Raw genomic sequence first — 60,948 nt, 5'->3', positions numbered from 1 at the left:
TGCTACATAGTATACATATAGTGACGGTATCTATTGGTTGATAAATAATATATCTCTTGGTTGCTAAATTTTATATACATATAGTGACCATTTTATTGGTTGCAATAGTTTTTACATGATTTCGACAATTGCATTAATTTACTGAGCAATTCAAACCAATAAAAAAATATTAAAATAAAACTAAAGATCACCGTACTTATCCGAATAACCTAAACGGTATATCGAATTAAAGCTAACATATGTATCTACAAGTTCACTGAAGACCCTGAGCCCAAATTATCAACCTAACACAGCAATAACAGCCCCGGAAGATGATTGCATGAAACTGCCAGGTTTTAAAACAAATGCATCTGCTGGCACTGTTTATTTGAAAAATCATAACAATTTATAGAGTTATCCAAATTGTTCAAATAATACACCAAATTGAACCTGACAATGTAATCTACAAGTTCTCAGAAGACACAGCCCAAATTATTAGCTCAACATAGCAAAAACAGCCCCGTAAGAAGAATATTCAAAACTGCCCTGTTTTGACAGATTCACGGTCGTCTGATTCTGACCTCCAAAAGGCTATAAAACGTGCTCGAATTAGAAATAATGCAACACTTACTTATAACACTCGCGGTTCTCTCCGAGTTTTGAGAAGAAATGATTCCCAAATTCGCAATCCAAACCCTCCGACTTTGGCTCCGATTAATAAGAGTTGAAGCAGCTTTCCATTCCCTAAAGTTCCAGAGACCAGCTGAACTTCTCACCAAATTCCGGCGACCACCGATGACGAATACCACCGAGCACCAGCACCAATGGAAGGATAACATCTCAAGGTTTCTAACCGTGTGCCCTGATGGTCAATATTCAACCCCCAAGGCCTTCAAGCAATTAATTCTTCAAAGGACCGAAAGCTGAAATCTGATTCTAAGACAGCTTGTCTTCTTCGTCGGATTCCGGCCACCACCGCCAATCATCTGATGCGACCAGCACCGGAGGTAATCTGATCATAATAGCCCCTTTCTAAAGCCTTCTTCACGCAACCCTAATTCTGCCAATAATTTGAATTGGGGATTTCCCGATCAAAGAGTAGACATATCGAGAGTTGTGGACCCTAGCGCTGTTTGCGTTTAATCGGGCCTCCATTATGCCCATCCGAGCGATCATCGCACTCATCTGCTCGGACGACGATGATGACGCAGCGGCGGCGGCGGCGGAAACGACCCTGTGGTGCCTGATGACGGCGTCGCTGTACTGCACGGGGTTCAAAGCACTGCCATTGGTCAGCTCTTGAGCTCGCTGAATCTCGAGAATTCTGCGATTCTTCGCAGCTACTTGCTCTGGGGTCGGAGAGCCGTAGACAGCGTCGACTGCTTTAACGGATATGAATTGTGGTTCACCGTCTCCGTTAGTTTTGAATTGGAATTCTAGAGTCTCGGCTGCTGGAAACAGGGGAATCAGATGGTTTTCCATTTTTCCTCTATTTTCTTGCTTGAACTAGGGCAACAATGGAGAACAGTAAGAAAACAACTCAATTTGCAGAAAATAAAGAAAAAAAAAAAAACAAAAATCAATAATAAAAAATCAAAGCATAAAATAGATAATTTGCGGCACATAAAAATTGAAAACCCTAATCTTCCCAATTTCGTGTTTGCCGTTACAATTGTGACACAGAGGAGAACTCAAACTCACCGTAAAATACACAAATGCGGATTCTTGCCGGAAGAAAATGACGAATTCGCCGTTGAATAAGAAAATGGCTCTGTACTTAGAGAGAGAGGGAGAGAGAGAGAGAGAGAGAGAGAGAGAGAGAATTAGGGCGGGCGAAGAGAGAGAGGGAGAGTTGAGTGTATTTTAGGACGGGTAATTTTGTTTGAAATTATTTTAGACGAGAGTACAAGTATTCTAATGCACAAGGCACAATCCCTTAAAACATATAAAAATCAAATAATAAATTAATGTACAAGCTGACAAAGAACAACGTACAAGTAATTAATGAAAATAATCACAGCAAATGATTCACATAATCTCAATTTATAAGTTATAAGAACAACCCATTCACATAATCCTTTATTGTTTCTCCCTTATTAGCTCGTTTGATTCTTGCGATTTTTTCTTTGTTAGACGTTCTGGTAATACTTTGGCTCATTGTCTTGCTACTCGTTTTTATTTAAGTTGTACGGAAGGATCTAGCCTCCCCTCTAATTTGCCTAATTATGCCTAATAAAATCTTTGTTTCTCAAAAAAAAAAAAAAAAAAAAAAAAAAGAAAAGGAAAACTGATTCATCCAATACTCTACGTGTCTCTCTCTAATTTTCCAATTAATCACACTTCTTTCTCAATTATCTGATTAACCATGTCAAAACTTGATTGTAAAGTTTATAACATTATTATTATACTTATCCCCCAACTTTATCTACTAATAACACATTAGCCCCAAATCTCATTATTAAGTACAATAAACTCTTGTGTGTGTGTATATATATATATACACACACATAGCATAAGCATAAATTACGGGGTGTTACAGCTTGGAGAAATTGGGTGGAATAGGCGAATACTTTTGGGGAAAACAAAAGAGGTAAGACAAGAGGAATTTTGGTGCAGTATAATGAAGAAATTAAGTGATAATTCTTTCTTGATTTTCAGTAATATCAGGCGAGAATTGGTAGAGTGAGAGAGCGTAAGCGAGAGATTGAACAGAGTAATGATTTGGGATGAAAGAAATGCGTGTAACGAAATAATGAGAATTGGTTGTGTTTTTCCATTATTTGCATTTTCACCGTCCATCTTTATTTTCATTCTTTTCTTTTCTTTAAATTACCGACCAAATCTATTAGATTTCCATAAGTAGTTTCATAACAACCAAATTAATTAAAGTGGTTACTAGCAAGTCAATTAGATGGTTGTTAATAATTAAATTAAAGACTTGTAGCAACTGTAAAATTTTATGATGTTAAATTAAATTGGTCACTATTGACACTAAGTTATAGTGACCATAAAAATTGTGGCTACAAACTTCAACTTGAGTTGCTAAAAGATGTCAAACTATTAATGACCATTTATAGCTACCAAATGTTCGCCGGTCGCAAAAGGATTTAACCCTTCCGACTTTTGCTACCAAATTACTTTTGGTCACTAAATGTGAATATTCAGTGACCATTTAGTTATTGTCGCTGAGGATTTGGTCACTAAAACTAGTTTTTCTTGTAGTGTGATTAGTGGGAAAGGGAAAAAAAAAAGAAAAAAAAGAATAAGATAATAATTATTAAAAAAACGTGGAAAAAAAAATTCAAAGTAGATCGTGATTACTTGGGATGGGAAAAAAAATGAAAAAAAAAATATAATAAAAGAACAAACGTGCAAAAGAAAAAAAAAAGTAGATCGTGTTTAATGGGGAAGGGAAAAAAGAGAAGAAGAATAGAGAAAGAAAATAATTTAAAAATGTGTGCTATAAAAAAGAGAGAAAAGTTAGTGGTGGAAGGGAACAAAAGGAAGAAGAAAAAAAGAAAACGAAAAAAATAAAAATAAAGAAACGTATTGTATAAAAAAGAATAAAATATAAATAAGTTTGTATGTGTGCTATAAAAGGAGGAGAAAAGAAAGGAAACAAAAAAAATTAAAACTAACGTGTATTTTGAAATTCACAAAATAAAGAAAAAATGGAAGAATAAACAAAAATAAGTTGTTTAAGATGGACTATAAAAATGAGAAAATAAAGGAATTTTTTTTTTAGAAAAACTGTTTTTAGGGTTTTAGGGCAAAACCTTTCTTTTATATATAAGGACTAGCAATTCTCCTCGTGCGATGACGTGATTGCAAAAAGGAAGACAAATTAAATGTATAATAATTATATTGTATAAAAATAAATCGACATCGGCGTGTATAAGAAAAATACCAATAATTAATATTAGAAAAATTACAAATATGTTATTAGAGTTTCTTACTTTTATATATAAGATAAGTACAAAATAAATGTCAATTATGCGTAATTAAGAGAAATTTAATAAGGGTAAATTTCATTTCCCCCTAATACTTTGGCTCGATATCATATTATTCCTTCTACTTTTGACTGCATTGATTTGCCCCCCTGTATTTGAAAAACTATCTCTATGTGACCTCGCAGTTAGTTTTCAGACCTTTGACTTTAACACCGTTTGATCTAAGTTTGAAAATTACAAAAAAACCACCCCTCCCAATTTAAATAATTATTAACAAGTAAAAACATATAAACAAAAAAAAAAAAAAAAAATTATGGCTGCCGTCGTGGACTATGCTTTCTCATTGTCTTGAATTTTTTATAATAATAATTTTTTTGTTTTTTTTTTATTCTTTTTTTGTTTTTTAATAATTATTTAAATTGGGAGAGATCGCGTTTTTGTAATTTCAGAGTTTAGACCGAATGGTGTTAATTCTAAATGTCTAACAACTAACAGGAAAGGCCATACTGATACAAAATTTCAAGTGCATTTAGTCAAATCGATGCAATCGAGAGTAGATTGAGGTAAAGTAACATCGAGCGAAAGTACAAGGGAGAAAGTGGAATTTACCATATTAATAATAATTTTGATTCATAGAGTTTAAAAGATGGGATAATTAGCAAGACCACTCCATCTAGAAAATGTAGTTAAGGAAAACCCCCCTCCCAAAAGTAATTAGAGAAAACCACTTCCCCTTTAAAATAATCCTCATAACAAATCTAAATTGTCTAATATACCCTTGAAGAACCCTAATTCAATTATTACTCTCTCTCTCTCTCTCTCTCTCTCTCTCTCTCTCTCTCTCTCTCTCTCTCTCTCTCTCTCTCTCTCTCTCTCTCTCTCTCTCTCTCTCTCTCTCTCTCTCTCTCTCTCTCTCGTCTTCTCTTGTCTCCCGTTTTTTTTTTCTTTTTTCCCTTCTCTCTTTTCTCACACGACATAGCGCCGCAGCTGCAAGCTGCCGGAGCGGCGGTGATGCTGACGTGGATGGGCCGAGTCATCGTCTGAATGCTCCTTTCTTAGTAGATCGGCGGTGGTGGCTGCTGACAGCGGTGATGTGCGTCTATTGGGTTGCTTAGGAATCGACGACTTGGAGGTGCATTTGGAAGACAATTTGTATCTCAAAATGGGATTACGACGTCGGATTGGCAACGACAATGACACCTCTATATGGGCCGACCCATGGCTGCGGGAAGGGGGAAGCTTCAAAATCCTCACATCTCGGCCACTATCAACTGCATTCCCGGATCGGATCTCCGATTTGGTCGAACCGGGATCTAATTCATTGGATTTGAACCTTGTGAAGATTATTTTCTGGCCGGTGGATGTGGCGAGGATACTGGAGACCCCGTTGGGGGGTCCTCACACGAAAGATATTTGGATCTGGCATTACTCGAAGCAAGGGAATTACAGAGTGGAATCAACATACCATATGATTCTCAACGGGCTTGCACAATCAAATCAACGTGGAGATGGAAATCATGGGTCAAACAGCGCCACTATTACTCGTGACTGGAAGGTTATTTGGCAAATTCAACTACCGCCCAAGATCAAACATTTCCTATGGCACCTACGTGGGAATAGCTTACCTACGACGCTCCATGTCATCACAACATGTAGTGGCCTGAAGTCGGTTTGGTTGCAACCTCCATTTGGACCATCATTATATTCTTACCCAACATCACCCTGATAGTGGCTTCTCGACAAGAAACATGAGCTAGATGGTGATAATTTTTTATGGGCGATGGTTGTTGCATGGAAAGCGTAGGATCGTCGAAATAGAGAGGTACATCAAGAAAAGGGGATACAAGCTGATGATCAGCTCCATTGGTGTCGATTCTTCCTTGCGAAATTCAAGTTAGCCCCAATATGACCGGACCCTACTTTGAACCAAGCTCATCCGACTGAATGGAACCACCGGAAATGGGAAATATTAAGCTTAATTTTGATGCATCAATCCGGTATGAAGAACTACGGGGGGTGGTAGCTGCGGTGGCAATCTCAATCCAGTGGAAGGGGAGGCACTTGCTGCTCATCATGCCCTTTTGTTTGTTGCCTCAAACGGATGGGAAGATATTATTCTTGAAGGGGACTCTCTCCAAGTTATTCGGGAGCTTCGCTCAGGCTGTGGAGAATTACTATTGTACGGTGCGATTATCGACGAATGTGCTTATTCTCTTAGTGTTTTTTTTAATTTTTCTTTTTCGTTTGTTAAGAGAACATGCAACGGCTTGGGCAATGCTCTCACCCAATTGCACTGTTCTGCTACTTTGGAAGGTCTCGAACTTCCACCAGCTTTGGCTAATATAGCCTAATAAGATGATTCTTTTCTCCTAAACAAATGAAAATAAGCATTAATATTAACGTTAAAATAAGGGGATGATTAGTGAATACCCCCAATACATTGGGTATAATAAGAGTGGATCCACGTCCTTTTTCAATATTAATGAAACCTCCTTTATTTATTTAATTAATTAAATATTTTAATAAATTACTAATCAATATATCTAACGTGCTCTTACTTACTATTACCTAAAGGTTGCGGCTATATGCAATACTAATTCCACTTGTTCAAGGCCAAATTAAAGAAAGATACCAAAATATTCCATTTTATTAAGATGAAATGACAAATATACCCATAAATTAAATTGACTTTTGTTTGCTCATGCAAGACCAAATAACAAATAATGAAAAAAAACACAAAAACAAAAAGAATAAACAAAGAAAACATAAAATTAAAAAAACCCACCCCCCCTTTGAAACCCTACCCAAGCTCCGCCGCCAACCGCCGCTCTTGATGCGACGTTCTTGATGTTTGTACATATTTTTGAAACCTTGGATGAATTTGGACAATAAACTGCGTCTTTGCCTTCGTCTTTTGCTATAAAAAATAAATGAATATTGAAATAAATAGTAATTGGAAAATAGAAAGTTAAAAAAAATATGAAACAACTAAATTTCGACATTAAGGTGTCGAATATATGTCCATATATTCGACACATTAATGTCGAAATTTAGTATATTTGGACTAATTTGATAACAGTTAAATTTCGACACCTAGGTGTCGATTTGGTACTCCAAAATCGACATCTTAATATCGATTTTTACCTGTAAAATTCGACATGGACATGTCGACCGCGTCTGCGCGGGATTTAAAAAAAAAATATGAATCAACTAAATTTCGACATTAAGGTGTCGAATTTATGGACATATATTCGACACCTTAATGTCGAAATTTAGTATATTTGGACTAATTTGCTAACAGTTAAAATTCGACACTAAGGTGTCGATTTTGTACTCCAAAATCGACATGTCAATGTCGATTTTTACCTATGAAATTCGACATGTACACGTCGACCGCGTCTGCGCGGGATTTTTTAGAAAAAATGATATTCTAGCTAAAAAACACATAAATGCATACTTTCTTGGGTTCTTCCACAGTAGAATCTTCTATTTTGATGTGTTCTGACTCCATACTTGACATCTTTGTAAGATTTGTTGAGTTTTGATGATTTTGAATGTTTAGGTTTTGTGGGTTTATGGAGGAGGAAGGAGAAAGGTTTTGTGGGTTTTGGAAGATGGAGAAGATAAGAGTTGGTCTTGTGGTTTTGTGATAGGGTTTTTTGTGTTTTTAAGTTTTTGGTATTGCACATTCGAAATTTTCTATTTTTTTTAACAAGTAAGGGTATTATAGTTTTTATACATTGAAAATTTTAATTTGGTCTTTGTTGGGTGTAATACCTACACGCAAGTGCACGTATCGTAAAAGTAATATAGTGGACTAAAAGTCCGGATATCGAACCCACATGGAATATTTAATTATTTAATCCTAGACGCTAAATCCTACCAATTATTATCAAGCCCACCCTACACAGTCGAATTTTGAGAGAATTAACTAAATTAAACTAAATTATAAAGCAAATTAAAAAGACAAGAGCACGAAAGCAATTAAAAACGAAGGTTTAAACAGAGTAAACAAGCCTAGGATTTTATTCTTCCTCATATGTGATTATTACTCCCCCAATTCCTTCAATTATACAAGCAATTAACCCGAATTATTAACCTGAGATGCTAAAATAATCATAACCCGCTTCCGCGTGTATTACGATTCTAATACTCTAGATTCAATTACTATATTCCTATGCAATTAATTCTAGAACACAACATTAAGCACAAATCTCAATAATGGCTACCTAAGAGATTAACTATATTCCTATGTTAATACCACAAAGGCTCTTCTACCACAGTTCTAATTATTAACCCGATCTTCCGATTCATGCGATTAACAATAACATAAAAGCACATAAGTTGATCAAGTTCATGAACTTAATAAAACAAGTAGAAGAAATAATCCGGAATTAAAACTTGCATAAAATCATAGAATTGGGTTCATAAATCCCACATAGGATTCCATATAAAATCCTAAAAATAAGAAAATTAGCTACTCATGATTAAAGGAAAAACGCAAATAAAATAAATCATAAACGATAAATCTACGCTTGAAGTCTTCGAATTCTTCGTCTTCGTTATTGCTTTGTTACTCTTGAAATTGCGTAAAAGATCGATCCCCAATTGTGTGCTTGGTTTTGTCTTATATAGGGTGGAAAATTTGGAGAAGAAGGTAGTTTCCTTGTGCAATTAGGATTCCTTTACTGCGCCTTTTCGTCATCTCGGACGGCCGTCCCGAATTTTGTACTAAAACTCGGACGGCCGTCTCAAAACCGGAGGCTGCTTCTGCCTCTCAGACGGCCGTCCCAGTTTTAAGTGTAAATCGGGGATGGCCGTCCCATGCTAATTTCTTCAGATTTTTGATATTTTCACTTTTGGCCCATATTTTCTCTAAAATTGCAGTTTTTACCCCATACTTTTCCAATTCTTCAATTTGTACCTAAAATACAATAAATCAACTTTTTAAGCACCAATTATCGGTAAAACACACCAAAAGCTCCAATTAAAAGGTACGATAAAGTGTAAAAAATATACACTTAACACACCCCCAAACTTGAACTTTTGCTTGTCCTCAAGCAAAATCTAATCGTAAGCAAATAACTGAACTACTACATCTCATTACATAGATCAATGATCAACTTCACGTTTTCAGAACTTGTAATTATAATGACAATTCTTAGGCATTCGCAAGCTCAAAATTCAAAAGCACTTAGTCACTCACCGTTACCAAAAACCACAAATCATACAATTGCTTCAAGCATCCAATATTTGCAAATTAAGAATAGAAAGAATTTATACTTACATGCATATGTTTGACTCCAAATATTCACCAAATTATTCTACTCTACTAATATCGAACATTAAGCTATTGGGATCATTGGGGCTTTGTGGCTTTCAATTGTTAGGCTATTTGGTTCGAGGTAGGAAATATGGGTATATGTGGCTATTCTTCTTGAATTGAGATGATTACGCCAAAATTTGAAAGATAGGCGTTTGAAACAATGAATTCACCTCTAAGGACTTTAATAAACTCGATTCTTAAGAGTTCAAAAGTCTCCACTATTGCTCTTCAGACAATGGATCGAGCTTTCAAAACAATTCAACAACTAGTCCTTACTTCTCCCTTCTAGTCTCTTCTTCTTTTTTTTTTTGTTTTTATTTATTTTTTTTTTCATTTAATATATATATATATATATATATAGAAGCATATGTATTTATCTCTTTTTTTTTCTTTTCTCTTTTTTTCTTTTTTTTTCGAAGAAGAAGAAGGGCCTTATAAAAATTTTCGACCGAACTTCAAGGGTTAATTTTTCAAGAGTCTCCACTTTTCTACCTTATACACATGGCTAAAAGAAAGAACACCTTTTCTCCGAGGCTCAAATCAAGGTTCTAAGGAATTTCGATAAAAAAGTCGGATTGAAATGCTCAAACGGTTCAAAGAAGGCCCAAATCATATCCCAAATCACTCACTACTCAATACTTCGTATCATAAATTTTCTAAGGTGAGTTCTAAAACCGAACATAGCATGATCTAGCACAAATTAATTCCAAATTTAAGATACAAAATATTCAACCAAAGCAATGCACAAAGTGTGATTCCTAGCAATAATTCGCTTCTAAGTTCCGTTGAATCGAAAGCTATACAAACATCTAATCTTTATCACACAAAACAAGCAATCTCATCATCAAACATCGATCATCTCTCATCATCATAAATCATCGATGCATTCGACTCAAGCAATTTTTTTTTATATATTCCGGAAAAAAATGATAAAAGCAATAAAAACAAATAAAACCTAATGCATGCAAACTAAAACAAATAAGCACAAAAACATGTTTTTTCACCCCCAAACTTAAAATTCTGGTTGCCCTCAACGAAATTAGCACAAAGTTTAAGGATAGAAAACACCTGATTTAGTCGGAGCCGATGTGATCGGGGTGCTCCTCCCTAGCTCTCTCACGCTCGTCCTCATTGGGCGGTGGCACTTTTCTTTCCCTTTCCCTCCCTTTGGAAGATGATGCTTCGCTCGTGTGGCCTCGTTTGTTGGATGACATAGTTGGGAGAGAGGTTGGAATAGATTCGGTGAGAATTGGTTGACAATCGAACTCAAAATTTGGTTGGAGCGAATTGTCGAAGACCTTGTGGGCGTGCCTTGAAAGAGTAGATTTTGGAGAATTTGGTTTGATTCTCTAGCCTCATTGAGTGTGGTATTTGGAGAGAAGGAACGAGAAGGGTTTAGGAAATAATGGGGGAGAAAATCTGATTTTTGAAATTTAAAACGCCCCATAAATGTTCGGACGTCCGCCCCGGTTTTTGTGCTAAATTTCGGACGGCTGTCCGAATTTTTTTTTTCCTTACTGGTTTTGGGATGGCCGTCCCACAAATTAGGCATGTTTTGGGACGGCCGTCCCACATGCTGTGCTGGTGGACTTTGCCTTCTGTTTCCCAGACGGCTGTCTGGGATTTTGCTTGCAATTTCGGACGGCCGTCTGGACCCCCTGACCATGTTTTCGACCATGAAAATTAAAATTCAAATAAATTAATTAGAATGCATGCCATGACAATAAAAACGAAACAAAAAAGTAAAGAAAACTACGAAAAACAATAAAGCTCGGGTTGCCTCCCGAGAAGCGCTAAGTTTAAAGTTTTCAGCCGGACGTTGCTTCTTTATTTTCAAGAAAAAGTGACCGAAGTCACTTGGCAATCTTCACTCGCTTCCCAATACGGTTTGAGCCGGCTCCGCTTCACATTGAACATACGATTTGAATCTCGCTCCTTTATTTTGACTACCTCGTGAGGAAGAATTTCTTGGACAATAAACGGCCGCGACCACTTTGATTTGCGCTTCCTTGGAAATAACCAAAGACGGGATTAGCACAATAACACCAATTGTCCTTTGTGCAATTCCTTTTTGATTTTATCCTTACGACCCCAATATCTTGACTCATCATTCTCTCTTTCTTGTGGCTTGCTCGATTCCTTGGGTGGCAATATCTTCCTTGCACTTTTACCGTCGTTGAGACCCCAAATCTTATGACTTTCTCTCGGAGGAGTTGAAATTGAGTCCACAAAGTAAACTTGCTCCTTCCGATTCCTATTTCCGCCATCATCTCCTGCACTCAAAGATACTTTCCCATTGTCCAAGTTCAAAACATCAAATTTTTCATGAGTTGTAAAATCCATAAGCTCAATAGCAAAACAATCATTATTATCACATGGATTTTTATTAGCACTAAAAACATTGAATTTGATTATTTGATCATGAACAGTCATTGTAAGATCACCACTAGCACAATCAATTAGCGTCTTCGACATGGCTAAAAACGGTCTCCCTACGATAAGAGGTATCTCCCTATCCTCATCTATATCAAGTATATCGAAATCAACTGGAAAGATAAATTTATTAACTTTCACTAGCACATTCTCTAAAATACCTTTTGGGTAAACTAAAGATCTATCGGCTAATTGAAGAGTTATAGCCGTCGGTTCAATTTTTCCTAACCCAAGATTTTTAAAGGTTGAATAAGGCATAAGATTAATGCTAGCACCTAAATCAATGAGGGATCTAAAATTTTTACCTCCTATAGTACAAGGAATAGTAAACTTACCTGGATCGCCGAGTTTTTGTGGAAGGGGCCGAGTAAGAATTGCACTAATTTGCTCCGTGAGTTGGATCATCTCGTTCCCTTGCAATTTCTTACTTTTCTTCACGAGGTCCTTGAGGAACTTCACCCACTTTGGCATCTTTTGAAGTGCTTCAATGAAAGGAATATTTATGCGAATTTCCTTCAACTTGTCCAAAAATCTTTTATATTCGGCGTCAATCTTCTTCTTTATAAACTTTTGAGGATAAGGAATTTGAGGGACTTGTGAAGGCACCGTTGATAGTGGCTCTTCATGAGTTGATTTTTTTTCCTCATTCACTTTCGGCTTCTCGATTACCGTGTTTCTCTTCTCCTTTCGTGGGGCTTCCTCCAATTGCTTACCGTTCTTCAAGGTGACTGCTTGGCACGTCTCGACCTCGATCTTTTTCGTTAGCAATCTTTGTGGATATGGGATTGGCTCGACCCATTCGGCTACAGTGACTTGCGGCTTGACTTGAATTTCTTCCTTTTTCTCGATCTTGAAATCGATAGCTTGGCACGTCTCGAACTTTTGCTTTCGAGGATCTTCCGTATTCGATGGCAATGCTCCCGCCTGACGGTTCTCTTGATTCACAACGAATTGAGCGAATTAATTCTCCAAATTCCGCAGCGAGGCTTGGGTAGCAGTCATGAATTGGGGCAGTATCTCCTCCGTGTTTGATTTTTGGGCCGGTGGATTGTTGCCTTGATAGCTTTGTTGAGGAGGGGCTTCATTTTGGAATTGACCTTGAGGTCTTTGATATCCTTGGCCTTGTTGATTTCCTCCATATTGCCCTTGTGATCTCCACCCTTGATTTTGGAATTGGCGAGGTGCATTGTTGACGTAGTTGAGCGACTCCCACATCTTGTTGGCATTGGAGCGTGTAATTATTTCCACCGCAAATTTCACAACATGGAGAATCGATCGCTTGGACTTGTTGTGGTGGACTTGCTTTGATGTGCTGCAGAAGGAGTTGATTTTGTTGAGCAATTTGGGTCACTTGAGCTTGAAGGGCCGTAATTGCATCTAACTTCAACACTCCGGGAATTTTCTTGGCTCCACTAACCTTCCTCTCGCTTGACTTGGCAAACCGATTTTGTGCAATTTGATCCAACATGATAAATGCATCCGGTATCGATTGACTCATGAAATTACCCCCGGTTGATGCATCTAAGACGGTTCGTGCATTCTCGTTAATCCCATGGTAGAAGATGTGGATTTGCCGCCATTGTCCGACTCCATGTGTTGGACACTGCCGCAAAAGAGTTTTAAATCTCTCCCATGCCTCGTATAATTGCTCACCTTGCTCTTGGACGAAATTATGAATTTCTCGTCGGATTCTCTCGTCCTTCTCGGGTGAGCTGTAAACTTTCATGAAAATCTTGAGAAGTTGAGGCCACGACGAGATAGAGTGGGGGGCTTGGGACATCAACCACTGGCGAGCTCTTCCTTGTAAGGAGCGCTTGAAGAGAATTAATTGAAGCGCCTCTTGGGAAACGCCGTTTTGACGGTGGGAATTACATGTATCTAGAAAATTGACAATGTGAAGATGGGGATCTTCACCCGCCAATCCACTAAATAGCCCGTTGTTTTGGAGCATCGTCAAGAGGCCTTGCTTGATCTCAAAATTGTGCGCCTCAATAGGTTGATATTGGATGCTTGGGCGGAATCCGTCGAGAGTAGGGATTATGTAGTCTTGAAGTGCCCGTGGACGAACTGCTGGCTGTAATGGAAGTTGAGGGGGTGGGTCTTGGACTTGGTTTCCGTTGGCATTGAGTAAATTACCCACTGCGTTTCTGTGTTCTTCGTTCTCCATGATATTGTTTGCGCGTTGACGTCTCCTAGCGGCTCGAAAAGTACGTTCGATTTCGGGATCAAACGGTTCTCTAGCAAGATCGAGTCTCCTACGCATACACTGTACCTAAAAAAAATAAAACAAAAACTAAATGGGTGAATTGTGAAAATTGTTCAAATCCAGAGCTAGAATAAAATAAATAATTAAAATATTCCCCGGCAACGGCGCCAAAAACTTGTTGGGTGTAATACCTACACGCAAGTGCACGTATCGTACAAGTAATATAGTGGACTAAAAGTCCGGATATCGAACCCACAGGGAATATTTAATTATTTAATCCTAGACGCTCAATCCTACCAATTATTATCAAGCCCACCCTACACAGTCGAATTTTGAGAGAATTAACTAAATTAAACTAAATTATAAAGCAAATTAAAAAGACAAGAGCACGAAAGCAATTAAAAACGAAGGTTTAATCAGAGTAAACAAGCCTAGGATTTTATTCTTACTCCTATGTGATTATTACTCCCCCAATTCATTCAATTATGCAAGCAATTAACCCGAATTATTAACCTGAGATGCTAAAATAATCATAACCTGCTTCCGCGTGTATTACGATTCTAATACTCTAGATTCAATTACTATATTCCTATGCAATTAATTCTAGAACACAACATTAAGCACAAATCTCAACAATGGCTACCTAAGAGATTAACTATATTCCTATATTAATACCACAAAGGCTCTTCTACCACAGTTCTAATTATTAACCCGATCTTCCGATTCATGCGATTAACAATAACATAAAAGCACATAAGTTGATCAAGTTCATGCACTTAATAAAACAAGTAGAAGAAATAATTCGGAATTAAAACTTGCATAAAATCATAGAATTGGGTTCATAAATCCCACATAGGGTTCCAAATAAAATCCTAGAAATAAGAAAATTAGCTACTCATGATTAAAGGAAAAACGCAAATAAAATAAATCATAAACGATAAATCTATGCTTGGAGTCTTCGAATTCTTCGTCTTCGTTATTGCTTTGTTACTCTTGAAATTGCGTAAAAGATCGATCCCCAATTGTGTGTTTGGTTTGGTCTTATATAGGGTGGAAAATTTGGAGAAGAAGGTAGTTTCCTTGTGCAATTAGGATTCCTTTACTGCGCCTTTTCGTCATCTCGGACGGCCGTCCCGAATTTTGTACTAAAACTCGGACGGCCGTCCCAAAACCGGAGGCTGCTTCTGCCTCTCAGACGGCCGTCCCAGTTTTAAGTGTAAATCTGGGACGGCCGTCCCATGCTAATTTCTTCAGATTTTTGATTTTTTCACTTTTGGCCCATATTTTCTCTAAAATTGCAGTTTTTACCCCATACTTTTCCAATTCTTCAATTTGTACCTAAAATACAATAAATCAACTTTTTAAGCACCAATTATCGTTAAAACACACCAAAAGCTCCAATTAAAAAATATACACTTAACAGTCTTGCACAAGTGGAATTAGTCTTGCATATAGCTGCAGCCTTATCTAAATTGTGAAACCCTAATATCTCTCCTCATCTGTTCATATAATCACCAGCCGTCTTTCACTTTTTTTCTTTTCTTTTCTTTCTCCTGCCAACATCTCTCTTCTCTCTTCTCTCATTTTCACTCTACCAGGCGTCGCCCTCTTTTTTTTTTTCCTGCCAATGAACCCGCCTCTTTGCCTTCGTCATTTTGTTGCCGTTGGTTCCACCTACGTCCGCCGCCCGCCGCCGCCGCTCTGACCTCAGCCACCACTGATGCCGTGTTCCGCCTGTCGAGATTCTATTTCACTGTCACCGATCTGTGCCTCAAGTACCACCGCTACCGCGCCTCGCCCCGCCGCCATTCCACCTCGTCGCCACCTCCACCGTCCACCTCTGCCCTGCCGCAATCATCGTTTTGATTTTATTTCTTTCTTTTTTGTGATGTTTTTTTGTAAACCTGCTATTTGGAAGAAGGTGAATTGGAGAAGATTGTATATTTTGTAGTTGTGTTTGCTTAAAATTATAGTAGTTTTGTTGAAATCGAGGGTATTTTTTTTGTAGTTTCAATACCTTTGTAGTTGTATCGATAATTTTGTAGTTGTTTTAAAAAATTTTGTAGTTGATTTCGAGAATTTTATAGTTGATTTTGATTTTTTGTACTTGATTTCGTTATTTTGTAGTTGTTAATTTTGGTAAATGTGCTAAACAACTATTTTTTGGTAGTTGTTTTACGAATTTTTTACAGTTGATTCGGGAAAAAAATGAACAAAAAAAAAATAGTTATTTTTAGTAATTTTGCAGTTCATTACAATTTTTGGTAAACTTGTTGTTGAACACAATAATTTTGTAGTTGTTTACTATAATTTTATAGTTGATTATGAAAAAATATGAAATAAAATAAAATTGAAAAAAAATTAAATTGTAGTCGATGTAGAAAATATTATAGTTGATTTAGTAAATATTATAGTTGATTTCGGAAATATTGTAGTTGATTTCAGAATTTTTTTATACAAAAAAGCTGATTTATTTTTTTAACTTTTTTAATCCTTTTTGAATAAATAAACGAAAAAAATTAAAAGAAAAAAGAAAAAAAGGCACTAAAATGGTGGGCTAATGGGTAGTGAATAGAGTGGGGGTAAATTTGGGAATAAATGAAGGGATGAGTTTATCACTAATAAGTGAAAAGGAGCTGGACTCACCCTTATTAAAAAAAATGGTAGAAGTGGTTTCACTAATAGCCCCTAAAATAAGAGTTGTTGGCATGTGCCTAAGGTAGTTGAAAGGGTGAATACCGGTCGTTAACATATTAAATAACTGAAAACATTTGGTGACGCCGTAGGGGTGGGCATTCGGATCGGGTCGGGTTATTCGGGTTATTCGGGTTTTTTGCAAAAAAAAAATTACCCGAACCCGACCCGAGATAACCGGGTACCCGGCAACCGGGTACCCGGTTATTTCGAGTCGGGTTCGGGTTTTGCTATTTTCCTCTTTTTTTTTTTTTTTTTTTTTTTTTTTTTTTTTTTTTTTAAGGTATACATATATATATAGCAATATACATATATATATTTATATATATATATATATACATATACATATACTGATATATATATATATATACACACACACAGACATATACATATATATACATACAATATATATATATATATATATATATATATATATATATATATATATATATATATATATATATATATATATATATATATATATATAACTGATATATATATATATATACACACACACAGACATATACATATATATACATACAAATATAGACATATATATATATATAGTATGTATTACAGATATATATATATATATAAAAAAAAAATTTTTTTTTTTTTTAAACCGGGTACCCGATCGGGTACCCGGGTAGAATTTCTATTATCTGGACCCGACCCGGTTTGGGATCACCGGGTACCCGAACCCGGGAAAAACCCGGCTATGTAAAAAATTACCCGATCCGGTCGGGTAATACCCGACCGGGTCGGGTTATACCCGAATAACCCGACCCGAATGCCCACCCCTAGGTGACGGACGCTCAAGTTAGTCAACTATGAGTAAAGAGAATAAAAAACCCCTTGTATTTTGTAAAATCTGCACCAAATTTCCATGTGTTAATCTTCTCTTTACCACACAATTCAATATTTATTGCCTTCTTAAAAATCTGGCAAATTAAATTAAATAAAGTTATTACAAGTCATGATACAACACACTCCACATGTTCGAAGAGCAATATGCATAGAATTGAATTAGGCCTCTATATAAACTAAGCTAATATCACAATAATCAAAACCACGCACACAACAAGCAGACAAGTTCACACAATAAAATGGGTCTGAAATATCAATGGGTCACTCTTGTAATTATGATTGTCGTCCTTTCCGACATATTATCTTTGGATAATTTCGGAGTGGCGGCGGCCGATAAAATTTGGAAGCCAATGGGAACAAACAATCCTCGTACACTGGAATACGGTAGATACGCCGTGCGCGAAGTCAGCAGATTAAGCCGTCAAAATTTGGTATTTGTAAGCGTGGTGGAAGGACAAAGTCATGCTGGGGAAGGAAAGCTGGAGTTAAGATTTACTGTTAATGTCAAGAAAAACAATGTGCCGGAGAAATATAACATAAGAATGTACGACGAGATTTGGAATGGTGTTAAAAAGGTGACCATGTTTATGAAAATCAATTGAGTAGATATATTAATAATGTAGTTAATTAGATGAATAATTGTTAAAATTTAGCACCCTGGTTGAGTGTAATGAATAATGATTGTAACAAAATCAAAATGGACCCTGTTCCAATTTGAGAAGTAAAGTATGAACACACCTTAATCAAACCGTATTTGTTAAAAGAAATAAAATAATTCCCGTTTTGAGAGATTCTATTATTTTCGTGTTATTTAATGAGTTTAATTGTGCTTTTAGCAATCGTCACTCCTGTGTAATTTTTAATTGCCAAAAAGATCTATGTGTTAAACGAATTAGAAAGAATCTTCTTATGTAAATTAGTCAAAGAAGGCCCTTGAAGCTGATCGTAGGCTACACTTCCGAGTTATGCAATTGAGGGCATCTCCAATGGATTAAGCGAACAAGTCTGTAAATTTTATTTTAGAGATAGATCTCTAACAAAAAAGTCATCTCCAGTGAGGTGTTCTCCAAAATTAATTTCATTTATTGATTAATAAATTATTTCATACTACGACTACATTTATAGTTTAATTTTGTTCATTAAATTTTTTATAAGAGATTTATGTGCATAAATCCAACTACTTAATTCCTTATTTTTGTTATGTTTATTATTTTATCAAATTTAAAATAGCTATGGATTGAGTAATAGTAACCAATACCTTTTTTTCTCTTTTCTTTCCTTTTTTTTTTTTTTTTTTTTTTTTTTTTTTTTTCTTCTTCTTTTTGAATGGCCCATAGAAGCTGGCATACCAAGACATTTTTCAGTATAATCCACTAACTTAAATCGAGAATGCGATGGATTGATGCTCGCTGGTCCTGTAGAGTGCTCGGGCTAAACATCATAGTCGCCTTTTCAAGGTTTATCTTCTGGCCTGATGTCCTAACATACAAATTCAGGATAGATCTCAGCGTAAATGCTTCCGAATCCCCAGGGGCGGACCCAAGGTATGCCTTCCGCCAGTGCAGAATTTTTTTTTTTTTTACCTTTTTTTTATTAAATTTTTTATATTTTATGTTATTTATCTACTAATTTATACCATTTAGCCCCCCCAAACTTCAAATTTAGTTTCATTTTAGTCCAAAAAAGAAAATTCTAGCCCCCCCACCCAATACTCCCTGGGTCCGCCCCTTCGAATCCCTGATGCGAAACAAAGATTTGAGATGATGGGTACAGTTGGGGTCACTCGAACTGTTGGGAACCAGGCAGGTGTATGCAGCGGAAAAAAAAAAATTTATACAAACTAATTTATATAAATAAACAAGTGCACATAATTGCAATTAATTGTGTAACTTATTTCTTGCAATCACCGACAAACATGCTCACTTATATTTAAATTAAATTACGTAAAATAAATCAAGGAGCATGCTTGCATCAATAAATTTAAATAATAAACATGTTACAGCAACGATTCACGTAAACACATACTGGAACATAAAAATTCATGTGGTACAATAATTAATTAACATACATTAATCTCAATTAATATATATTAATTAGAGAAAACGAGCTTTTATCTTTGAAGCGTGAATCTAAATACGACTCGAGAAGATAGCTAGTTGCTCTTCCACTCCTACCGATCCGACTAGCGGCGGTGGTGCAGCGGATCGAAACTGTTTTATGATCTCAAATTTTAGATCTGCTCGACTTCAATATCTCCATGATTATTGAATGGATGGACAATTCATTTTTTGGAATTGTATCTCCATGAGTTTCGAAGCTGCTGTCCAAATTTCACGCCCATCCAATTATCTTTTCATTTATGGAGATTTTTTGTCGCTGGACAGCGTATAAAATCCGAGAGCAGATTTTCAGGATTGCCTTCTCTCAACACCGGCTTGTGGCGGCGCGTGGAGGCGACCCTGGTGGCGGCGATGGCAGCAGAAGACTCCTTCTCCTCTTAGGTTTCACCTCGTATATTCAATCAACCATCCACGCAGCACTAGATACGTGATAGGCTAAGTACAATGAAGAAGAACGAGGGGAAAAAGAAAATGCCAATGCGGCGGCGCGGCTCCTAGCGGTAGAAGAAGGGTTTCGGCTGCTAGGTGGGGCGGCTGATTGGAGGGAGAGAGACTAGGGTTAGGTCTTGTGTTAATGAGCCACTAACACTCTTTATATAGGACTTTCAGTAAAACCCTATTGGGTTTAAGTTGGATAAAGTCCAACAACTTAAGCCCACACTCTTTCTCGGTTCGTTTCTAACAAACCAATGCTCGCAAAAAATATAATAAATTATATTTTGGTGATGAGCACAAACTTCTCGTCGATACGAGTACCACTTTGCAATTTCAATTTTGCGAAATTGAAAACCCTAATTTAGGACCTGCCAAATCATGAAACTTCTCAATTTAGAAAGTTCACTAAATTTCCGTCGAATTATTTTCCTCTACTTATTCTCATCCATAATTAACAATTACGAATGTTGGACTCAATCACATTGACTTCCAATTATACTAAGATTAACTAATTAGCTTTGCTCGTTACATTTAAGGATCTCAAGTACACCAGAAATGTGACCCTCGATGGTTAAGGTGTAAGATAGTCGTGGGCCCACAACACATTGTGGTTTAAACTCGTCCCTAGAGTTATAATTGATATGAATTTAGTTTAAACTTAATTGCCCAACGAATGAAGATTGACGCCTAGCATCTACGCATCATGATTCCCTAGATACAAATAAAGTGCCTACAAGAACTATGTGATATAGTTCACGTACACTACGATCCCTTCGATGCATATATCCCGATTGAACTAGAGGCATTGGTTCACGTAGACCTCTTCATGAGTTCAATAATTGTGTGGACATTCTTGATTATATAATCCGTTCGTGTTTGACTTAGAGAAACATGTTTCTCTAATCAGGACACTTTCAGCCATGACTGATCAAGCGATCGAATCCATTACTACAATGCCCAGACCTCCTACTAGATTTCGGACTGCACGAACACTGGTCCTTGAAGCGGTCCTCGGTGGGACTCAGGGACAGGTCACGATACAGCTGGTCCTCTAGTGAAGTCACGGTGATGTCTGAGTCTTAAAGATTAAGGTGTACAACTATATCATAGAAACATCTACTCGATTCTTGGGAACCACTTGGAGATCTCTAAATTGAGGGAGTTTAGTGAACTCATAAACTTATGAGAACCCACTTATGTATGGTGATGTCACAATACCATTGACTGATGAGACGCAATACACATACACTAAGTGCTAGTCTCAAATGCGAAAGGTCGATATCCTCATTAGTGGTGTAACCCATTGACTAGGAACTACGTTTAACAATTAATATACTTTAAATAAATAATCTCATCATTCTACTATATCTATTTATAGTAGTTAAGTAAAGAACGACAAATATAGAATGCCAAAAGGTATTTATCATTAATACAAAATAGATTATTTACGAGTAGCGTAAGAAAACACAACAATTAGTTGGCTCTTCGGTCACCTACTCTAACACGAACTTCATGGAGCTTTCCTTCATTGACTGCTCTATATACCATGGCGGTAAGAGCTTCGGCACAACAGATAAAAAGGTCGGGGTAGAGGATCTTCATGGCAAAGTCCTCTAGTCAATTAGACAACTCCAAACTGTTTACCGTTGAAAAGAAAGCCATAAGTAACCGATGATAAGCACAACACAATGAGATCAACAAAAGAGGATGGAAAATCAAAGTGAGAAATAATATGTTTCACGAAAATCCATTCAACCCAATCGTAAGCTTTACTAATATCCAATTTAGTGGGCCATATAATTTCTACTCTGGTTGAGTTCACTTTAATAAAATGGTTTGACAACACATATCAGTGATAAGGCGAATATAAATAAATTTAGATTGGGTAGGAGAGATAAAATCATTAAGAACCAACTAAAACAGTTAGCATTGAATTTTGAACCAAAAATGGTCGGGTTGAACTAAAACATCGGACATCTTAGAAGTTGCTAGAAGCTTACTCTTTCAAGCGTATTGACCTTTTACATTTTAAGAAGAATATGTAGTGGAGCCCACTTTAAAAAACCAAACCCCCACATATAAGTGTGACACTAAACCACACTTAGTTGTTAGTATCAGAGTGCATGTAAGGTTAAAATTGTCTTTTTAGTCTAAACTACTCGGCTCTAAGCTGCCCATATAACCTAGTTAGAAGGCTTTAAGCAAAATGAGAAATATTAATTGAATTTTAAACGGTACAAAAACCTAAATAGAGGACTTTAAGCAAAAATGAGAAATTATTTCTAGACTTTAAAGAGTATAAAATATATTTGAGGAACTAAAATAGATCATCCATTATTTGCAAATAGAAATGTGTTGAAGAACTCATAATTTAATGGGCAAATTGCACATCACCCTGTCTAAATTTTTAATTTTCTCACTTTACTTCCTCAAAAATTTTCAAAGTGAATGTCCCTTTAGAAATGTTATTCTAGTTGCACAAATGTGATGGATTATTCATCGGATGTGACACCCCTTTTCTGATTACACTTAGTAATTTAGGGTATGGTAGCGGATGACTTTTAGAAAATGAACTATTAGTGAGAACCCCCTCTAGCATTATCTTAATGAGGATGAATCGAACTTCTTTTCCTTTATTAGTGAGAGACCCATCTTTTTTTTATTCTCAAATTTACACTTCCTCTATTCACTACCTATTATACTCTACTTTGATGCACTTTTTATTTTTTTGCATTTTAAATTTTAATTTTTGTTATATTTATTTCTTATTAAAAAATAATATTAAAAAAAATATTTTTTTAAATTTTAATTATATTTAAAAAATATTTTTTTTACTATAGTTTTTTGTCTTCGGTTAAAACAACTTATTTAAAAAAAAAACAACTATTATTAAAACAACTGTTATTAAAACAATTATGATTAAAACAACTATATATCTCCAGCAACTCTCATTTACCAAAATCAACTATTTGTTAGATCAACTATTACAATTAACTAAAAAGTAATAAAAACAACTATATTGCTGCACGAAAACAATTATATTGTTGTATGACATAAATAACACCACACTATTTCAACTAAAACACACATTCATTATACTATTGATTGGACACAAAATTAGCCTTCAATATAAGAATTCAACCAAAAACTCCAATTAGGAAAATTAAGATTCGAGAATTGGGTTCGAAAAACAAATATGAGAAGAAGAACAACAACAACAACAATGAAACAATGTTGGCGGTGGTCTATTGAAATCTCAGACGCAATATCAACCCTAGCGCCGCTGCATAGTCTCGTCATTTTTCCTAGCAAAAACTCTAATGCCGTCCTTGACAAGAGAATTCCAGGGGTGAGGCCGTCTTCTTTTCGCGTCGGTGGAGGGAGGAACGCCGTTGGGAGAAGAGAGTAACAATGGCGGCGCAGAGATGGAAAAGGGTTGGAAGCGGCAATTTGTAGACAGAAAAGATAGAGGATAATAAGAGAAATAGAGAGAACGTGAAATATGTTTGGTTATTTTAGATATAATAGGGCAAATTAGGTATATTAGTAATGTAAAAAACAATATTAATTAAAAAAAATATTTAATATAAGGTGCGGGGTTCTCACTAATAATGGAAAGGAGGTTATATCCACCTTAATATAAGTAAATGAATTGGGGGGTTTTCACTAATTATCCCTTTAGAAAATAATAAGTGTGGAATGCTCGTTTTAAACATCACCTTCTACAAATAGAAAGTTAAGCATAAATTTTTCTTTTGAAATCAGAGGAAGAGTGTCCACATATTACCATATCATACACACTTAAAAAACTATCACAAAAGAGGCATACATGACTAGTAATTTAAACTATCAAGAGTAAAGAGAGGAATTTCGGACAAATTAAATAGATCAACTTCTAAAATTAATTTATCTTAAACCCATCGTACAAAGACTTTGAAAATTTAACCGCGTACTCTCATATGAGTCTAAATAACTCCTTTAAAATATTTTTAAAATATAATTAGCCATTTGAGATAAATAATTAAACACATGAACCTGTACAGTTTGAAAATCCAGAACATGGGAGGTAGTTTTGAAAATTCTTTATAAATTCTCTATTGTTCTAAACACTACCAAATTTTATACCAAAGTAGAAGTTGAGTTAGGAACATACTCCAAGTTAAATTAATTCATTTGAGTAAGAAAAACTTCATATATTGATGCATGTCCTAAAATGACTCTGCATGTGTACACTTATAGAAATAATTCATAATAAATTATTGGCTTATCCGAATGATGCAAGAGACCTACCAAAATGACTGTAACATAAAGACCTATGAAAGGTTATAACATGAAAATAACATTATTCAGATATTGCTGGTATTCAGTTATCAAATGAACTTAATTGTTCAGCATTCAACATTCAACATCGTGTTTCAACTCTTAGCCATTCAGACAAGCATTCAGTATTCAATTTTCAACACTTAATTTTGTCAAACATGCCCTAATGACTTAATTTTGTCAAACATGCCCTAATGCTAACACTAACACTAACACTAACACTAACACTAACACTAATACTAATGCAAATACTAACACAAATACTAACACGAATACTAACAGGAATACTAACATGAATACTAATACTAATACTATTACTATTACTAATATTAATACTAATACCAGTACTAATAATAATACTAATATTAATACTACTACTAATACTAATACTAATACTAATACTAATATTGAAACTGATATTGATAATGATACTGATAGTGATACTAATACTAATACTACTACTAATACTAATACTAATACTAATACTAATACTAATACTAATACTAATACTAATACTAATACTAATACTAATACTAATACTAATACTAATACTAATACTAATACCCATACTAATACCAATATCAATCCTAACACTATTCCTAATACTATTGCTATTAGCAAATACTAATACTAAGCAATATTAATACTAGTACTACTATTAATATTAATACTAATTACTAATACTAATACTATTACTAATACCAATATCAATCCTAACACTATTCTTAAGACTATTGCTATTAGCAAATACTAATACTATTAGCAATATTAATACTAATACTAATATTAATAATAATATTAATACTAATATTAATATTAATACTAATCCTAATACTAATACAAATACTAATACTGATACTGATACTAATACTAATACTATTATTAATATTAATACTAATGCTAATACTAATACTAATAGTAATAATAATACTAATATAATGCATTACTAATTCTAATATAATACTAATACCAATACTGATGTACATACATAATTATAAGGGTGAGTTCGGGACGGGATTTCGGGAATTCGGGATTTTCGGGATTGGGATTTCGGGATTCGGGATAGAAATTTTAAATCCCAATCCCATCTCATATTATTAAATCCCGGTATATCGGTATCCCAAAATATTTCGGGAATTCGGGATTGGGATCGGGAAATCCCATATTTTTGCCTACAAAGTAAGAAATATAGCATTTTTTTCCATTGGTATTATTTTATACACTAAACCAACTTGAATATTATATATATATATATATATATATATATATATATATATATATATATATATATATATATATATATATATATATATATATATATATCTGTGTGTGTGTGTGTGTGTGTGTTTGTGTTTGTGTTTTTTTTATTAATATTTTTTATCTTTTTTTCCTAATTCGGGATTAAAATATCCCGATCGGGATTGAACCAACTCCCGAATCCCGATCCCGTATTTGTTCCTAATCCCAATCCCGAATCCCGTAATCCCAAATTCCCGAAGTTTTAGTCCCAAATAGTAAAATTCCGTTCGGGACGGGACGGGAACCCGAATCCCGATCCCAAATGCCCAGCCCTACATAATTATTGAGCTAGAAGGCTTAATTTCAATTATAATATTTACTACACTACTAAGAAGGCCCATATAAAGCCCATCAAGTTAGAAGCTCATAAAAGACTACTATAAATACTAGAGTTTACAATTCATTTGAGGTAGGGTTTATTTCCTTAGCAATTTAGAGAGTTTTTTACTCTACAAAGAATATCCCCGTTGACTTGATCGTCACAGGTTAATCGCTGAACCAACCCCGGCGAGTGAGAGTCACCTAGTGTTTGGCTGTGTTTTGTAGGTTAGAGGGATTATTTCTACTTTTTAGATTGTGACCCCACGTTCACCTTTGACATGTGGTAGGGGACCATGCTTTCCTGATTTATTTCAGCTTGGAGATTCGTGAGTGTACTCGAACATCATCATTTTCGCGCCGTCTTTGGGAACTCAATCCACACACGTGTCATGGAAAGAGGTAATTGAAGGGTTAATAATCCGTCATCCCACTTCGATGAAGGAGATCCTAGCCGGCCTCCCCCACTTGTTGGAGTGATTCCACCTTATCCATCTCCAACCCGAAGGCCAAGAACTTCGAGAGCTACGAACCCCATCGATGCAGTGGTGCCCATCGTGCAGCTGACGGAGGCGGCCCTAAAGGTCTTGTTAGGCGATTTGTTGAACAAGGCCGTGATTGAGGCAGTGGCCCGTTGCGTCGCCTCCCACCAGGGACCCGCGCAGGGTGAGCATGTCATTCTAGAAAGTCAGACATCGGCCTGTCCTTCCGACATCTCCTCTCCTCCCCGAGGCCGGGCATGACATTCGCATCGGGAGAGAACTCGTCAATCCAGTAGCATGAGCTACCCAAACCCACGATTTGTTAGCTCGAATACTCTAACAAAACCTACGACACAAGCGCTTCCAAGAATCTATTGTCGAGCGACCCCTGATGACCTTGGAAGAGTTACTACACATACATAAAAGTATGTACGAATCAAGACTATAACATAGCTCGGGGAATTTGGCAAGGAAAAGCGAGAAGAGGAACGCTAAGATAGCGAGAGGAAAGTTCACACAATGATGCCGAAGTAGTTAACACATATGTTTATCACCACCAATACTCCAACGGACTTCTCGTACCAAGAGTTTAGAACTTTCAATTTCAAGAAATATTACTCGTAAAATAGTTAGAAAAAATGGAAATCTTCTTAAGAGAGTTGGGGTATACTGTCAACCTTATGGGTTTGTACTTAATTAACTAAAGTTCGGTAGCATAAGGCTAACCACTTTTTTCTACACATATACGTGCTTACTTTACATGTCTACTGTACTCTAATTGTAAGATATTTTTTGCTATCTCCCACCAGTTGGATATCAATGTGTAACGTACTTTATGAAAATTGCAAAAGAAGTCATTCTCGACTAAAAGTGGACTTACCACAAGGTAATAATGTCAAGGGATACCGCCACACCATAAAAGATAAAACACCACTCACTCTTGAAGAAATGCGGACTTCTCACTAGGTAATAAACCCGGAGATACGGCCCGCCTAAAAAGATAAAGTGTAGGCTTATTCTTGGCAAGAGAGCGACTCCTTTAAGAATCCTACCTAATCAGGTATCTACCTTTAGCATACTCAGTGAAATTTCATAAAGCTAGCCTTAGGAAGTTGATGAAAGTCTTCAAAAGGTCACTCGAAGAGTCAAGTTAACTCGACCTATGTGACTTTCACTTCAAAAAATGGTATAGCGCAATTATGTTCCGCGATACGCCCCACCATAAAAGATACAACACACGCTTACACTCGGCGGCCGACGGACTTCCCTTGAGACAAAATCTTGGGAGTCATATCAACTTCAGAGTACACCAACACTAGTATTATGGGAACAAACATATTCAACAAAACTATAATGATTAAAGAAAGAAGACAAACCGAAAATAATGCAAGCAAAGTTCATTCAGTAGTCTACAAATGACTTGGTAAGGAAATTTTTCGAAGAAACGACAAGCCCTAAGCGAAAGGCGAGAGACGAAAAAGTATAATCTTCCGGCTCTCATGCGAGGGAAATAATAATCAATAAAATTATTCGCTAAGGGGTAGGAGTAATGTCCTCCGCGGAGCAACCTCCATATCGCCAAGAACAGTTCGGTCGGACGACAGACTAGGCTGGCGGGGCGACCTCTTTTGGAGTCAGCAAGTGTAGCCTGATTGGGCGATCAAGATGCGCGCAGCGCGTCCTCCGATAGATGATCGACCCGCCAACTCCAATTGGCCCATAAGGTCCGCATTCATTTTTACATGGCGCCGACCCAAGCTATCGAACAAGGCTAGAAGTTTGCCTTATCCGATCGTCATCGATGTCTGACCCAAATCCCGAAGCCAGCCAACACTTCCCATACATAGGGTGGAAGATTTAACAAAAAAAAAAAAGAGAGAAAAAAGAAAAAGGGAGGCATACACACAAACGGTCAAATGACCAACCATGATGTTACCTATGTTCAGAATTATACGAAACCTCTCTCATATATTAAACACTCTTTCTCTCTATATATGTATATATTATGTTCAGAATTATACGAAACCTCTCTCTTATATTAATATCTCTCTCTCTCTCTCTCTCTCTCTCTCTCTCTATATATATATATATATATATATATATATATATATATATATATATATATATGTGGAAAATTAGAGAAAACCCCCCATCTAGGAAATATAGTTAAGGAAACACCCTCCCAAAAGTAATTAGAGAAAACCCCTTTAGCTAATATTTCTCCCATGTGATATTTTCATAATTCCAAAACTACCCTTAGTTGTCTATTATACTCTTTCAAAACCCTAATTTTTCATTCCGGGTTTTCTCTAGCTTTTCTCTCTTCATTGTTTTCTCTCCTCTGATTTTTTTTCTCTGTTTTTTCCGTCAATCTTCTCCGCCGCTGCCGTCGCCGGAAGATGGAGAAAGAAAGAAGAGTAAGCACCCATCAAACATTTTAAATGATTTTGATAGTGATTCTGAATTCGAATGCTAGGATTGCTACATCGGTGGCACAAAGAGGCAAAACTGTCGATTTGTCGCCGGAATCGGATTTTGATGGGTGGTGATTTTGCTTTGGTTGGTGGTGCGAGTTGTGATTTTATTTATTTATTTGTAATAAAAAACCGTCATAATATCAAAGTAAGGTGGTGAGGGTGTGTTGCGTCGGCGGTGTGGTGACGGTGTGGTGACGGTGTGGTGACGATGGGGAGGCAAATTTAGGGTTTTTTGGTGGATCGGTCGGAGGACGGGGCGTGTAGAGAATTTCGCGCAGGCTGAAACCTTAATCGACTATGTACATGTTCATAGTCGATTAAGCTAATCAACTATGCTCTGGCAGTCGATTAAGGTTGATCGACTCTAATTTTTTTTTTTTGAATTTTTTGTTTATCGATTCCAATTGTATAAATCATTTATAATGTTTCTATATTTTTTGTTTTTGTAATATATAGTTGATTTTGCATTTTTTCGCAGTTGCGATTCGTTATTTTTAGTAGCAGATTCTTAATCGACTATGCTTCACATCATAGTCGATTAATATACTTCATTGACTCCAATTTTTGTAAAATATAGTTGAGTTTGCATTTTTGTAGTTGTGATTTGTTTTTTTTAGTAGTCGTTTCCTTAATCAACTATAGTTCATCATAGTCGATTTAATATGTATCATAGTCGATTAATATACCTAAAAAAGATTAAAAAAATTAAAAAAAAAAGTTTAAAAAAATTAAAAAAAAAAGTTTAAAAAAAATTAAAAAAAATAATAATAAAAATAATAAAAAAATAATAATAATAAATTAATAATAATAATAAAATAATAATAATATAAAAAAATTAAAAAAAAATAAAAAGAAAGAGAGAGACACGGCTAATGGGTCATGGGGATAGTGGGCTGATGGGTCATGGAGATGTGTAAGGTGGAGGGACATAAATGGAAAAATGGGTGGCTGAAATTTAGAGTGAGTTTTTTTTCAAATAGTGCAAAATAGTTTGGGCCCTTCTCTATTAAAAGAAGTATTGAGGGGTTATATCAAAGAACCCCATATATATATATATATATATATATATATATATATATATATATATATATATATATATATATATAAAGATATATTTAATACATATTATCAAACAACAGGGCAGAACACAACATACAACTAACCGATAAGTATAGAAGTTTGGCAAAAAGAGATAATCATAAATCTTAATTATTATTAAATGTAATGTTCTTGCACCAAAAGGCGAAATTCCTCGCCCCCAGGGCCCCCATCCCTTGGCCCGACAAGGATTGATGGAGGAATGTAAATCATGGTAACTCAACGGCCCGTTAAGGTAGCGGACCCGGACCTGGTGCCCACAAGGAACCAACTCATTGGAGTTGAAATTCCCACATTGCGGCTGCCAGGATTCGATCCTAGGACCTTGCACCAACTAATAAGAGTTATAGGGGTGTATGAGTACGATAATAGATACCTAAGACGGTATCGAAAGTCTTTAAAATTAAACTATATAAGTAGAACAATATGGCTAGATTAAGAGCACACAAGATCCACACGCCTTCCATATGAACACATCATTCGATCCTCGAACTCGACTCCAACTTTACGACTCGTGCTCGGGATTGAAAGTACCCACAAGCATTTCAACACCTATATGAGTCTTTTGGACTCAATGAGAATTTCCGAAGAGTATCGATTACACATAGGCAAACAAACATATATATATTTATGCTATGTATATATGTATATGTACCATCTCAAATCAAGTATAAAAACACTATAAACATTTCGATTTTACCTCAATCGTTATTTCATTGAGAAACTTCACAAATTTACCTTTACCTTCTCGGATTACCTCTTAGACCTTCTCATTTTACCTCTTAGACCTTCCTTTCTTCATTTCATAAGGAATAAGAGTAGATCCCTAACAAGGGAGTCATTCTTTTCCACATACATTCATTCATTCCAAGCAACTTGATTATGTGTGTGAGAAAAACATTTTTGTTCGGATATCCTTTAGAAAATCAAGTAAAACCATAGACAATAAGCCTTCATTTATTTGGAACCCGTTTCATAAGTGGAATCAAACCACACACTCTTCATCTCATTTTGGGGTACCGGCCCCTCATGCCCCGTGCTTATTCGATCTATGTTTTACAAGATTTTCCAACTTTAAAAATATGCAAGTGAGGTTAGTACATATTTTTAATTTCACATATTCAAAGTTAGCTTACACATAAGCATATTAGTACACATATTTCCACATATTTCACAAAGGCACATAGTTTAGTCAGAAAATCACAAAATCAAGTAAGAGATATAACAACTCAAGCAAATAGCATAGATCACATATTTACACATATAACAAAAGTAGCTCAAGTATTCGGTTATTTATAGTTACTACCTCCAAGTTTATTAATTAAAGTTCAAGCCCTCTTTCAGAGACTTGAAGTTTTCTTTCAACGTACCACCAAATTTCCATCTAGTTCATTTTCTTTCTAGCTAGATCTTCACATGCAAGGTAAGATTAAGAGTTTTTAATACTCATTCTTGTAATTACTACATGCATTAGCAATTTAAACATTTTCCTCAAAGTCTTTTCCAAAATATTCGAACCATCAAGAATTCAATCACACAAAATTCTATTTTTATTAATCTTGTTATTGGTTTTCCTAACCTCATATATTATCTTATTACTCATAGATCATAAACCATGGATTGCAAGCTTCCTCGACCCGAAGGGAGTACACTTACAACCACGTAGGTCGATATATATATATATATATATATATATATATATATATATATATATATATATATATATATATATATATATATATATATACACACACACACACACACACACACACACAGAAACATATACATATATATAGCACATATAGATTATAAATAAACCATGGATCAAGTACTTTCTTCGACCACGCAGGTTTACGAAAACCATGGATCGAAGTTTCCTTAAGATCACGTAGGTCTAGTATATATACACTACAAGAAATATTGGTTTTAGTGACGATTTTGTATGGTAGCTAAAAGTTAGAAAATGGTAGCTAAAACTTCTAGTGACCAAATTAAGCTTGGTCACCAGTGGTCACAACAGGGTAGTTACTAAAAGTACTCAGTGACAAGAAAATTAATTGGACGCTAAAAGATAAGATTTAGCGGCGAACTAATAATTGTCACTAAAAATATAATTATTAACGACCAGTTTTTGACTCGCTAATGTAAATTTTATGGTGGCAATAATATTAACATGGTTGCTATAGCAACATATATAGTGGCCATATAATTTTGGTCGCTAAATGATATATACGTATAGTGACCATATTTTATTCTTGCTATAGGATATATATATTTGGCCACCACATTTTTTGGTTGCTACATAATATACATATAGTGACAGTATATGTTGGTTGATAAATAATATATCTGTTGGTTGCTAAAATATATACATATAGTGACCATATTATTGGTTGCAATAGTTTTTACATGGTTTCGACAATTATTAAATTTACTGACCAATTCAGATCAATAATTAATTGATTGCGTAAAACATTAATTTTTATTTGCAACAGTGGCTGTAAAAAAATTAAAATAAAACTAAAGATTGCAAATTTACATATTATCAATCAAATGTGAATATTATAATTTCAATCTATCATACAGAAATACAATAATAAATCAATCATTCCAAATAATAAGAAAGATTACTATAATTATTTCATAATAAATTCCACTTCATAAATTGTTAAGCGACAACAAATATGACTTCCACGATAACGTTCTTTCACTTCATCAAAGAGTCCAACCTGAGAAAGGGAAAAAAAAAATTCAATTAGAAAATAAGAAATCATATGATAGAATCAATTTCAATCATTTGTCACTTAGAAGCACTCATAATTCAATAATGTATCTAGGCTCTTGCATAAGTAGCTACTTACCTCGTCCAGTCATTGAACGATTTACATTCATTGAACCCTGTAGAAACAAATCAAATGAATTAATGAATCATAATAGAAGTGGTTCCAACTAGTATACATGTGAAACGACTTAAAATTGATAGAGAATCAGATTGAAACTAGTTGAATTATTCAAGGTCGATAAATGAACTCAATTGAGTAGTCAAGGAATCGAGAAAATAAATTATTGGAATAATTCCCGAATCAAGATGAGAACTTATTAAGTTCCAGGAAAAAGGATTTCGAATAGATCGAAGATTGCAATAGCTCAAGAATCAACAATTCTCGGAAATCAAATTAGTTCACAAGATAGGCGACAATAAATATATATTGAATTTAAACGACGAGTAATAACAATAATAAACCGAACGATACGATTGCTCGGCATATATCCTGTTTCCCATAAAGAATAGGCAAGGGATAGGGATCCTCACCTGAAGTCCAGTGCAAGGTGCTATAAATAAATATCCTTACGCTCAAGCCATGCTCAAGCCTTGAGTGAGAGCTTTAGTACGGTCGATACCTATAAAAATATTCATCACTTAACAAGATTCTAACATAACCGTATTATTCCACTATATCACTTAGTCAATTTCTTGAAACATTTATTAAGAATTTCTTGTCGGGCTAATTCTAACAATCACTACGATCACCATACTTATCCGAATAGCCTAAACTATATATCAAATTAAAGATAACAACTTCATCTACAAGTTCACTTTAGAAACTAACCCCAAATTATCGACCTAACACAGCAGTAACAGCCCCGGAAGATAATTGCATGAAACTGCTAGGTTTTGTTTGAACAAATGCATTTGCTGGCACTGTTTATTTGAAAAATCATAAAAATTTGTAGAGTTATCCAAATTGTCCAAATAATACACCAAATTGAACCTTACAATGTAAACTACAAGTTCTTAGAAGACACACAGCCCAAATTATTAGCTCAACATAGCAAAAACGGCCTCGTAAGAAGAATATTCAAAACTGCCCTGTTTTTACAGATTTAAAGTCACTTAATTCGGACCACTAATCAGCTTCAAAACATACTCTAACTCGATACAATTTTACACTTACCAATAGTTTTCGAGGTCCTCTACGAGTTTCGTCAAGGAATGATTCTTAAATTCGCACTCCAAACCCTCCAAATTCTGCTCCGAAAACAGGTGCGGCAACAGGTTTTCTTTCCCTAAAGTTCCGGTGCGCAGCTGGGATTCTCGCCAAATTCCGATGAATACCACCGAGAACAATTACTGAAACAGAATATACCGAAATGGATATTCTTTTTTGCTGATTGATGGAGGCAATGTAATGATTTATTCGATTTTTCTGTGCTTTTTTTTTTCAGTTTTCGATCAAGCTTATAAAAACCGAGCATCAAAATATTCCAACATTTTACGATTTCGAGTACAGAGACATGAAAACTAGTAAAGCACATGCTCATGAAAATGGCAGCTAACCTTAATAGCCGATGCTTGATCCATCGTCAATTCATCACAGTTTAAGCTCCTGCAAATTAGTTAAACCAGACATCAGATTAATCCATGCAAGAAAAAACCGAAATGACTTGTTAAAGAAACGACTTTTCGAACCAATTGAAAAAATGTTTTTGCACTCCAAAGTTGGAGTCTGGTTCCAGTATTTTATCAAACACCTTGTATGCACGCTGCACCTATGGAAGGCTGACTTCTCAAGGTTTCTAACCGTGGGTCCTGGTCGTCGAGATTCACCCTCTAAGGCCTCCGTTCAATTAATTCTTTGAAGAGCCAAAAGCTGGAATTCGATTTATGGACAGCTAGTCGTCCTCTTCGCCCGATTCCGGCGACCGTCTGATGTAACCACCGCTGGAGGCCACCACCACTGGAAAGCTGACTTCCCAACGATGTGACTTGATCGTCATAACCCCTCGTTCACACAGCCCTAATTTTGTCGATAATTGAATTGGGGATTTGCAATTCCAACCTCAAATTTGTTTCATATACCTCACTTCTTCAAACCCCTTCTTGATTTCGAATTTTCTCCAATTAATTTCTGGAATTTCAGCCAAGAACCGAGAGGGAGAAGGAGAGAGCAGGCGAGAGAGAAAGAGAGCGATGAAGAAACGAAAGAAAGATATGGCTGTATTTTTTCATTATTTGCATTTTCGCCCCCCATCTTTCTTTTATTTTCTTTTCTTTTCTTGATTTGTTTAAAACTTAACTAGTGACCAAATCGATTTGATTTCCCTAAGTAGTTTCATAGTAACAATGTTTTGAAAACCGGACCGGACCGGCCGGTCCGACCGGTTCAACCGCGAACCGCCGCCAAGTCCGGTCCGGTTAGATGTCAAAACCCGAAATGCTCAAAAAACCGGGTCAACCCCCAAAAATCCGGTTCAACCGGTAAGAACCGGGTAACCCAAAAACCAACCCGAAAACCGGTTTTTTGCTCACAAAAAATTTCATCGTTGGATCTACTTCGTGGGTTACTGAATCTTGACGGAAAGGTTGCTGGTGAACGGATCTAGGTAGTATGTGACCCAATCTAAGTGGTGGATGCCATAGCTATCCACCAAAGAAAAGAAAACGAAGAGGGTGAAAGTGAAAATGAAGAAAAAAAATGGAAAAAATAATTAGAGAAAATAAAGTATATATTTGAGTGATGTGAAGAATTAAGAATAAACAAGGAGGAAGAGAAGAAAAGAAGGAAGGAAGAAGAAAAGGGGATGGGGATTTGTGACTGTGCGTATAAACTGAGGAGGAAGAAAGAAGAAAGAAGAGAGAGAGAGAGAGAGAGAGAAGGAGGAGTGAGAAGAAAATTAATAATTTTTAATTACTTTATTATAAAGTGACGAAAGTGGAAATATAAAAATATATAATACATTATATTTCAGGTATTAAATAAATAAATTAATCATATATATAAAAAATGTAAAAAACCCGGTTGGACCTCGGTTGAACCGGTCCAACCGTGACCCGGTAGCTTGACCGGGTCAATATCCGGTCCGGTTTTCAAAACATTGCATAGTAACCAAATTCAAGTGGTTGCTAGCAACCCAATTAAATGGTTGTTAATAATTAAATTAAAGACTCGTAGCAACCGTAAAAAAAATTGATGTTGAATTGGTCACTATTGTCATTAAGTTATAGTGACCATAAAAATTGTCGCTACAAACTTTAACTTTAGTTGCTACAAGATGTCTAACTATTAGTGACCACTTATAGCTACCAAATGTTCGCTGGTCGCAACACGATTTATGCTACAAAATTACTTTTGGTCACTAAATGTGAACATTCAGTGACCATTTAGTTATGGTCGCTGAGAATTTGGTCACAAAAACTAGTTTTTCTTGTAGTGATATATATATATATATATATATATATATATATATATATATATATATATATATATATATATATATATATATATATATATATATATATTAAATCGTCCTCTTATTCTTACTTCTTCAAGATTATTTAATATAAAGCTTAGATCATTACATGCATGGATGATCAAAGCATAAATTAAACACGAAATTTTATTTTCTCCCCCCTTTAGTTTTCGGTCATCACAAGAACATTAAAAAATAAATTAAAGAGAAGAAAAATACTATTGGTGTTGAAGCATTTGTAACAAGAATTCGAAAATTCTCACCTTGTTCTTCTTAGAAAATTTGGAAGGGTGTTCTTTCCTTTCTACAAGGAGAAGAAGAAGAAATTTTAGAGAAAGATGAAGAAGAAGCTTAGCTTTTATGAAATTTTCGAAAATGAAGAAAAGAAAGAAGTGGGAGAAGATTTACTCCTTTCATTTTAACTATCCAAAAAGAAATTCAAAAAAGGAAAATCTTAATGCACGTGGATTCACCTAGAGAAGTGTTCTCAAGGAAATTTTTTTGGTCTTGTGTTGTACTATGGTTAAAATTGAGGGATTAATAAGAGGAATTTTCCATTTTTCTTCAAATAATATTATTCAACAAAAAAATAAAATTAATTTGCAATTAAGCAAATATGTGATTTAAACATTCTCCTGATAAATGAGTTCTAGCAAAAATAAAGGAGTATGATTAATCTCTAGATATAATAATTAACTAATATGATCAATTTAAATACGTCCGAAATTATTTTGGACTAATGCATTCTATATGAAATTTCACCGGTTATCACATAAATAAAATCTTAAACTAATAAACGCACATAAGAGATAAAATCATGTTAACTAAATATATGCTAATTAATGGGATATTAAATTATCGGAGACGCGGGGTGTTACATCGGAGTTAAGTGTTTTAGTTGCATATTGCCCCTTTAAAACACTACATTTTTTGCACGTTGCCCCTTTAAAATATTATTTTTTGTGCACAATACCCTCCAAAATTGGATTCTGGGGCAAAGTGCAACTAAAATTATATTTTGAGGAGGGAGTATCTTTTTTGAGTTTTAGGAGAGAACGTGCGAAAATAGAGAATTTATAGGGAGTGAAATGCATTTTGTCATAATTTAGTAGTCAAAATGGGCCTCGTTGAAGAAATTATGAATAAGTCTGGGAGGAGATAGAAAAACCTTAATAGTTTAGGGGTTTAAATGCAAATAAGTTCGAGTCGTCTTGTTCGGAAAGACTGTTAAATACGAAAGAAAGATTAAAACGTTTCTTCACTCTACCAACTTGCCGGAGACGAGACGGAAACACAGTTGAAGTGAAACCCCTGCGGCAGAAATTGCATTCATTCAGACAAATAGAAACAGCGATGAGCGATAAAGGCGGCGGAACGGAGGCGCAGCGGTACGCGTGGGGCGGCGCCGTACCACTTCAGATTCATCTCGACGATTCCGAAGTCACAACGCTTCCCCCGCCACCGCCTGCTTTGGTAATCTCTCTCTCCTGGTGGTTGATTTATGACTAGGGTTGTTGGTTTTGATTATTTTCCGTACTTCTATTTTTAATTTTTAATTTTCTGGTTTGGGTGTTCGATTGATTGGATTTTACAGACTATTATTGCTGCATTTTGGTATTGCCCGATTTTTTTTGTTCGTAAAATCTCGTCTTCTCTTATTGAAATGATTCGAGGAATATGTATTGATTGTTTGAAGATACTTCATCAGTTGGTTTTTGATAAAGTTTCCCTATGGTTGGGGCTTTTTTATTTCTAGGTGTTGGATTGATTCGATCAATGCCTTTGAGAATGTTTATGAATGTGTCGACGAACTGTTGAATTTAAGATTGGTTTCGATTTTTGTGTCAGATATTGGCGCCTCGGTTGGGGTATTTGCCTCTGTTGGTATCTCAGATTAAGCCATTCTTTAGCAGTTCTCTACCGCCTGGAGCTGACACCGTATGGTTCGAGTACAAAGGATTGCCGCTCAAATGGTATGTATTATGCAGATTTACTTCAATAGTTACTTAAAAAGTAGTAAAATCTGTTTTAATTCTTGTGATGTTTGTTGTGTTGGTTCTTGCTTATAGAAATAGCGTGATCTTGTTTTCCCGTTTCTTAATGATATAATAGATTTTATTTAAAAAATGAGAGAGGCCTGAATTTTATGATGGGATGCTGTTAGGAATGTGGAATATTCTGGAGAATCTGAAGAATTTCAGCATGTGGATAAGGCACTGAATAAATAACTTAATATTGATGAAATGTTTGATTGTCGACTTCTTTTCTTTCTCCATTATGAGAACGTCCCTACTTGATCCTAACTTCTTTCCAATATGATAGTGTTGTGATGTTTGGCAATAAAGTGTACCAGGCCTATGTAATAAAGCGTGTGTGAGGTGATTGGTTGTCGCGTGTCCATAAGAAGTGTGGATGCAAGTTGTGAATGTAGATCCTCTAATTATGTTATTGTTCGGGAAATATTATGGGACTTCTGAAATAAAGCAAACCAAATAACTAATAAAGCAAGAACTTAAAAGAGTAAGTGGAAAATTTGCTGGGTGGGGGGTGGGTGTCGGTAGTGAAGATACTGAATTACCAGTTCATCATTGAAAGTTTCGTTAATTGTGATTGAGAACAATGTATGGAAACTCCTAATGTAATTAATAGTATGTCGTGAGATAAATCAAATCTTGTACTAAAAAGCAATCGGTATTGTCTCCATTTATATGTTTAACCCATCAATAGAGCATTAAGTCCTATGGATTCCTGTATTTAAATTATATCTGTGATCATTGCATGTACTGAATCCTATATTTCTAAATTTGAAGGATAAGCCAGTAAAGATACATTTTAAAACCTTGAATAAGAAACTTTTTTCCGCGTCGTGACGTGCGAATTTGGTGCCATGGCTCGAATCTTCATTTAAACCGGCGCTTACATGTCGAGATTTGATTCTTTATGCGGGATTCTCCTGTCTTTGTTATTTTATTTTTATTGCTCGTGTTATTCTTATACTATATACCTAATATAATTACTGCTTCTGAATTATTTCCATTCAGGTATATACCTACAGGGGCACTTTTCGATCTTCTTTGTGCAGAACCAGAAAGGCCTTGGAACTTAACTGTATGAATTGCTACCTGAGATTTTGTTAATGTTGTTTTCGTATGCCAAAACTGTGGGTTTAGCATCTTGTTGTTTTCGGTCTATTTTTCTCATCCTTAAATACTGGAACCCATTAACCAAGTCCGTTAAACGTACGTTTATTTACTTTTTGTTTATATTTTAATCACTTTGACTGAGTGCACTGCGGAATCTTCTCAGATACATTTCAGAGGATATCCAGGAAATATATTGACCCCTTGTGAAGGTGAAGATAGTGTAAAGTGGAGCTTCATTAATGCTCTAAAAGAGGTGAGGTATAAATATCTGCATGCTTTTGTTGACTTTAAGTAGATTAGTTTGTTTAGTTGCGTGCACATTTATTCATGCACAACAGAAAAGAAACATATTATCCTTTTAAACCAATTTTTCAATTGGGGGTAAAAGAGAATGATGCACGAACATTTTCTTTTTTCGCTTCGGTAAATACTTCTAATATTTTCTCTAAGATTTTTCTTGTGGAAGTATGAACGCTAAGTATTCTCCTTCCGAGTATATAACACAATTGCGCAACCTTCTCTACAGGCAGCGTATATAATCAATGGCAATTGCAAGAATATCATAAATATGTCTCAATCTGATCAAGCAGAACTTTGGCGCTCTGTCTTAAATGGTATGTATCTGTCTTAAATTATGTCAAATGATGGCTTTCTTGGTTTTTCTGAATCATTTGATTTGTCCATTTTATTGTTTTCTTTATTTCGAATTATGAATTTATTTTATAAAGTCTTAATTCCTGGGAACTAAACAAGGGTCATAAACAAGAGCTGATTAGTTCCTGCTAATGTTATGAAAGTGACAGTATACGTTTTTCATGTGACCAAACTATCATTTTATTGTTTAACTTTAACAGAATAGATAGACTTGTTTAGATAATCGGTAGTGGTGAATATGCTTTTCCGAGACTGGTTCACTATATTTATTTCTGAGTTGTGAATGCTTGTTTTATTTTTTATGCTATCGTTTTAATGTCTCTCCGGAGAATGAAGAATACAACAACATCCCCAATTCCCCGTGTTCTACATTAGGGATTCCACTTTTTTCTGTATATGTTGGTCAGTAATACAACCATGCTGTTTTCTTTCTGTTAATACCATGTCCATTTTTCGTATTTCGTTGCACGCGTCAGCATTAAGTTCCTGTATTTTGGGATCAAAATGTGAAGAAAAGCTATTTATCTAAGCATTTATGCGTAAGGTAATAGAGTAGAAAATAAAAGCAGAGTTATATTTCTTATAGACTAAATCAAATCATTCCGAAAAGTGATCTGGGTTAAAAATGTACTCTCTAAACTTTGGTGTGTCAATGGTTTCCCTGTAAATTGAAGTCGATCTGTTTTTTCTTGGTCTTAAATTCCAGTTCTAATTTCAAAATAATGTTGTGTCTCAGGCCAGCTTGAAGCTTACGTTCGTGTTTCTTCCAAACTCAAACTTGACATTGTTGGAGATGAATTTTCTCTCAAGTTGAACTCTTCGACACCAAAGTCTGACCAAACCGTAAATACTGATTTAGATGCTACTGGAACAACAAGGACAGGTGAGATGTAGGAAATTATTATTGTTTCTTTAAAGGGCAGCATAAAAGAAAACTGTACGAAGATTTGACGGGTTTATCGGGGCGATGAAGACGTGGTTTGTATAAAATGCAACTTTTTTAGGAATAAATTTTAATTGATTCGTCTATGGTGCATGTATAAGTGAACATCTGGCATTCGTTGTTACTTTTTCATCTAACAAAGATATTGTTTTCTCGTCGGAGATTCCGGGATAATCCACGTAACCTTGGTTCTAAGTTTCGTTCACTCTATAATGATATTGATGCAATTTATACCGTATTAAAGTCGACTGCTCTCTGTTCAGGTAAAGTTCCTGTTCGGTTATACATACGGACTATTGATGAAGATATTGACGACATAGAAGATGCCCCTATTGTCGATAGCTGGGAAAAAATTTCTTACATAAACCGTGCTGTTGAGTTTCATGGTGAAGGTACGATCGAAAGCAGTTTCCCCCTTACGTTTCTCATACCTGTAATATAATCGTGATTGTGCCTTTTTTTTTCCTCTTATTTTTTGCAGAAAAATGTTTTAGTTTGCATGATGCAATAAAATATCTATTACCGGAGATGTTTACAGAGGAAGTAGCCCCCACAGTAGGTTCTTCCGATACAGGTGAAGCACAGGTGGAGGAGGGCGAGCAAATATCAGGTGCAGACAGCTCCACTGAAAAAGTGTTACGACCAGAGATAAAGCTAGTTCGCATTCAGGGAATCGAGCCGCGATTGGAAATTCCATTCAGCTGGGTCGTTAACAACTTGATGAACCCTGAACACTACCTTCATATTTCTATATATCTCAAACTTGTCCCTATATCATAAATGTTTTTTTATATATATGTATATATATATTTCAATTCCGAATGTACAGAATTGACTGTCGTTGAAGTGTATAGACCCGTTGAACGGAATTTCATTATGAGAAAGTTAGCAGAACCATTGTTTTGGGCAACAGTTTTTGATTTTGCGATAAGATGATGCATTTTGTCCAATGTTGGTTACAGTTTAAAAACTTGTCGTCTGGTTTGTGGGCTATTGTACGAAAAATGGAATTTACTTGGACAGAGCACAAAAGCAAATCTCTCGAGTCTTGTACTTTACATGACAACTTTACCTTAGTATGATAAAAGGGGGCGGCTAAAATAAATATAATTTTTCTCTCACTTTAATACCGCAAATATAAAAAAATAAAAAAATAAATAGATAATAAATAGGTAATGACATTATTAGCCTTAATGAAAATCAATACCACACACAAAATTTGTATGGTATTGATTTTATTAGGGGTATTAGTATCATTACCTATTTATTTTCTATTTTTTATGTTGATGGTATTGAAGTAAGAAATGAACGGTATTTGTTTTAGCCGTCCACATTATAAAAACGACACGCATTCAATTGCTTCGAAGAATTGTTTTTTTTTTTTCTTTCTTTCTTTTTCGTGAAGTGAATGTTTAATTGTAACATATGATGGTAGACGGGTTTTGCAGAACCTACACCTGGTGAAATACAATTATATAGTTTTAAATCGTAGATCTGCAAATAATAACACACACCCATGTGTATGTGTGCTTCGTAGATAGTTATTTATGTAGATCAACGGTTTAAAACCACATGGTGTATTTCACCAGGTGTATAATCTTATAAGCCCGGTAGACGTAACATATTTTGCTCTACTTCCATGAATTAACCTTTAACTTATGAATGAAAATATGATAAAAACCCTAACCTTTTCTTTATTTTGAATTTGTAACATGATTTGAATTAAAAAATAAAATTTCATGGACAAAAGAAAAATGGAATTGCTGGCACAAAGTGCTCTTGTTGAAGCTAAACAAACAACTGGTAACGGTGAAACCAAAGCTTCTATGGATTGTACAAAAAACAAGAAAACCTCTCTAGCTATATAAAAACATGCACACATTTATCACAATCCATCACAAAACCAAATACAAAGTGAAGTGAAGTTATTACATTATAATACAACATATATAAGATATATGGCGAAAGACGAGCTTGTTTTGTTGGATTTTTGCTGGAGCCCGTTTTCGGTGAGGGTGAAAGTTGCACTGGCGGAGAAAGGGTTGAGTTATGAGGTTAAGGAGGAAGACCTTATGGGAGGGAAGAGCGATTTGCTATTGCAATCGAATCCGATTTACGAGAAGGTTCCGGTGCTTTTGCACAACGGCAAACCTATCGTTGAATCCACTAACATAGTTTATTACATTGACGAAACATGGGATTCTCCTCAGTTGCTGCCTACTTCTTCTTACGGACGGTCGAGGGCTCGTTTCTGGGCCGACTTCATTGATAAAAAGGTTTTTCTTTTTACTTTTGATCACTATATGCTTAATTAGTAGTGCTTTTAAAAGAAAAAAACAAACATCATAAAATCCAAAGCGTAAAAAAATAAATTTAGTCAAAGTTGTGTTTGAACTTGATTCGATAAGCAATCACGTTGAGCTCGAAGAAGAAATAATCGAACCTAATACATATCGAGTTCAGGTAGCTTGATTTTCTGTAACTCTATTTTTGTTGAAAAATATAGTTTTCATCCCTCAACTTTGGCACCGATCTCACATTTGGTTCCGCATGTTGTGAAAAAATACATTTGGTCCCTCGTGTTTCAAAAATTTAACATTTTTAGTCATTTCCGTCAATTTTTCGTTAAAACTAACGGAATCAAGCGTGTGCCCATCAATGCATTAAGTGAAGGACTAATGGTTATTAACGGAAGTGACCAAAAGTGTTCAATTATTGAAACATGAGCGACTAAATGTGTTTTTTCCAAGGTTGTAAAAATCGGTAATCGGGTCCGAGTCGGTCAGGCACCGACTCACGATTAATCGGTGCGGCGGTGATTAATCGGTGATAAATCGGAAATAAATCGGTTTTTAAAATTTAATATAATATATTTGTAGAAATTATTTATAAATACTCAAAACATAGATAAAAATATTTAAACATAGTTATATCTCGATCATGTACACATTCTAATAACATAATGAAAGTTTAATAATAATAAGATCATAATACATAAATATCCTTATAAAATATAAATAAAAAGACATTTTTTTTTTGAATTTACATACATTCTTGGCATACATCATATCATTAGTTCTTTAACAATAATAATTAACATAAACAAAATAAAGCATAAACTCATTTTTTTTTATTAAAATCCCAACTTTTATTTTGGTTTATAAAAAAAAAAAAAAATAAAAAAAAAAAATAATAAAAAAAAAAACCGATTTTTGACCGATTTTTTGCCGATTTTTGCCACCGAAGTTTGACCCGCCTTAAAGGTTTGACCGCCTCGGACCGCCTCAAACCGCCTCACAGGCAAAAAACCGATTTTTCAAACCTTTACACTAAAATCGTAAAGGTTTTGGACCGCCTCCGCCTCGGCGACCGATTAATCGGCCGCCTCGGCCGATTTTTAGAACACTGGTTTTTTCTCAACATGGGGGACCAAACGTGAAATCTGTTCAAACTAGAGGGATGAAAAGTGAAATTTTCCCTCTTTTTTTTTTCTTCTAATCAAACCTAGTTTCATAGCTCATCGAAAGAAAATACGGGCTCGGGATTGGCTCGTTATGTTAATAAATCGGACTCAAACGAGTTTCTAATAAACCATCTCGAATTGAGTATACAAAATCTAATTTTATTTTCAGCTATATTGAATTACGAATATGTTTTTAAGGTGTTTGACGCTGGCTGCATAATATGGAAGAGCAAAGGCGAGGAACTAGAAGTAGCCAAGAAAGAATTCATCGACATTCTCAAGAAGTTGGAGGGTGCAATGGGGGACCATGACTATTTCGGTGGCGATAAATTCGGGTTCGTCGACATCGTACTCATCGGTTTATCTTCATGGTTTTTCGCGTACGAGAAGTACGGAGGATTCGAGATTGAAATCGAGTGTCCTAAAATTGGAGCTTGGATCAAGAAATGCAAGGAAAAGGAAAGTGTGGCCAAAGCTCTGCCTAATCCTCAAAAAGTGTATGAGTTTGTGGGCATGCTAAGAAAGATGCATGGAATTGAATGAAGGAATCATTATATTTAATTTGCATGATTTTTATATTGTCATTTTCTTGGGTTTTTATTTTGTGTTTTTGGGGGTTTTTTTAATGGCTCAATAAAGGTGAATTAGTGAGTGGAAATAATGTTCTTCTCAATGCTTTGTTATGTTGCAAAGTATATATGAGATGAGCTTTGTTTGTGTGGATGTACTTAAATGGGCTTATTTGTTTGCTTAAGTGTTTGATTATTAGTGATTAATTTGAATGTAATTTTAAAGTCAGTTTTTCTTTTTCATAAAAGTGAAAATGAACGACTTCTTGACATTTTATATATGGAACGGTGTGAACTAGGGATGACAATTTCACCCGTCCCACCGGGTATTCGCCCCGTTAGCTAACGGAACGGGTACGGTTTAGGGTACGCGTTTTGAAAATATGCGCCCTTACCCGCCTCATATCCAACCCATTTATATATTTTTATTAATTTTATATATTTTTTATATTATAAAATACTAATTTTTAGAGATATTGTAATTAAATAAATTATAAATTATAAAAAAAATATCTTTTTACGGGTCAAATGCGGGGTGGGGTTTATACGGCGCGGGGTCGAGTTTGATAAAATCAAACCTGGAACGAATACCGGGGGCGGCTACGTGTGGAAAATTTTGCTAATAGGACGAGTTTGGGTTTTCTTAAATCCGCCACACGGCCATCCCTAGTGAACTCTGAATAAAGAATTGTTTCTCTTTTTTTTAATGGTGTAGCAAACATCCAATATCGGTATGATCAAGGCTGAATTGACGAAAAATAGCAATGCCCAGTCCATATCGCTCAAATCCCACCCCTACATCTCACTTCAGTTTCTCGTAGACTCATAATCGAGTGCATATTAAGCAAATCAACTTTGAATGACTCCCGAATTGGCGATTTAGTGATCGTGGTTCTATTATTTCGGGAATTATTAGAAGAAATTGAAGATTTCGACTAAATCTTTTGGACAAAAGTTATTGTTTTAGGGTTTGAGAAATTTAAGAAAACAAGTGAAAAACTAAGGAACCGAAATTCGTGTTTAAGCTTATGGTGGAGGGTTGTTAGGATCCTTGGTCGTCCGTCTGTTGAAGCTGGGAGCAAGGGCTGCTCAACAGGCTTTGTCCGTAGCTTTAGCCACGGGATGGTCTAGTGTAATTTTGGAGGGTGATTGTAAGAGAGTTATGGAAACTCTGCAATCAGGGGATGCAATCTGTCTCCCTTTTGGTTGGTATGTTCGTAAAAGACTGCATGGAGATGGCTAAATCATTCAATTCTTGTAAGTTTTCCTTTGTTTCGAGACAAGGCAATTGCATCGCTCATGCTTTACTTTTTTCTACTAATCTCGTAAGTTTGGAAGACTCTTGCCTAATAACTAATTTGGCATTGATAGCCTAATAATACTGAAATGATTTGTGCAGGCACATATTAAACAGTCAGGCACATTTTTTACCATACTTCAAAAAACAAAAAGTAAAAAACTCAAAAACTCTCTCTACCCTTTCGATTTTCTTTCGCAAAGCCCGTGCAAATCGTCAACAGATCGGAGGTAATTTTTACGTTTTTACGATCCTCTTGTTATGTAGATTACGAATCCGAAAAAAAAACGAAAAAAATCGAACGTTGGCCACGCTCGCATGAATTTACACGAGCGCAGTGGATGCGCTCGTGTAAATTCACGCGAGCGGTTAAATTTTTTTTTTTTTTTATAAATTTATTTCTTGAAAGAAATCGGACTTTTGGGTTGCTCGCGTGAATTTACACGAGCGCATCCACTGCGCTCGTGTAAATCCACGCGAGCATTTTCAATTTTTTATTTTATTTTATTTTTTATAAATTAATTAAACTGAATTATAATGCTCGTGCAAAAACATGCGAGCATTTCAACAGTGCTCGCCTGATTTCACACGAGCACTGTTGAAATGCTCGCATGTTTTTGCGCGAGCACAACAATTATTATTATTTTTTTTCATTTCATTATTTAAATGCTTTTTTTTTATTATATGAAATATTAATAAAGTGCTTATTTAAAATGTAGATGGCAGGAGGCCGGGGGAAAAGTCTTATGAGTCAAGTTGCCGGTAAAGGCAAGAGCTTAATGAAAGCCTTGAGCGGGAAGGGTGACAATTCGGAAGATCCGGATCGCATTGGAGACCGAGATGTCCTTGCTTCCGCCCGTAGAAGAAAACAGTTAGCTCGAGAAGCAGCGTTACAACGGGAAGAAGAGAGACTGAGACGAGAAGCTGTTGCAGCTGGAGCCGGACCCTGTGGACCTACACGCGATCTCCAGCTAGCTCGTAGTACATTGCCACATGCCGACGACGATGATGACCACAACAAAAATCCCGATAATATGGATACTGACGAGGAGATGGAGGAAGATGATGAGCCAGCAGATGTATATCAGGATCGTAGAGGTGGTCGTGCCTTACCCTTTCCGCAGCTGCGTGGTCCGGCGTACTTGGAGGGTCCGTGCGAGGGAGGGCCACAAAATTACGAGTTTATGCGATGGTTCAAGTCGCATATAGCGATGCACATTTGGGAAGGATATGTAAGTTTTCTGTCAACACGTGCTTTACATAATTCTTATATTATTCATTTTGTTTAGCTAACAATACATGCAATATTTTTCAGGAGCGCCGTGAAACTACACGGTGCGAGTCGAGGACCAAAGCACTCGAGGACTACCGCGGCCCACAGGATAACACGATGATTGCGAGGCTGGAGGCAACAGGTCTTTACCACTTACGAGACTGTTTTCTGATGAGGATGAACAAGAACCTCATGCTAGCTTTCGTGGAGAGGTGGACAGTAGGACATGTTACCTATTTGCATGGACTTGTGTATTAGTTTCGGATTTTTTGCTAATGTATGATTTTTATTTGCACCTGACTATTGGTATTCGTGTGTTGTGATTTGTTGTTTGTTTTCGGATTTAGTTTTTTGTACGGATGTTTCATTTTGGATTTGCGAATTTTTCTTATTTGCCCGTATTTTAATTACGTTGTTATCGGACTTACTTATTTATTTATTTGTACGGATTATAATTATGTTGTATCGAACGCAATTATATTTTAATTTGTATTATTAACGAATAAAAGAATAAAAAAAAACAATCAAAAAAAGATAAAAAAAAAATAGTGTGTTGCTCGTGCGTTTTCACACGAACAGAGGTGTTCTGCTCGTGTGAAAACACACGAGTAGAATGTCTCTGTTCGTGTGTTAACACACGAGTACTTTTCCACGTCAGTCTTTTTTTTTTTTTTTAATTTTTTTTTTAAATTTGCTCGTGCGTTTTCACACGCACAGAGGCGTTTTGCACGTGTGAAATCACACGTGCAAAACGCCTCTGTGCGTGTGAAAACGCATGAGCAAATTATTTATTTTTTTTTTTTTTTTTTTCGATTTTCCCATGTGAAATTTGACTAATAATAATTAGTTTTACAAACTCAACTAATAGTTCAACAATTATTAATTTACAAAATCAAGTAATTGTTCAACAAAATTACAATAATACAGTACTACCTATGCCTAGAAGTCAACGTCGTCCAAAAAGCAAGTCGATCCGCGTAAAAATCTCGTAGATGTAGTAAATTGGGAGCTGCAAAATACCTCCACTGAGGATGGAGACGAGGAAGAGGGCATGAAACCGGTACTCGTATGATCATAAAATGATCGTTATGTAGCGACATAGGAATAATACGTGATAACGCGGGGTTCCCAACGAGTGGTAGATAAGTGATGCTACCCCGTTCAGTGAATATTAATACCATTGCGTTGTATCTTGTAGCGATCGCCAACCCCATATCTGTTGACATCCATTTCGTCCGTGGCGCCGGTCCGCTCTCATGACTGCATGTCAAGATATAATCAGCTGTTGGGTTTCGGGCACGCGTACGCAGTGGAAAACAAAAATTTTATGCGAATTAAACGAGTTTAAAACACATAAGCACATGCCCGATAATATAAATCAATTAATTGCGTACCTTTGCGCTTCCAGCGAAATTAAATAACAACATACATGCTAATTTATTTAACCGAATTTAAATCAATTAACATGCTCGCGTTTAAACCAAATAACATGCTCGTAACAATTAAAACGATTTCACGTAACCACATAAAATCATACGAGAACGAACATGAATATATTGTTTAAACGTAAACGAATCAAGAACATGAATTCGTGTGTTTACCTCTTGAAGCGTGAGGTAGGAGCGCTAAGCAAGTCGAGATTGCTACGGAAACCAATCCGTACAATCCGGGGCAGCAGTGGTGCGACGGCAGCAGCGGCGAAACGGCCACGGCGGCGCGTGAATCTCACGCGCGGTCTTCGGGGCGGCGCGTGGGATCGCGTGCGGCTTCGGCTCGTGTGCTGCTACTCGATTCTTCGATCTTCGATCTTCCTCCTCTCGGATTTCACCTCGTATACTTCGATCTACTAAAAACGTGGCACTAGACACGTAATAGTTAGAAATAACGGAAGAAAAAGAAAGAAGAAAAGAGTACCGAAAGGGATCGGCCGATTGATGGCCGATTCCGGCGACGGCGGAGCGACGGCGCCGCGGTGGTGGCCGCTGGGAGAGTGGCCGAGAGAGAGAGAGTGTGTCGGCTAGGGTTAGGGTTTTTTCTCACTTCTGTGCAAGACCTATAAATCTTGTATTTATAGTGTCTTGCATAAAACCCTAGCGGGCTTAAGTTGGACCGGGCCCAACAGCTTAAGTTCGCTAGTACTTTTACTTGCTCGTTTCTCTCAATCCAATGACCGAAAAATTGCAACGGTTACATTTTCGGAATCATTATAAAATCCTCGTCATTACGAGTGTCAACTCTCATTTTCCAACTTTCTAAAAGTGGAAACCCTAGTTCAGTGCACTTTCTAAATTTGGAAACTTCCCGATTTAGAAAGTCCACTACAACGCTCGCCTATTCTTTTCCTTTTCTTATTCTCATTCGTAATTCCAAATTACGAACGTTGGACTCAATCGTATTGACTTCCAATCATGCAAAGATAAACTATTTTATCTCTGAATGTTTATTCAAAGATCTCATGTGCACGAGCAGTGTGACCCTCGATGGTTCAAGTGTAAGCTAGCCGTGGGCCCACAACTCTTTGTGGTCAAAACTCGTCCCTTAGAGTTACGATTAAGATGAAGCTTGTTTCACCTTAATCACCCAACGAATCAAGATTGGTGTCTAGTAACTACGCGTCATGATTCCCTAGATACAAATGAAGTGCCTGCAAGAACCTTCAGATATAGTTAACGTACAGTACGGTCCCTTCGATACATATGTCCCGATCGAACTAGAGGCATTGGTTCATCGAGACCTCTTTATATGTTCGATGACGGTGCAATCGTTCCAAGTGTTGTAATCGTCACGTGCATGACTTAGAGAATCGAATTCTCTAATCATCACTTAGTCAGCTCTGGCCAGAGACTTAGAATGATTACAAACTTTCAGAACACACAGGACATCCAAGACTATTCTAGCGATCGAATCCCCGACTACAATGCACAGACCTCCCACTAGATTTCGGACTGCACGAACACTGGCCCTTGGGATGGTCCTCGGTGGAACTCAGGGACAGGTCACGATCCAGCTGGTCCTCTAGTGAAGTCAAGGTGATGTCTAGGTCATAAGGACTAATGGTGTACAACTATACCATAGATATCTCTACTCGATTATTGGGAACCACTTAGAGATTTCTAGGGTGAGGGAGTTCAGTGAACTCGTCAACTTACGAGCACCCACTTATGCATGCCGATATCACAATACCGTTTACTGATGAGATGCAGTACACATACACTAAGTGCTAGTCTTAATGGGAAAGGCCGATATCCTCATTAGTGGCGTAACCCTTCGACTAGGAACACGTTTAACAGTTATAATACTTAAGTAAATATCTCACGATCCTAACGATCAATTACTAGTACTTGTAATAACTGTAAGGACTATATCTATGCTTGTGACAAAGGGACAAAGATATAGAATGCCAAGGTGTTTTATCATTAATACGAATAAAGGTTCGTTTATTACAACAATAAATACGAAAGACCACAGCCACATGTTGGCTTGTTGGTCACCTACTCTAACAATCTCCCACTTGACCTAAAGCCAACTACCCATAAACCGCAATCCCATCGACTCTCGATGTTTCTCATGGACCGATCTCGGTAAAGGCTTCGTGAAGGGGTCTGCAACGTTCTCTTCCGAGGTGACTCGTTCTACCTTAACTTCACCTCTATCAATGATCTCTCGGATTACGTGATACTTCCTCAGAATATGCTTCGACTTCTGATGAGATCGCGGCTCCTTAGCTTGTGCCACGGCTCCGGTGTTATCACAGTACAACGGTACTGGATCACTAGCATCAGGAATGACACCCAACTCTTGGATGAATTTCCTTATCCAAGTCCCTTCCTTTGCAGCTTCGGACGCTGCAATGTATTCCGCCTCGGTAGTGGAATCGGCCGTCGTGTTTTGCTTGGAACTCTTCCAACACACGGCACCACCATTAAGCGTGAATATAAATCCAGAATTCGACTTTGAGTCGTCCACGTCCGATTGAAAACTAGAGTCGGTAAAACCCTCTAATTTCAACTCGGCACCCCCATAGACCAAAAATATATCCTTAGTCCTTCGCAAGTACTTGAGGATATCTTTCACGGCTTTCCAGTGAGCCGGGCCGGGGTTAGACTGATATCTGCTTGTGACACTCACAGCATACGCAATATCGGGTCTCGTACATAGCATGCCATACATTATGCTTCCTATGGCAGAAGCATAGGGCGTCCTTTTCATCTCCTCGATTTCACTAGGTGTTTGCGGACACATAGATTTCGAGAGACGAACCCCATGGGACATTGGCAAGAATCCCTTCTTGGATTCTTCCATGCTAAACCGTTTCATAACGGTGTCTATGTACAGGCTTTGGGATAAACCAAGCATCTTTCTCGCTCTATCTCTATAGATGCGTATTCCTAATACATAAGATGCTTCTCCCAAATCCTTCATTGAGAAACGTGTGGACAACCATGCTTTCGTTTGCTGCAACATTCCTACATCATTCCCAATGAGTAGAATGTCATCAACGTAAAGCACTAAAAACATCACTGCCCTCCCACTAACCTTCTTGTATACAGAAGGTTCCTCCGGATTCTTCTCAAAATCAAACTCTTTGATAGTTGAGTCGAACCTAATGTTCCAACTTCGGGATGCTTGTTTCAATCCATAAATGGATCGCTGGAGCTTGCAAACCTTTTGCTCACTTCCAGAAGATATGAAGCCTTCCGGCTGCGCCATGTAAATTTCTTCCTCAATATCTCCATTAAGGAAGGCGGTCTTCACATCCATTTGCCATATCTCGTAGTCGTACCACGCAGCTATGGCCAGCAAAATCCTAATGGACTTCAGCATCGCGACTGGCGAAAAAGTTTCCTCATAGTCAACGCCTTGCCTTTGAGTGTAACCTTTCGCTACCAATCTAGCTTTATAGGTCGATACCTTTCCATCCACTCCAATTTTCTTCTTATAGATCCACTTGCAGCCTATAGGAACAATTCCCTTAGGTGGATCTACCAAGGTCCACACCTTGTTGGAGTACATGGAGTCCATTTCGGATTTCATGGCAGTTAGCCAATGTCCCATGTCCACATCCGATACGGCCTCATTGTATGTTCTTGGATCTTGTCCAAGATCAACATGATCTTCATCATTTTCGAGGAGGAATAACCTATCCGGCATTTTCCGAACTCTTTCGGATCTACGTACCGTAGGTTCAGGAGGTATATTAGTGGTTTGTTGTATTGGTTCGACTGCTTGTTCTTGCGTTTGAACTTCACTTTGTGGTTCTTGAACTACTTCAAGTTATATCATGCTGCCCTTTCTATCGGATAGAAACTCTCTTTCCAAAAAGGTGGCATTTCTTGAAACAAACGTCTTTGCTTCTTTGACATAATATAACTCGTATCCCATTGAGTCTTCGGGATACCCCACAAAATAGCACAAGTCGGATTTACTATCCAACTTATCTCCCACTAACCGCTTCACATAAGCGGGACAACCCCATATCCTAATATGTTTGTAGTTGGGTTTCCGGGAATGCCAAAGTTCATAAGGTGTGGATTTAACTGCTTTGGTGTTAACTCTATTCAGCAAATACGCGGCAGTACGAAGTGCATGACCCCACAAGTATGCCGGTAAGTTCGTGAACCCCATCATTGATCGAACCATATCTAATAAAGTTCGATTCCGACGTTCGGAGACTCCATTAAGTTGAGGAGTTCCCGGTGGAGTCCATTGGGATTGTATCCCATTCTCTTTTAGATAGTCAATGAACTCGATGCTCAAGTATTCTCCACCACAATCGGATCGCAGCTTCTTAATACTTCGTCCGAGTTGCTTTTCCACTTCGTGTCTAAAATCTTTGAACCTTTCAAATGTTTCAGACTTGTACTTCATCAAGTACACATACCCATACCTAGAATAATCGTCGGTAAAGGTAGCGAAGTAGTTATATCCACCCTTCGCACTAACACTTAGTGGACCACATACATCTGTATGGATCAAATCCAAAAGACCCTCGGCTCGTTCCATTTTCCCTTTGTAGGGTGATTTGGTCATTTTTCCTTTAAGGCAAGATTCACAAGTTTGTAGTGATTTCACGTCCTCCAAAGAGAACAATCCTTCACTGACAAAATCGTTCATCCTTCTTAAAGAGACATGACCTAATCTAGCGTGCCAAAGTTGTGCGGGGTTTTGATCTATCTCCTTACGTTTTGCTGTTATAACATTAATAGGTATTTCATTTGGATTTAGTTCATACAAGTTGTTTAATAGTCATCCTTTGCAAATCAAATTCTCATTCTTTTGTATAATGCAAATCGAATTTCCAAAAACAAAAGTAAAACCTTCAATATCTAATACCGGAATAGAAATAAGGTTTCTAATGAGGGACGGAACAAATAAACAATCGTTCAAAACAATAGGAAAACTAGAATCCAAAACATTTAAGTAAATTGTGCCAATGGCTTCAGCAGCAACTCTTGCTCCATTCCCCATCCTTAGGAAGGTCTCACCCGCTCTAAGTCTTCGACTTCTTGTCATTAGCTGCAAATCATTGCACAAATGTGAGCCACAGCCCGTATCCAATACCCAAGAAGAAGAGTTGACAGACAAATTTACGTCAATGAAATACGTACCCTTTTCAGAACCTTTCTGCTTCAGGTAAGCCTTGCAGTTGCGGCGCCAATGTCCTTTCTTTCCACACTGATGGCAAGCATCATCAGCTTGCTTGCTAACCTTTGCTTTGGGGCCCCCACTACCTTCACCCACTTCGAACTTGCTGTTTGGGAAGGGAACTCTTTCCTTTCTCTTCTTTTGGAAAGAACTCTTCTTTCCAGAAGTAGCAGCAATGAGAACAGATTTCTCTTTCTTAATGGTGGACTCGAAGCTGACCAACATGTTCATTAAATCATCCAAGGGAGGATCTAGTTTGTTCATGTTGAAGTTCACTATGAACGATTCATATGAACTATGGAGAGATAACAGGATCAAATCCAACGAGAGCTCGGCTGGGAGGGTGACATCAAGATTCACTAGCTTTTCAAGGGGAGTGATCATTTTGAGACAGTGCTCGTGGACCGAAGTCCCTTCGCGCAGTCTTGCCGTGATCAACTCCTTTGTAGCAGCGTACCTCGATGCCCTAATATTCTCACTATACATGCTATCGAGATGGGCCTTTATGTCGAAAGCATGCATGTGAGACTCATATTTCCTCGCAAGCGCGGGCTCCATGGCGGCTATCATATAGCACCTAGCATGAGTGTCATCTTTCTTCCAAACTTCATAAGTTTCCTTCTCAGCATCAGTCGCTGTGTCAGGTATAGTGGCGGGAAGTCTCTCGTTCAAAACATAGAGACGGCCCTCAACGGTTAGTACAAGCTTAAGACTACGCAACCAATCTAGGTAATTAGGGCCATTGAGTTTATTGTCGAGGATTGACATTATGGGATTCTTAGACATGATTATCTGAGACATATAGAGAAGAGGATTATTAGAGATTCGCGTTAAATGATTGTTACAATTAAATGTTTGAACTTATGTTATTTAATTGTTCTCCCACTAATTTTATCGAGTTCCACTTCCCTCTAGTAGACAAACGAGAAAACTGATTTTTCTTAATGGGCTTTAGGTCCAATAGACAAATATAACCCGTAGTTAATCTAGCCCGATTATATTTGCCCAAAGGTAGATCACAATCAATCATATCCACAATATGACCCTAAATTAATTTTTCTCACACTTGATAATGACCTAAGTTAATCTCGCGAATATCAAAATCATCGTGTGTCAAGTCTAACCTACCAATCAAAGATGCTCATAGAACTTGATTATGCCAAACTAATGCAGTCCCTAGTTAATCTAGCCGACCACGTTAATTCAACATAACCCTTTTCTATGGCTGCCTTCACCGCTATGTCAATTGAATTACAGCTTACTCTACCATAGCACTCCCCGCTAACACGGCTTACTGCACTATAGTAAAGGGCTACACATAATCCAACCGTTGGCAGAAGGAAAGAAATAACTCAACAGATTGGGTTTTTCTTTATAGCTTGAAATGATTCTCAATTAAATTAAGAATGAGGGATTTTTATTAAAATGTTTTATCTCATCAGAAGGTTTGGATTGGTCTATGTGATTCCTACATCTATGTTCTCTAAAGGTATATGGAAGCGCATATTGTCCTAAGAGGAACATACGACCTAATTTCATAATTAATTACATTAATTAATTATCGAGTTTTTCAAAATAATTATAGAACCTCAACTAGCATAAATCATTCAAATAATGTTGAGGTACTACTAATTAAGTTGAACCATAATCAAAATTATGAATGTGTTCTATCAATTGAAATCAATTTAACAATTTAAATTAATTAATTAATCTAACACTTATTTACTAAAATAGATGATTGTCGATCCAATTATCTAATTGGGATTAATTGAAAATAATTTTTCAAAAATTAAAATCAATTTGTTTTAAGTTTAATTTTAGAAATCTGAAATAATTTTTTTTTTTTTTTTTTTTTTCAGTGAACCGGTTCGGCCGACCGGTCTGACCGGTTCGGACCGAAACGGTCCTGTTCTGCCCGGTCCAATTGACCCAAATCAGTGGGCCGGGTCATCGGACCGAGAACCGGTCTGACCGACCCGAATCCACTTGGATTCGGTCAATTGAATCGTGCATAACCATCGAACCGGCCGGTTCGACCGGTTCGATCCGAACAATTGAAAAACCGACATTTTAAAATAATTTCAGATCCGATTTTCCAATTTAAAACAATTTTAAAGCTGGAAAAATTCTAAACAATATTTCAAAAATATTTTTAAACTTACGAAAACTCCCAATTATATAATACAACAATCACTACTTTAATAAATCGAACATGCATAAAATCATAGCATATTAAAACGAACGCAATTAATTGCGCAACGAGCTCTGATACCACTGTTGGGTTTCGGGCACGCGTACGCAGCGGAAAACAAAAATTTTATGCGAATTAAACGAGTTTAAAACACATAAGCACATGCCCGATAATATAAATCAATTAATTGCGTACCTTTGCGCTTCCAGCGAAATTAAATAACAACATACATGCTAATTTATTTAACCGAATTTAAATCAATTAACATGCTCGCGTTTAAACCAAATAACATGCTCGTAACAATTAAAACGATTTCACGTAACCACATAAAATCATACGAGAACGAATATGAATATATATTGTTTAAACGTAAACGAATCAAGAACATGAATTCGTGTGTTTACCTCTTGAAGCGTGAGGTAGGAGCGCTAAGCAAGTCGAGATTGCTACGGAAACCAATCCGTACAATCCGGGGCAGCAGCGGTGCGACGGCAGCAGCGGCGAGACGGCCACAGCGGCGCGTGAATCTCACGCGCGATCTTCGGGGCGGCGCGTGGGATCGCGTGCGGCTTCGGCTCGTGTGCTGCTCCTCGATTCTTCGATCTTCGATCTTCCTCCTCTCGGATTTCACCTCGTATACTTCGATCTACTAAAAACGTGGCACTAGACACGTAGTAGTTAGAAATAACGGAAGAAAAAGAAAGAAGAAAAGAGTACCCAAAGGGATCGGCCGATTGATGGCCGATTCCGGCGACGGCGGAGCGACGGCGGCGCGGTGGTGGCCGCGGGGAGAGTGGCCGAGAGAGAGAGAGAGTGTGTCGGCTAGGGTTAGGGTTTTTTCTCACTTCTGTGCAAGACCTATAAATCTTGTATTTATAGTGTCTTGCATAAAACCCTAGCGGGCTTAAGTTGGACCGGGCCCAACAGCTTAAGTTCGCTAGTACTTTTACTTGCTCGTTTCTCTCAATCCAATGACCGAAAAATTGCAACGATTACATTTTCGGAATCATTATAAAATCCTCGTCATTACGAGTGTCAACTCTCATTTTCCAACTTTCTAAAAGTGGAAACCCTAGTTCAGTGCACTTTCTAAATTTGGAAACTTCCCGATTTAGAAAGTCCACTACAACGCTCGCCTATTCTTTTCCTTTTCTTATTCTATGACGGTGCGATCGTTCCAAGTGTTGTAGGTGGATTTGGTATCTTATAGGTTCATCGAGACCTCTTTATATGTTCGATGACGGTGCGATCGTTCCAAGTGTTGTAATCGTCACGTGTATGACTTAGAGAATCGAATTCTCTAATCATCACTTAGTCAGCTCTGGCCAGAGACTTAGAATGATTACAAACTTTCAGAACACACAGGACATCCAAGACTATTCTAGCGATCGAATCCCCGACTACAATGCACAGACCTCCCACTAGATTTCGGACTGCACGAACACTGGCCCTTGGGATGGTCCTCGGTGGAACTCAGGGACAGGTTACGATCCAGCTGGTCCTCTAGTGAAGTCACGGTGATGTCTAGGTCATAAGGACTAATGGTGTACAACTATACCATAGATATCTCTACTCGATTATTGGGAACCACTTAGAGATTTCTAGGGTGAGGGAGTTCAGTGAACTCGTCAACTTACGAGTACCCACTTATGCATGCCGATATCACAATACCGTTTACTGATGAGATGCAGTACACATACACTAAGTGCTAGTCTTAATGGGAAAGGCCGATATCCTCATTAGTGGCGTAACCCTTCGACTAGGAACACGTTTAACAGTTATAATACTTAAGTAAATATCTCACGATCCTAACGATCAATTACTAGTACTTGTAATAACTGTAAGGACTATATCTATGCTTGTGACAAAGGGACAAAGATATAGAATGCCAAGGTGTTTTATCATTAATACGAATAAAGGTTCGTTTATTACAACAATAAATACGAAAGACCACAGCCACATGTTGGCTTGTTGGTCACCTACTCTAACATCAACGACTGTATTACGACCCCCCTCATCCCCACCGTAAATAGTAGCATATAGATTGTAACGCTCCATAAACTCCTCAACCAAGTCAGTTCTGACTTGTGGCCATCTCTCTTGACTGCCGTAAACAACTTCAGCAATGCACCGGTAGCCATAATTTCCATCGGCCCTCACATTAACATATGAGGCTACGGACTGTGCGAGAAACGGAGGAAGAAAGGAAAAGAAATTGACCCGGTCCCCGGCAGTAACAACTGATTCTTCCGTCGATTTAGTACGTCCGCGAGGACGACCTTTAACCTTTGACTCTGGCGTACCAGCTTTAAATTTTGACTGTGGCGTCCCTTCGGTCGGGGTTTTGCGACCCTTAGAGCCCGAAGAAGATTTAACTTCGGATTTCCGATCCATCATGTGCTCATATCCGGACAAGTTCCTCTTCATCGAGTTATTCTTAGGTCGTCCCTTGGCCTTCACAAATGACGGCTCTTGTAAATGCGTTGAAGAAGGATTATTTAGGTCCCGTAAATAGTCGGCCGCATTTTTTAGGGACATGTAATCTTTGTTTGATAACTTCTCGAACTCATCGAGAAGAACTTTCTTAATTGCAACTGTGCGATCAAACGGTTCCTCCTCGTCCTCCCATGTATTCGACTTCGGGTCGACAACCAACGTTCTCCAGAATGGATGTAACTGTTGCGGATAAAAAGTATCTCCCTCAGCAATTTTAACTGCAATCATACACGCACGCGTGAGTTCGTGGCTTCGGCTTAGGTAACAGTTGCAACTATTCGGCTTATTTTCCAACTTTTCGTACTCTTTATCCAACAGGTCCAGTGCTTTGTGTGATACGTTACACACCAAAGCACCGAAGCACGGCATTGAAGTACTGTTCATCCTGACTGTTCTACTGCTCTCGTTTTTCACCTTCAATTCATTAATTTGAATGTCAACTTGCGCATCTAATGCATTTTGAACTGTATCCATAGCTCCAGTCGATGTTTGGATCCAACGCTTCGATGCACGATGTGCACTCTCTACCCTGTTTCGAGAAAACACTTAACACTTAACATGTGTATAAAAGATTGTACGTAACGAGTTTATAGTAAAATCAATTTATATACCTGTTAGTCGTCGTGTTACCGAAATGAACGATGTTGTTGGTCCAACACTTAACAAATCTCTCCTTATAAATCAACCACGTTTCATTGATGTAAGTTATCAACTTCGGATATTGCCCATACAAACTAGCTATCTCTCTATAGTTGCATTCGTATTCTTCCTCAGTCCCAGATTCGACTAACTTTGCCCACACCGTCCTCCGGAACAGTACACCCAACTTGGTGTTACCCAAGACTTTTGACGCGTTTGCCTCAACGTTTCTGCTTATGTGATATAAACATAACATGTGATGCGAATGTGGAAACACGTTTGGCAATGCTTTCAGTAGGCCCAACTCACGATCTGTCAGTATCACTTCTGGTTCTATCACGATTGGTAATATGTCTCGCAAACATCGCAATGTCCATGCATAAGTGTCCTCATCTTCACGTGACATAAAAGCAACGGCAATAGTGAAGTTCCTTCCCACGGGAGTAACCCCAATGATCTCCAAAAGAGGCATTTCATATCTACATGAAGGTAATTATAATTTAGTCAACTCTTATATATATATATATATATATATATATATATATATATATATATATATATATATATATATATATATATATATAATGTAATAAATGTAATTCACATTTAAATAATTATTACCTGTTAGTCTTGTACGTGCAATCCATCAGGATGACGTATGGAAATAACTGCAAAAGCTTTATTGAATCAGGGTGCGCAAACATAACGTCTTGCACTGCATCACCAGCTGGATTTGTTCGATGCCATTTGCTGTATCCACTCTCATTTAGTTCGTGCCACAGATATTGTATAACTGTTTTTCCTTTCATTTCTTCTCGTCTAATTTTCTGTGATTCATTGTACACATCTCTCAAGGCCGCAGCCGTATCCGGATTCATCTGTCTCAGATGATGCAAAATTTCCTTCGGCTTCACATGGCTCTTTTTCAGTATCTTTGTCACTTCTCGTTGCTCTTCACTCAGGCGACTTAGCGAACGTAGTCCTTGTGGATATTTATGAGGAAAATGATTGTGATTGCCATCTTTGATGGTAAGGCGCCATAATCCATCACGACCCTCTTTACCCCATAGCGCAAAACGGCATTTACACTTTATTGAACCGGACTTCCGGCTTGTTTTGACCTCTGCATTTTTTCCTCGTCTCTTATAGGCTCTTTTACAAGTCAAATATTGTCGGCCCTCGTGGTAAGACTGTCGCCTAATATCATGTCCTTGACTGATGGCCATATTCATCGCCCACTCGACTAGTGCATCTTTACTATCAAATGCAGTCGAAATTGTGAAAAATTCACTGTAATCATGTCGCTCGAATGTTTCAATATCTTCATCCACATCTATGTATACTTCCTGTTTTTATATTAATATAGTTAGCAAATTATA

At 36.8% G+C, this 60,948-nt stretch overlaps 5 protein-coding genes and 1 long non-coding RNA gene across 6 annotated transcripts in view; 3 read left to right on the top strand and 3 right to left on the bottom strand.

The window, feature by feature from the left end:
• Positions 1-250: 250 nt before the first annotated feature.
• On the bottom strand, positions 251-1,836 carry LOC105956267 (uncharacterized). The gene is made up of 2 exons (XM_012980111.2): positions 1,681-1,836; positions 251-1,485 (listed from the first exon to the last, which is right to left on the bottom strand). The coding sequence occupies exon 2, from the start codon at positions 1,459-1,461 to the stop codon at positions 1,024-1,026; it is 438 nt and encodes a 145-aa protein (XP_012835565.1). The 5' UTR covers positions 1,462-1,485; positions 1,681-1,836; the 3' UTR covers positions 251-1,023.
• A 30,677-nt stretch (positions 1,837-32,513) lies between these two features.
• Positions 32,514-34,992, bottom strand: LOC105956268 (uncharacterized). Its single transcript, XR_001172651.2, has 5 exons — positions 34,476-34,992; positions 34,344-34,392; positions 33,961-34,136; positions 32,866-33,406; positions 32,514-32,733 (listed from the first exon to the last, which is right to left on the bottom strand). It is a non-coding gene; the product is annotated as an uncharacterized LOC105956268 (long non-coding RNA).
• Positions 34,993-37,497: 2,505 nt separating this feature from the next.
• Positions 37,498-41,908, top strand: APG5 (autophagy protein Apg5 family). The gene is made up of 8 exons (XM_012980123.2): positions 37,498-37,729; positions 38,105-38,229; positions 39,298-39,364; positions 39,563-39,652; positions 39,926-40,013; positions 40,790-40,936; positions 41,260-41,388; positions 41,478-41,908. Exons 1-8 carry the CDS (start codon positions 37,610-37,612, stop codon positions 41,774-41,776), a joined length of 1,065 nt encoding a protein of 354 aa, XP_012835577.2. The 5' UTR covers positions 37,498-37,609; the 3' UTR covers positions 41,777-41,908.
• A 1,008-nt stretch (positions 41,909-42,916) lies between these two features.
• On the top strand, positions 42,917-45,313 carry LOC105956269 (putative glutathione S-transferase parC). The gene is made up of 2 exons (XM_012980112.2): positions 42,917-43,272; positions 44,658-45,313. Exons 1-2 carry the CDS (start codon positions 42,955-42,957, stop codon positions 45,000-45,002), a joined length of 663 nt encoding a protein of 220 aa, XP_012835566.1. The 5' UTR covers positions 42,917-42,954; the 3' UTR covers positions 45,003-45,313.
• A 317-nt stretch (positions 45,314-45,630) lies between these two features.
• Positions 45,631-47,989, top strand: LOC148767063 (uncharacterized). The gene is made up of 4 exons (XM_088825553.1): positions 45,631-46,285; positions 46,428-46,555; positions 47,045-47,557; positions 47,641-47,989. Exons 3-4 carry the CDS (start codon positions 47,045-47,047, stop codon positions 47,854-47,856), a joined length of 729 nt encoding a protein of 242 aa, XP_088681679.1. The 5' UTR covers positions 45,631-46,285; positions 46,428-46,555; the 3' UTR covers positions 47,857-47,989.
• An 11,513-nt stretch (positions 47,990-59,502) lies between these two features.
• Positions 59,503-60,948, bottom strand: part of LOC105956262 (protein FAR1-RELATED SEQUENCE 5-like) — a 1,917-nt gene continuing 471 nt past the window's right edge. Inside the window, exons 3-4 of the mRNA XM_088825936.1 lie at positions 60,191-60,915; positions 59,503-60,048 (exon numbers count right to left, since the gene is read on the bottom strand). Of these exons, the coding sequence (XP_088682062.1) occupies positions 59,529-60,048; positions 60,191-60,915 (1,245 nt within the window). The 3' untranslated portion in view covers positions 59,503-59,528. The remainder of the gene's footprint in view (positions 60,049-60,190; positions 60,916-60,948) is intronic.

Source organism: Erythranthe guttata, chromosome 11, assembly GCF_056151865.1.
Source record: "Erythranthe guttata isolate IM_541 chromosome 11, IM_541, whole genome shotgun sequence".
In the NCBI taxonomy this organism is placed as follows: Eukaryota; Viridiplantae; Streptophyta; class Magnoliopsida; order Lamiales; family Phrymaceae; genus Erythranthe; species Erythranthe guttata.
The sequence above is the reverse complement of the archived record's forward strand: the minus strand, read 5'-3'. Positions and strand labels throughout refer to the sequence as shown.

Bases quoted from the DNA above. Each gene is read 5' to 3' on its own strand.
- LOC105956267 (XM_012980111.2), bottom strand. From the start codon at position 1,461: ATGGAAAACCATCTGATTCCCCTGTTTCCAGCAGCCGAGACTCTAGAA.
- LOC105956269 (XM_012980112.2), top strand. From the start codon at position 42,955: ATGGCGAAAGACGAGCTTGTTTTGTTGGATTTTTGCTGGAGCCCGTTT. The intron at 43,273-44,657 runs GTTTTTCTTTTT...TATGTTTTTAAG, and splicing joins CCGACTTCATTGATAAAAAG to GTGTTTGACGCTGGCTGCAT.
- LOC148767063 (XM_088825553.1), top strand. From the start codon at position 47,045: ATGGCAGGAGGCCGGGGGAAAAGTCTTATGAGTCAAGTTGCCGGTAAA. The intron at 47,558-47,640 runs GTAAGTTTTCTG...AATATTTTTCAG, and splicing joins TGCACATTTGGGAAGGATAT to GAGCGCCGTGAAACTACACG.
- APG5 (XM_012980123.2), top strand. From the start codon at position 37,610: ATGAGCGATAAAGGCGGCGGAACGGAGGCGCAGCGGTACGCGTGGGGC. The intron at 37,730-38,104 runs GTAATCTCTCTC...TTTTTGTGTCAG, and splicing joins CCCCGCCACCGCCTGCTTTG to ATATTGGCGCCTCGGTTGGG. The intron at 39,365-39,562 runs GTATGAATTGCT...GAATCTTCTCAG, and splicing joins AAAGGCCTTGGAACTTAACT to ATACATTTCAGAGGATATCC.